This window comes from Rhododendron vialii, chromosome 4a, assembly GCF_030253575.1.
Source record: "Rhododendron vialii isolate Sample 1 chromosome 4a, ASM3025357v1".
In the NCBI taxonomy this organism is placed as follows: Eukaryota; Viridiplantae; Streptophyta; class Magnoliopsida; order Ericales; family Ericaceae; genus Rhododendron; species Rhododendron vialii.
This window is the reverse complement of record NC_080560.1, coordinates 38,197,298-38,258,245: the sequence shown is the minus strand read 5'-3', so window position 1 is coordinate 38,258,245 and position 60,948 is coordinate 38,197,298. Positions and strand designations below refer to the sequence as shown.

Below are 60,948 nucleotides of genomic sequence, written 5' to 3'. Positions count from 1 at the left end.
TTTAAAGACAAAATTTGATTATGTCTCTTTAGAATAATATGATCAGATTAATAAGATATTCACGCCCGTTCAAACGGATTAAAAATTGGAATACTTAATTTTTTAACCATATTTTTTAATATATAAATAGTCTCAAAAAATTAAATGCTCAAATTTTCACTCCGTTTGAATCGGTGCAAAGATCTTGTTATTCTGATCATATTATTTTAAAGGGCCATAATTAATTTTTGTCTATAGGGCTATCATAATCACATTTCTGCTCCACAGGATTCTAAATAAATAGCATATTCTTAATATGAGAGCTCTAAAGATAAAAATTAATTATGACGCTTTAGAATAACAAGATCTTTGCATCGATTCAAACGGAGTGAAATTGAGCACTTAATTTTTTGAAATCGTTTATATATTAAAAAATATGGTTAAAAAATTAAGTACTTCAATTTTTAATCCGTTTGAACGGACGTGAAGATCTTATTATTCTAAAGAGATATAATCAAGTTTTATCTTTAGAGCTCTCATAATCACGTTCCTACTCCATAAGATTACAAATAGAAGGAGAGGATTTTTTTTCCCAGCAAAACGGCAACGTTTTTGTTCCTGGATAGAGGCTGTTGTGCCCATGTGGGCAGCAGAGCCCCCGGGTCCAAATAAACAATACTCCAATAAGAACCAAACCCAATCAGTTGGCTTGTTTGAGCACATAGGCTCCTTCTCCAGTGTTTAGTTATTCCAACACCCACTAAGGGGTGTTCGGACATATAAGCTAAAATGGCTTATTTTTTGTCCTTATTCAAATTTTTTTCGTATCACTTGGCTTATTGTCATTTTTTAGGGGATTATTGCATCCTCACAACAAGAGGAATCTAAAAGGTAAAAAATGTTGACCGAAATCCAATTTTTTTTGAATAAAGACGAAAGTAAATCAATAAGCCAATTTTTTCGTCTTTATTCAAAAAAAATTGGATTTCGGTCAAAATTTTTTACTTTTTAAATTCCTCTTGTCGTGAGGATGCAATAATCCCCAAAAAAATGACAATAAGCCAAGTGATACGAAAAAAATTTGAATAAGGACAAAAAATAAGCCACTGTGGCTTATTTGTCCGAACGGGCCCTAATTTCTAAAATATCCCCTTTTTTTTTAAATTTTTTTGATGGTTATTTTAATTTATTTCAAAATCATTGTGCTGTATATATCATACTATTGTATCTATATTTTCTATGCCAAGTGGGTAGGGTCGGTTATAAAGTTCTGAAACTAATAATTAGAAATTGTGGGGTCTATTTCCCCAATTTTTTTCCCTTTAAAATTTTGTGAATGTAGGGTCTCTTTCTTGTACAAAACCAAATAATAAAAGCAATTGCCCAAATTTTGACAATAATAAACCTTTATGAAAGCTACCCTTCACCTACCCTCCTCTCTCTCTCTCTCTCTCTCTCTCTCTGTGGGGGCAATTTTGACAATTGCCCAAATTCCAATACAATGATATTGGAACGAAGGTTGCTTGTGGGTTGTAATCTTGATTAAAACAGAGAGATTGCCAAGCCCACAAGAAACCCACAATGGTGTGTTCAACACTATTATTAATCAAGGGGCTTGTATTCAGGGACAGATTCATGATTTTTATTTCGACGTTGCGAGTTTTGGAATGGGAGTTTTTGTTACTCCCCTTCGTCCCCATTCTTTAGTTCCTTTTGGGAGTCTGTGTCATTTTTTATTGATTATATCCTGCAATTTATAATATTTTAGGCGATTTTGAAAATATCGTTTAAAAGAGCTCAATTAGATCTATCAAATAAGATTCATATTGCATATAAATAGTATTATCAATTAAAAGTTGTAATTAGTTTTTTATCCTGTTGAAATAGGACGAGGGACAAAAGAATGGAGACGAAGGGAGTATTTCATGATTATTTACTAGGATTATACCTGTTCGGCTAAATAAGCCAAGTTTCTTATTTTTTTCTCCTTATTCAAATTTTTTTTTCTTGTATTTGTTAATTTTTCTTCAATTTTTTGGGGATTATTGCATCGTCATGACGAGAGAAATCTAAAAAGTAAATTTTTTTTTCTTTATTCAAAAAAAATTTGATTTCAATCATAATTTTTTACTTTTTAGATTCCTCTCGTCATGACGATGCAATAATCCCTAAAAAATTGACGAAAAACTAACAAATAAGAAAAAAAATTTGAATAAGAACAAAAAAATAAGCCACTTGGCTTATTTAGCCAAACGGAGTAAGTTACAATAATATTTGAGGTTTTGAGAATTCTTGAATCTTTGGAGTTCAATCGTCCCTCCATTCTCTCTCCTCTTAGATCAATTATTGAAATTATATATATATATATATATATATATATATATATATATATATATATATATATATATATATATTACAATAAACAGTTAGGAGGGACAACTAGAGCAATGAACCTCCTTAAACTTGCTCTATACAAGTTCCTAACCAAGTAACAGTCATGGAATATTGGCTGAAAGATGCTCTTGCAAAGAAGCCATTGTTCCAATGTGATAGTCTGTGCCGATAGCTCCATTAAGAGGGGTACTGATTGAAATTCGTGGGTTGAATTCACCCTTGAAAACTGGCTTAAAATGGTAGGGTGCCTAAAAAACTAAATATATACACAAGGCCAAATCCATACTTAGGTAATGTGGGATCATAAAAGGTACGTATAGTGTCCTCAGATAGTATCTTATTCACGAGTACTACTACGCCCATTAAAAGGGTACGGTGCCCTCACACATAGTATCTTATTCACGAGTACTACTATGCAAGCGAGTTCGAGCTCACGACCGTGTGATAGTCTCAGCTTGTACCTTGGTAGAGATTCTAGAGAAAATAGTGATACCCAAAACGGCCACAGTTTGCAAAATATTTTCTTGTGTTGTGTTGTGTTGTGCTTGGTATAAACTATAGAGAATATGAGAATTTCCTCAACATATTTTTTTGACAAGTAGGGTTTATATATATATATATATATATATATAGAGAGAGAGAGAGAGAGAGAGAGAGAGTCCCCTTCTCCTAAGGACCACCTTAACTTAATAAAATAAGGACCTTCCTTTCCCGATCGAATTTCGATGATCCGAGCCGCTCAATGTGTTCAGAGCGTGATTTTAAGGGTACACGCGAGAAATCAGCAAAAAAAAAGATCGGGAAGAGCTTCATCCGAGCAGTTTTTGTTTATTTTTTATTAAACGGTTCAAATTAAAACTGCTCAGATGAAGACCTTCCCGGTCTTTTTTTTTTTGCCGATTCCTCGCGGATACCCTTAAAATCACGTTCTGAACACATTGAGCGGCTTGGATCATCAAAAAATTCAAACAGAAACTGGGAGAAATGGAGAGGTCCTTATTTTAACTAAAATAAGGACCACCTTATTTGAAAATGACTTATATATATGCAAAATAAAATGAATATACAAAATTTTGAGTAAAAAATTAAGGTCCAAAGTGTTTGTTCATTAAAAGTTACATATGTGTTATAATAAAGGCCAGTTAATAATGAATAGTAAGGAAAAAATGGTCGAAATTAAAATTAGAATATATTTTGCAAGTTATACTTTCAAATAGTATTCTATTGCAAAATTTATTTTGTACTCATGGTCCAAATATTTGTACAGATTCTAACTTTAATCCAACTTCTACAATCTATTACGAGTATATACAGAATCCAATACCCATTGATTAAAAAACTAACTCCAAACACCCTCAAATATGTACACTTGCTAAATTTTCTTCTATTCTTTTTCCGGTAAGGTACGATGTCAGTAGGTTAATTAGTAAGATTATTACGAGATATGTTGACACTCCTCTGTGAACTCGAATTCAAATATTTTGTGGTGTTACACGATTGTTGGACTGATTGATCTTGGTTGGAGAGATACTCAGATCACAACCATTATGTCAATGGTGCCTCTCTCTGCAGGTGCTTCGTCGATACCTAACCTCTTAAAAAGGCTCACACCCCAAGCGTAGAGCTAGGTCGTTGATAGCATATAAACCGGAAGACCGGATCGTTCCCACAGAGAAATATTCTTTAGCGAATTTGGAATAGAAGTTGCTTAAAGATTGCGGCGCTCAAGCGGCCAACTTTGGTTTTCGATTCGATTGACGAAATTAAACTTGGAAATAAACTAGGTTAAGATGGTCGAGTCAAAGGGATCGATTATCCACGACTTAGCCGTCAAACGGTTCCTTCATCTAACTCATGAGTGGACCGAAACCGTCCGGATTCCACTAGAAGAATTAAAAGCTGAAGACTACTTGTAACTTAACTCAAAGCTCTAATTCAAACTGAACTCATTTAACGCAGGTGAGAGACGAAAAAAAATCGTTCGCACGCGTAGGATTATCAAGCTCGTAGCACGAAGCGATAGACTTCATTGATCAAAGAAGCCACCAATCCCAATGATCAAAGCTAGAAATCATGTGTTTAATTCATTCAAAACCTTGAGATTAAGCTAAAGTTAAGAGAAACCATTTAATGGACTAATCCATAGGGTGAACCTCACCCTATGACCGAACCGATTAACTACTCACTCATAATAAAAAGACTAGAAAACATGCTAAGAATTGAAAACATGATCAACCGATAGAATTGAAAACAAACTTGATTTATATAGAGGTACCACTTAAAGTTACAACATTAACACTCAAGAAATAATCATCCAACCACTACTTACTTGAGTTGTTGAGGAATTGAATGCAAAAACTTGAAAGCAATAACTAAGGAGCTCTTCAAACATAAAAGACTTAAAGTGTAAAAGAGTACATCATGGCCAAATATGGCATAAAAAGCTATTTATAAGGCTAAACAATCAGCCATACAAAGGACCAAAAGGCCCCCAAAATATCCCAAAAACATGCCTAAAGTAGAAACTTTCCATTTGTAGAAGGTTGAACAATTCAGCAAAAAAGGTGCTGGCCGAAGGGCATTGGTACCGGTACCTCAAAAACATGGTACCGGTACCAAACCAACTGTTGACAATATCAGAGAAATGGTACCGGTACCTCAAAAACAAGGTACCGATACCTTGTTGCAAAAACTGCAGAACTGGTTCAGCTGGGGCTATCATGCCTTGGCGTAACCCGACAGCCTTTCATTGCTTGATTTCTTGATCAACGGGACTTGGCGGAGGTATGCCTTATGGCCTTGTACTCTTGGATGCCCTTGAGAACCATCCTCGATGCATTAGGCTCGCTTGAACCACTTTGGCACGTTCCTTGCCAACCTTGACCTCCGACCAATCTCCGAGGCGTCTTGTGACACCGTTAGGCTTCGGTGGCAATGAAAAGAGTAACGGCGGGCATTTGGACACTTGGTTCATCCCGGAACGTCCCTTGGTGTTCAAAACCGCCTTATTAGCACATTTTTCCTGAAACTCACACACAAATACCTTACGTGCAAAATGGGATAAAAACAACTACTTAAATGTATCAAAATTACAAATTAGAGGATTTAAGCCTCAAGATTATACAATCTTGGGTGCTAATCAGCAGGCTACAAAAAATTATTGGGTGCTTATACTAAATCTTCTTCTATTTTTTTTTGGTAAGAGATATGATATTAGTTCACTTTCTTTTCTTTTTTTCCATTGGAGTAATTAGTTCCTGGAAAATGATGCTTAAAATAAAGTAAAAAATACATACATGCATACTCAGGCCCCGTTCTGCTTAAAATAAGTACTTATTTATTCACTTATTTTTTGAATTAAAAGCGATGTATCATTAGAGAATGTCATATATCGTAAAGCGAAAAATAAATATTTAAAAAATAAGAATCTTAACAAAACGGGGCCTGAATCTCTCAATTTTCCTTTTCTCAGTTGGAGCTTAAATAAATGTCGCTTGTACACTCTAAAAAAAAATTCAATCTTCCCAAATATATACGCAAAACACCTAATTTCATCTGCTCCTGCTGGTGATTTTTTAATTACTTGCTTCCTTATAAACTTGGGGCTTTTTTTTCTTTGTAAAATTGGAGTGATCGATGAAATTAATATCGCCGTGTCTGTTTGGACGTGAAATGTATAATTGTCTATTTGTCTTCCTCTTCAATATGTCGTTTCTCTATTTATTTTTTCCCCTTTCAAATCCAACCCAACAAGTGGGAGGGACCCGACATAGCCATGCATCTGTGTCTGGAATGGATCTGTCAAACTGGGGTGGGTCAAGGGAATAAGGAACACCACGTGGAAGGGTAATTACTCTTAGCTAGGCGATCAGGTTGAAATAGTCGAGGCGCGTGAGAATTGGTTCGGACGCCTGAATTATAAAAAAGAACATACTATGGTAGATGAATTCTGGGTAGCACAAATGTTTAGGAGGTTACCAATCCAAGACTGTACTCATGAGATATGAGAGAGAGCACATTGAAAAGGCAAGGCTGAAACGGATTTTGGGTTGGTGCTGGGTAGTGAAGTGCACAGCACCGTGCATTCGATGGCTCGGATCTCATCTCGGCAACCAACAATCAAGAGCCGTTCATTGCTGAGATGAGATCTGAGCTGTTAGATGCACGATCCGATGACTTGGAGGTGCGCAACACGGTATTATATACATCACTGCACAATACCGTCCCAAATTCGGCTGGAACACACCCACTTCTTGAAAACTTTATCCCACCCAAAAGATGGGAAAGATGAAAGATACTACTGTAGCTATAGGTTCATGTTCGGCTAACAATACAAAAAGCCTTTGCATGCATCCGTTACAAATATATTCTCTAGCCGTTTGGAGACATGTGGTCCTAAGTCTTTGGGCCCTTAATTTGCTTTTCACTTTCTTTTTCTTTTCTTTCTCTTTTACTTTTCCCTACTATATATGCTACTTCCAACTGAACAGGAGAGATACTGTCAAATGGTATCCCTGCAAAGCAACACCAAGCGGTCGATACGGCAGTTTATTCTGTAAAGACGGTTTAGATTGAATCTGGGTGCATACACATATGAGTTATCAATTGCTCGGCAGAAATACGAGTCATTGATTGTCGAGATGAACGGTTAGATCGGCCGCTCCGCATGATCTTTGCAAGAGTGTTGGCAACCTCCCCTTGAATGCAACTTTGAGTTGAGGAACATGGGTGTTCTTTGATTGGCTAGTGAAATATATCTTGGTGTTCTTTAATGATCATATCGATTTTGAATTGTAGGTTTCTTAATCTTGCTTTAGTCATCCGATATTTATAATCAACATCTGATCAGACAATATCATAATCTACATTTGTAGTTTTATCAAAATAAACTTTTGAAGTTTTATAAAAAAAGAGAGTTAATTCTTCATATAGAATGTTATTCAAAACCATCAAAATGAAGTTTCTAGATTATTAACTTTCAAAAACTTAAGTAGTTAATAAACTGCTTTCTCCCCATAACAGAAAATCTAAATAAACTCTCGAAAATAGTTTCAAAAAATCAATTTTAACCAAAATTTGAATTGAATTACACGCACAATTTATTAGCTACTCACTACATGTCATGAAAGAAATTAATTACGAGAAATTTTCTTAAAGTATGTAAGATCGCATTATAGAGTTGAAAACTAAGTTAATTTTATTTCAACCTTAAGAGATGAGTTCACTCATTTTGTCGTTGATCAGGCTTAAATAGTATGAGTATTTAAATTCGCCGTTAAAAAAAAAAGGAGTATATAAATTCGGAGGGTGTAGGGCTCTCGTGCCGGCCCGGATATCTTTGCCCTTGTTAATAGTGAGACTTTTTTGGGGAGTATCCAAGATGGACAATTTTGGTGACCAAAATTAAAGTTAAAAGAAAAAAAGAGATTGGTGTAAGTTTGCTCCGAAGAAATTAAAAAAAAAAAAAAAAACTTGGAAGCAAATCATATTTGAGGTTGACTAGGTGCTAAATATTTTCTTAGGCAGATAAATAAACAAACCTAGAGACTATGCAGAAAATCCGGTCGCGGATCAGGTATTCTATTCTTGAGTTTCTTAATTCAAATCGTCAATACCAGGATTACGCAAGCATGGCATGACTTTGATTTAATAAAGACCAAAACGCAAAACGCAACTGTCTGACTTTACGCAACAGTATAAGTGGACTCTCTACGAATAGCGCCGCTCGTGAGCGAAAATTTGTGTAAAATAGCTGTGATATGAGACTCCGATTTAAAACGGACTGTGTGACCAAAGTTTGCGGTCAATCTAATTGGTTCCGATTACAACAATATATACGTATCGATATCCACATTTCTTTTTCACCCAAATAAATGAACTACAAAAGGGCCAGAAACCCAATTTTCCTCTCTAGAGAGAGGCCCTCTTTCAAAATGCTTTGGGTCTTCTAAGGTTCTCCCATAAAATATAAAAAGTTGAAGAAAAAAAGGAATAAATTAAAAAAAAATCTCAATATGTCACATACACACCTCAAACCGAGATATAGAAGTGGATTGGAGATTCAAACAAAATTTTGTACTTAGGGTGTGTTTGATTATCATGACTTTTTGTCTTGTTCGCTAATCATGCACCTGGATTTAGACACCATTGAAATTACTACAACCTCCGTCCCAAATTGTTTGTTCGGTTCGCAAAACGAGGACTAAAAAATAATGTATTTCTTTCAATAAAAAATTTAATTTTTTTTTCATAAATTACAAGAACTCATCGATATCTAATGAATTGTTGAAAAAAATTTGAATTTTTCTTGCAAAAATTGTATTATTTTTACGTCATCATTTTGCGGACCGGACAAACATCATGGGACGGTGAAATAGCTAATAAGTTAGGGATTGTATAAAATATGCAAATAAAACAAGTCATGATAACTAAACGGTGCCATAGATAATTATTTTCTCGAGTTTTCTTTTAGCGTATAATAAGCATCCCGATATCTAATTATAAGTTGTTAGATTTGGCTTATCAACATTTCCCCCCCCCCCCCCCCCCCCCCCCCCCCCTTTTTTTTTCTCTATTTTTTTTTGATGAAAGTGAGAAATTATATTGATGAAAGTCTAACGGTACTTAACAATACCGAACTCATTACAAAACCAAACAAATCGTTTTTCTAATATAAAACGAGAAAAGTACGGGGTGGTTGATGTTTTCAACCCCAAATCAAGTATCGCGTGATGCACATTCTGCTAAGGGATAAAGTACTAGCTAAGTAATAAGATTACAAATATTCAAATGATCAGACGAACTCTAACCAAGTATGAATGCGCCAATAAATTCTCCAAGCTACAGATCTGACAAGTCACCATGAATAGTCGCTCCAGCAAAGATATTATACGGTGGTAATAGAGCCATCATGCATGGGTTTGTTCATGTTGACATGAAATCCAAAAAATAAAAAATATGCCTCCAAATTTAAAATAGCTTCGTGGTCTTATGAATACGTCGTGTGAATATCTTTATTCATAAGTATAATGCCAAAAGTCATATGGTGGTTTGAAAATTAATTAAGTGATACATATATGGTAATGTCGATCGGATTATTGATCCAGATGAAGGCCCCAAATTAATTTTGATAAAAATCGTAATTCACCAATTAGGTACAGAGAGATAGAGACAAATCAAGTTACATTTTTCATATTAGGTAGGATCAGACCAAGTAAATCGAGATCCAAAGCAAATACTATTTGAAATGGGAGGGGTTGTGTTTACACTATATATTCACCGCCTATCGATAATCGATCGAAAGGTGGCGATTATGGGAATGCAACCCATTTTATTATTATTAAGTATTCGTATTAATATTAGTATTTTTTTTATTATTGTTATTTGCATGTAGGACATTTGGCATGCTCCTGCACGTTTAGAAGGACACTTGGCATGCTCCTACACACTTTGAAGTTGAAGGGAAGTTATTTGGACAAGTGGAAGCAAAGGAGAATGAAGAGTGTTGAAGAAGTTAGGAAGTTATTTCCTGCACATCTTTGTTTTCCTATAAATATCCTTTTTCGGCCTCATTGTAAATCCTCTCCAACAAATCAAAGTCTATCTTTATTTGTCTTAATTTTTGTCTTACTAACCCACTTACGGGTTACAATTAGGAGTAGGATTCATATTCTAAGACTAACTTAGAATATTCGATGTATTGCTTGTGTCGATAGATCGATCGTTGAAGATTAATGGAATTCTCTTCCATTTGTCTTCAATTTCGTTCTTAATCTCACATTTGACTCGACTGCCATTTTTCTTCCGGTGAAGTCCTAAAATACAGCGTGGAATCACGAGTCTGCATTTGGAGACAAGCCGCATTTGCCCTTATTTTTTATTGTAGACATTGTTTCCCAAAATCTCTATCAATTTCGATCGAGGGAAAAATTGGTAAACAGGCTGTAGTGCACCCGCTACACTATACGGTGTAGTGCGGTCGATCCGACCAAGTAAATCGAGATCCAAACCAAATACTATATGAAATCGGAGGGGTTGTAGTGCACCCATCGCGGTTGATACGCACCTAAGATTGCTTGATCGTGGTGCTTAAGTCCGTTAGTTAGAAGTATTTTTAGCCTTTAATTGTCGTTTTTATTCAATATTGCTCGTAAGGTAGTTTGTTAAGTGTTTCAGGCAAAACGCCCTTAAAAGGTGTATTTTGAGTGCAAAGCCAACCCCCAAGTTAATGCAAGAATCATCGCCCGGTGGGACTGGTGCCAAAGTGACCAAAGAACGAAGGCGAGAAGCATCGGGCAAGCCAACGGCCGTCGGGTGTCAAGACTGGGAGGCTGGCTTGAAGAACCAGAGATAAGCTCCCCGTATCAATACGGATTTATGGCCGTATCGATACGCGTTGGTTATCTTTCCAAGCAGAGAGTCCCGTATCGATACGGACATAATCTGTATCGATACGGGATTGTTACGGGAGATTGGCCTTTTCAGCTTAACGATGTGGTATCGATACTTTGCATAATCTGTATCGATACGGCGAGCTTTCGGCCAGATATTTTGTTACTTTTTGGGCTTTCCATTTATGGAATACTTGCCTTTAATAGCATGTTTTTAGATATTTGAGGAGAGAGAAACCCATTGTGTATAAATAGGGGTCTCTCCTCTCTCTTTGTTATCAAGTTATTTATTAGCTTTAATTTTTCTTCCATTAATGTTCTTTCAAGCTTTTCTAGTGTAATCTCTTAGAACTCAAGTAAGTAATTCTCGTTTTTTAATTTCTCGTTTATTAAAGTTGTTCCTACGGACTAGATTCTTTATAATATCAAGTTTGTTTTCGTTTTTATCGATTAAAAGTCATGTCTCGTTTTTATGCTTTCTTTCATGCTTTAGCTATGTGTGAGTAGTTGATAGGCCAAGTCTCGGGGTAATCTTTCTCGAGTACTTAGGTGGTTATTTGGTTCTCAAACCTTCGGGCTTAAAATCATGGTTTTCGGAATTTCATTAACCTAGCCATTTTGGTCTAGGCGAGGGGTGTTAACTCCTTAGTATGTCGTTTAGTCAAGCGGTCTTGACAAGTGGCATATTGAGGGCTCGTGGCCTCCTACGTGTTAGATACATTAGCAAAAATAGGTTTGTTTAGTTCCATTTAATCACATCTTTTGATAAACGTAGTCATTAAAGCTAAATTCTCCGGGCGTGAGCACGCGGTCGTGACTCTCGCCTGAGTTAAATTGAGAACCGGTAACATCCTTTGTCAAGGGTTAGACGATCCCTAGACTAGCCTCATTTTAGTTTATTAAGCGTTATCCTAGTCTTTTGCCTTGGCAATTTTTCATCGTTTCAAAGCAAAATTAAGTTGGCCGTCTTAAACGCCACAATCCACCATATAAAACCTACAATCCGAGTAAGCTATATTCGAATTCTCTGTGGGTACGATCCCGGACTTCCGGATATTATGCTACCGACGACCTAGCCCTACGCTTGGGGTTTTTCTCAACCTTATTTGAAGGCGAGGTTTGAAGGCGAAGCAGCGGTCGATCCGACCGTCCATCTCGGTGTGGACGGCTTGGATTTTATCCGAGTCTCTACAAATCCTAGCTGTCCATTGTTCTGATGAAAATCCGAATTATTCATTGCTGAGATGGACGGCCGGATTGGCCACACTACACGTGTAGTGTGGGTGATTGACTATAGCATCCCAGGTCAATTGCTACACAAATTTGCTATTTAGGTGTTTCTGCTAAGTTCTTGGTGAAAAAACGAAGGCTATTTTATCATCTTGTTCAATGCTAATTAACAAGTTTTGACATTTTAGCTTGTTGTTCAAGCTAACTAACAACTTGTCAACACCAACTTCTTTCTTAATAGCTTTTTCACTTACATACTCATCTACTACAACTTATTTACTATTGGAAATAACTCGACATTTTTTTAATAATTTATTCACTATCGGAAACAACTAACAATTTGATTGCAACAGATTTTTTTCAAAACTTATTCACTACTGAAAACTCCCAATGTTGATATCAACTTGGTTTTCATGGTTTTATACCATATAAATTGCTTACATCTGAACCTCATCTAGTAGTTTGCTTCATCCAAATACAGGTTACAAAGATAAGAACGCAATACAAGGGATCCATAAGAAGATGAATTTGCAAATTTTGGGAGAAATTCAGATGAAATGACTTCAGAATTAATCAACAAACTTAGCATCTTTAAGTGTGTGAAGCAGCTGTGGGACGGGTTATAGGGATTAGTCCGAGGTGTGCGCAAACTGATTCGAGACATCTTACATAGTTGCATTACAAAAAAAAAATAGCATCATGATATGCCACAAGTACCGTTAAAGGCAGCAATCTAAACAACTTAGGCCAACTTTATTCTTTGACGTTTTCATTTTAAATTATGGAAATCATAAAAATTCAAAAAATAATATTTCCGCATTTTCTAAGGAAATTGTATTTGGAAGTAGAAGATAAACTTTTTCAATTTGCTTTTTCTATAATGGATTGTCATTTATTATCGTTTTTCTGAAAATATTTGGAAACTGTTTCCTAAACTTTTCATCATCAATTTTCCTGTTTCAAAATCATAGAAGAGTTTACCAATAACTTTTTTGCTGTGAGTTACAATAAATTTTGTTGCTGATCAAAAAAAACTTTTTGTTGTAATTTTCACAGTTTCCTTATCTAGATTAATAAAGGTTTTACCGAAAGAAAGGAAAATGCTACATATACATACTCTACATTGTGTGTGGCACCTTCTATACCTTCTATAGTAGCTAACGAGTTAAGAGCTAGCCGTCTGTCCGGATGGAACTCCTGTATGGTTTGGAGTTGTAGGAAGTTAGCATCCCTGTTGAATTGGTAAAGGTTTTGAGGAAAGTTTTTGGAGTAATAAGTGAGATATATAGATAGATCAAAGAAATAAGCCGAGAGAAAGGGCAGGGGGTGTAGTTCTGAAAACTCAAAGTGAACAAAGCCATAAGTCAATAAAATCGTGGTGGGAGAACTTATTGAAAACCGTGCTAAGAAAGGGATGGGGTGGATCTGGTGTTGAGTTGTTGCATGCGATTTTTCAATCTACAAAACTAGCAACAACCCGTGCTATGCACGACACATAGCACAGGCTAAATTCGAACAGTGTTGTAGATATTATTATTCCATTTGAGGACGTAAACAATTCCATGTGAGGTAAATAGTTATGATTGAAAGTACAAATTAATTAGTTAAATGATTAGCAAATACGGCATGATGTGTTAAAAACAACTACAGTAGAAATTTACCTTGAGGAGTTGGGCCCAGGTCAACCAACTGAGGCTAACTTTGTTGGCTAGAACTCTTACATCTCATTAGAATGAGTTCAAATCTCTCCACGTGCGTGTGAGTGTTTTTTCCTTAGATGGGCTTTTCCTGTCTTTTTTTGTTTCTATCTTATAATGGGCTTATTTTTTGTATTCGTTGAATTGTTGAGCTTGGTTGTTTCATGGACTCTCATAATTGATGTAGTGTTCCGAATTTATACACTGTACTTCATTTATAATGAAATGATCTTTTTTATCGATTGAAAAAAAAAAAAAAAAAGTTGGGGCCCAGGTCCTTACCCGAAAGTTACTGTAGGTAAACTTTTCAATTTCTATTTTGGAGATAGAGTTGTTGGTAACTTTTCTTTTTCACAATGGCATAATACTAAATTCAGATGGTTATAATGGATAATATTTTGGATTTCAGATCAGTGAAATGTTTACCATTTACTAAAAAAATAGAATTTCAAAATTCAAAGAATTTTTGTTTGACACATGGCAAGCGCAGTGGGCTTCTCACTAAAGGACCCCCGCAATAAACCTTGCTCAAATTGTCAAATACACCGAATCAACAACACAAGGCTTTTTTCTAGGAAAAAAAAAAGAGAATTTAAGGACAACTTAGAAATCAAATTCAGTCCTAATCCACGTTGATCAGGTCAGTTAATATAGTACAAGGGAGACAAGATTATATCTCAAGATTAATATATAACCTCAGTTAAGAATCTTTAGGTAAGTAGTACATTTTTTATAGGGTATAAGGTAGGTTACCCATAAAATCATTGCAAACTAAAAGAATTTTCTTCCTCTTTAAGGTTTTAGGTTCTAAATCTCTCAAGTGCTATCAAACTTTATGCAGTCAGTCCGTACGAGGTTATGCCTCTCGACTTTAATAAAGTCCCTGATAATAGATAGTCGGATTGGTTCACCAGGGATTAGTCGAGGTTTATAAGTTAACCTGGACAGCCGAAAAAATGAAAATAAAATGTTAGCACTAAAGGTGGGTTAGGTTTCATCCCATGATTTTTTTGTTTAAAATTTTTGTGACTAAGGTGGTCCATAAATATCCCTCAGTTTTTTATTTCGTTTAGTTGGATTGTTGAGATGACAAAATAAATTTACGAAAACAAGGAATTAAAAAACAGATAGAATCGAGATTTTGTAGTACTACTAAACATTACAACTTCCAACAACTTATAGGCTACCAACCAGAGAGAGAGAGAGAGAGAGAGAGAGAGAGAGAGAGAGAGTATTTGTTCAAAACAGTTTTATCGTAAGGGTTTTGTTAACGTATGCCCCATAGGCATATGATAGTGTACATATATTCTTCTTCATTTATTGTTTGTTTGTATGAAAAATCTAAGTTTGAAATACTAGTCATAAATCCTTCATTAATTGTTCTTGAAAGGATCAACTTTTTCTGTTTTGGACAGAAATACCCCAATTAAAGGTCTTGTATGAGTATACTTTTCGTGCATAAGTAGAATGGCAATACTTTTCGGTTTGGAAAAAGTATATTACACAGAAATACTTCGTTTTGGACAGATTTTCACCGTTGCTATTAGTGCATCGTTTGTTTACTTTTTCACCATTGATGGGAATTTCCGGCATATTCCAATGTGTGATTCGGTCTTGTGTAGGAGAATTTTTTCAGTGCCGAGCAGGTATATCTCACATGGTGCAATTTTTGTGTAGGAGAATTGGTTTCCTTGGAGCTATGTCTCTCTTTGTGTTTGTTAAAATGAATCAAAAGAGCCCTAGTCATGTTTGACACCGTTGTTAAGAAGAGAAGAATCGAGTTAATCCTTACGTTATGGGTGTTAATTATCCCTAAACCTAGCCTTTAGTTTAATCTCCAGTTAAAAAGCCGTAGTTAGGTTAAATAGCCACTTTCTAAATCGCTCAGTTGGCCGTCTTAACGCTAAACTTTGGTTGGCGGTCCTAACGCCAAAATTCTCTACACAAGCTAATCTTCGAACCAAGTTATGGATGCGCTCCCTGTGGACTCGACCCCGGACTTCCGGGTTTTATTATGCTTTCAACCGACCTAGCCCTACGCTTGGGGTATTTTTATTGCAACACACTCTAAGGTCACAAGCATAAGGTGAGGCCACCTAAGATTTAGTTCTGATACCATTTTTTTTTATAGGCAGCTCTGATATCATGTTAGAAACATGTATTGAAAAGAAGATTGTTTTTATTGATGTTTATAGAACATAAGCCTAACATGCTTTTATATAGGTTACAAGACTTGCTTACTAAAAAATCTAAATAAATTAAAGAAGCATAATGAGGAAAAATAATAAAACTATGTAAATGGTATGTAAACTCAGTTTTTGTGGTAAGTAAAAATGCGATTCTTGGGAAAAAAATAATAAAACTATCTCGATTTTAGCAAATTCATCTTCATAGTATTTTTCAATATATGTGTTCGTATTCAATGGGAGCATCATGCTCGCATACCTAGGAGCATGGCAGAAATTTTCCTTTTTTCCTCGTGCTCGATTGTTTAAAAATTGGCACACCCATAAAAAGATTATGGTTCTGCCACGCTGTATATGTTTTTTTACATTGTAAAGCATGATTTATCCCCCATTTTTCATGAGACAAACAGGCCACGAGAATTCGGATTCTCTCCGGCCAATTAGTAGTAGATTCATTGAATCATATTTTTCTTAAAACTTTTGACATCAAATGTGTGATTTATCTCAATCGTGTGGTTAGCGATCTTCAACCAACCTCACATTTTTTTTCCCCGAATGATTTACTGCTCTCTTTTTTTTTGGGTAAAAGAAACGATTTACCACTCTTCTTCTTCTTCTTCTTCTTCTTCCTTTCTTTCTTCTCGTTTTTCCAATTTTCTTTTGAAGGATATAAGCACTGAAGGAGATGAGAGGCTAAAAAATGGAGGTGAGCCCAAAATGGGCCGACACACCACGGACTGTTGTTCCACCATGTGGGCTGTCAGTCCCCCCAGGCCTGTGAACAATTAGATATTGTGGGCCACAAGACCATGTCCCCCCGTCCACTGTAACATAAAGGAAGTCGGTACTAGGCCACTGGGTATACTAGTACTACAAATGGTCTGTTGGGAGTCTGATCCGCCTGAGGTCTTCCGTGTGCGCGCAGGCTCAATCCGTTGGGAAGTATTCACAAAGTCCACACCACATCGCCTGAACTCAATATACATTGAATGACCCATATCCACTTAAAAGGCTAAGCCTTGTAAGTGGTGAGCCATTCAATTGTATATTAAGGTCCAACTCTTTTTCTATTATCCGATGTGGGACTCAATCTTTCACACATATTCCCAACAATCTCCCCCTCATGTGTGAACCATCCATTGGGCCTAGCTCCCCCTCGATTTGATCCTCTTGACTCCCCCTTGATCCATCCAACATCGATTTAACCCCGGACTTCACCGCACCTACTCCATCGATCGAGAGCCAACCCCTTAACTCCATCGAGAGCCTCCATGCAGTGCTCCGCCTGCATCCTTGCTCCATTGAGAGCCACCTTGGATTTTTCTGATCCGCCTGAGGTCTTCCGTATGCGCGCAGGCCCAATCCGTTGGGGAGTATCCACAAAGTCCACACCACATCGCCTGAACCCAATAAACATTGAATGTCCCATATCCACTTAAAAGGCTAAGCCTTGTAAGTGGTGAGCCATTCAATTGTATATTAAGGTCCAACTCTTTTTCTATTTATCCGATGTGGGATTCAATCTTTCACACATGTTCCCAACATGGTCCGAAGGATTTAGGCTGTTTACCATAGCTTTGTGGGTGGTGATTTTAGATAGTTTTTCGGCTTATTTTTTGCTTTTACAGAAGAGTATGAGTTTTTGAACATAATTGTTTACTTTTTCGATTACTTCCGTCAAGACGATTCCATAATAAACTAAAATGATATTGAATGAAAAAAAGAAAAAGAAGAAGCCCAATTGGCACTTTTAGGGAAAACTCACCTTAAATATCATGGACGTTTGAAGGTTGTTTAAGAGAAGTAATAAATAACAGGAAGATAATAATTTCACAAATTTAGCTTAGCTCCTAGCCGAAGTCATGTAATTCGCATGTACGTGCATGAGTATAAAATAAGTGTCTTTTCAAAACATCCCGACCTATTACGCAAGAGTTGAAGCTGAAGGAAGTAACTAAGCTCCTAGACAGTGCATCTTTGTCTTACTTTTTTTTTTTTTTCAAAAAATGTTATTCCTTTGCTAATTTCTTCATATCACTGTAAAATCACTGGAAAAAAGAGAGTATGGAGTTGGGCCATGACGTCACCATACAAATCATTGGGTTTCACACAACTACAAACTTTGGGGTTTGGCTTAGTGATTGTGTAGCTAGCACTCTATTGGAGCGTGAGGTTTAGGATTTGACTTTTATGGACAGGAGATTGTCCCTCATAGTAATCTAACTCATACTAACTAGCTAGAAGTGAAATTAGTACAGTTTGGTCCGGTTTTCGACAAATCTTGCAACCAAATGGAATTTTGAAAACCAAAATTGGACCAAACAACTAAACAAGTTCGGTTTGGTTTATTCGGTTTGATCTGTTTTACTTGGTTTATTCTATTTTTGGTCTACCACGAAGTCCAATGAGTCGACAAATATGAATAGGTAAAATAGCTCATTGAAAAAACAAATTTAACCCACTTAAAAAAAAAAAGAAAAAAAAAGGTCTAGTTTGATTAGGAAGCATGTAGTAATATGAAAAAACTCTAAACTAATACCCAGGAAATTGTTTTCTTAGATGCAAAATTTATCAAACCTAATTTGAAAAAGACGAAACTGACATCATAATTCATAGGTGATGAGTGTTATAAGTTCACTTGGTAATGAGCTACTCGGTATTAGGTAAGTCTTATATGTTTCGGTTTGGGGGTACTCCCTCCAACCGGAACCTAAAATTTTCTTTTCAAAATCATTAACCAAACCGAACCAGTAGCTCGGAAAAACAAAACAAAACCAAAATATCTTTGATTGGTTTTTTTTAGGTGGTTCGGTTTTGTCGGTTTTTATTTGGGAAAATGACGGCCCACACAACTACGGGCTTCAGCCCAAATCTGTTTGAACTTTGATTCTTACGGGCCGTGCTTTTGGAACTGCCCACTACCGGTACTTTACCAAATCTATAGGAAGCAAAAGAGCAAGCAGGTGGAAAGCGGAAAAAAAATGCAGAAGAGGGATCAGAGCAAGCAGAGCGGAGCATCGGGCGGCGGCTACGCCGCGCCGCCGGCGAAGAGAGGCCGCCCGTTCGGCAGCAGCAACAGCAACAACGCAAACGCCGCTGCCATAGCCGCCGTCGCCGCCGACACGCCCGCTCCTTCAACCCTCCTCGGCCCCTCTCTTCAACTCAGCTCCTCCTTCGCCGGTCAGTCCTGTCAAAACCCTGGCTTTTATATTCTCCTTACACTATCACCTGAAATGGGTCAGAAATCACGCATCGAGGCCGGTTTCTGTTAAGTCACATTATGCGTGTGCGCGGGAGCGAGAGCGTGAGGGAGATCGTGAAAGATGTTTTTTTATTCAGAAAACAGCCCAAAAGTAGTGAAATTATCTAGAGCGAGAATTCAAAGTGGGAGCGTAGAGGAAGGATTGTGAGTGGGAGCGGAGGGTTGGGGTTACTTGACCCAGATTTCGCGGTGACTGCGTAGCTTATGTGCTCGTGGAGATAATAAATACGGTAAAGGTGTGACCTTTCCCCGTCTAAGGGTGTAAGTTTGTGGATCAACTGAAAATTAGGAGATTTTGTGTTCACCTTCTGCGGACAATGCCTTGGCTTACCTGAAAACGCATTGCTAATTATGCTTTCATGGGTAATTGAATGCAAAAAAGTGTTGGGGTATTGGAGCATCTCTGACTACCGCCAAATTTATAGATGCTAATTTCTTGTGAAAGCTAATCTGGCAATATGACATCTCCATTCGGGTAAGTCAAGGCATTGTTAGCAAGAGATGACACAAAAACTCCGGATTTATGGTCAATCCACCAACTTCATGGGTAATTGAATGCAAAGAAGTGTGGTTGTATTAGGGCATCTCTAGCCCTTCTTTTGAATTTAGAAATGCTAATTTCTTCCTATGTTTTCAAAGGCGTTTTCTGGGATCGCCTCGGGGCGTAGGGGCAGTGAGGCAATGCCAAAACGCTTCAGGGCGTGAAAATTTAGGCGGTGAACCACAAAGGCAGTTGCCTAATTTCTTTAGGCTTTTACGCCCCAATTAGTTGAGGCATAAGCCTCAAGAGAGAAATGTTCCTAGCCTAATTTTGGTAATTTCGAAATTCAAAACCCCCACCCCCCCCCCCCCGCCCCCCCGCCCCTCGCTGCCTTGTTGAAGTCGGTCATCATGTACAATCGTGCTCAGTTTCTCTCTCTCTCTCTCTCTCTCTCTCTCTCTCTCTCTCTCTATGCTGGCTTGTTGAAGTCAATCATCATGTACAATCGTGCTCAGTTTTTCTTTAAGTAGTTGTGCTTTGTTTACCTTTACTAAGTGACGAACTGATGTGCTTTGTTGGTAACTAATAAAGTGATAAGTTAGTAAGATAAAAAGTTAATAACTTATAAAGTGATGTTATAGGGTTTCTCAATTAGTTATTAACTGATAAGGTAAGTCATTAATTGATAATCTACTTTATGCTATCTTTTTGTATTAATCTATCTTTTATGAAATGCGCATTTTTTGTATTTTTAAGTTACGTTATTAATTTAATTATTAAAAAATCAAAAGGCTTACGCCTCAATGCCTCGGGGCATACGCCTGGCCCTATGGAGGGCCAAGCGCCTTGCCTTGCGCTTTCGCCTTTGAAAACTTTGATATTTTCTTCTGAAAGCTTATCTGGCAATTTGACATCTCCATGTTGGACATTCAAAGTCTCAATCTCCAACCAAGGTGTAAAATTTGTGTTATATCGTTTTATTGAACTTCAACCCCCATTCAATTTTTCCCCCCTTTTAATATATACTAGAGGCCGGGGCACACGCGATGCGCGTGCAAGTCGGATTTTCACAACATTTGTGAAAATTTGATCAAACAATAAGTGGGAAGCATTTTTACAAAAATGTTGTGAAAATCCGACTAGCACACACATTGTGTGTGCCCCAGCCTCTATTCTATTCTAATAAGCACGAAGCTACATGCAAACTGGCTCTAACTTTTCTATGCATTCAAATGCCCATAAAGCATTATAAGCAATGCACTCCCGGGCAAAGTTCCAAAATTATCACCAAACCACCATTCCAACCGAACCCAACTCGCTCAAAATGAAACCCATCGCAACATTTATTTTTTGTTTTATTTATTTATTTTTGTAAAAATGCTTCCCACTTATTTTTTGCTACCCATCACCAAACCACCATTCCAATAGCTGCTCCGTACCAGTTTAATGGAAGGGAGAAAAAGAAGCATGTGTAAGAGGTAAAACAAATTTTTTATATAAAAAAGAAGCATCTATAAGAGACAAAATTAAAAAAATTGCATAATTTCTTTCCATTTAATGTTTGATTGATTTTTTTTGCAAATTTTGTACATATCCGACTTGCACACGCATCACGTGTGTCTTGGCCTCTAGTTATAAGCAATGGAGGCTTGTGCACATCAGATTTTGACCAAATTTGCAAAAATTCAATCATACAATAAACGGGAAGCTATTGTAAAGTATGACTTGTGCACACATAATGTGTGTCCGGCCTCTAGTTAAGACTAAAACCTTAAGTACAATTACAAAATTTTCTTTAATTTGTCGATAATGAAGGCATGTGCAGATATCAAACTTTGAAACAAAAGTGTCATTCCCACGCTTTTATAATCCACTTTTTTTTTTTTTTGTTATACCCTTCCCCATACATAGAGAGAAACTAATCCTCCCCATACATACAGAGAAACTAATTTTTTAATACAAAATCGAAGATGCTCTTTAGTCCTTTACACATTCATGGAATGAGAGATTAGCTTTTGGATTCTTATGTTACAAAATACTCCCTCTGTCCCTAAATAAATGACTGATGCGCAAACCTAGGCCATTAAATAAATGCATTCTTTTCATTCAAAAAATTAGGGAAAAAATTAGAAAAAATACCTTGGTATCCTAATTTTAAAATTCCAAATTCCTATGGTTACACCTAATAACATAACAAAAGAAAACCCACTTCAGTGTTTTGGAAAAGTAGGAAACTAAAAGAAATGCATTTTTTTTTTGTTCTGAAAAGAGGAGTTCAATGTAAACAGGAATATTAAAAGGAATCAGATCACAATAGAAATGTAGGAATCTAAAGTACCTGTGGTTTGCACAAATTAGACAGAGGTGAAATAGTAGTGGAATCACCTACACTCAATAAAATTAGATTAGACCATATCCATTCTCTAATTTTAAAATATAGAAACTATTGGAATTCTAAAACTGCACCTGGGGTCTTTGAAGGTTTTTTTGGATCTTTGTCCAAAGGTTTTTGGAAGGAAAAAGTGGGAGAAGAAAAAGTGTGGAGTGAAAAAGTAGTAAACAAAGCGACAAAGGATAATTAGAGGAAATGTACCTTCTGAGTTTTTTGTTGGATCAGCCGTCAGCTTTCTTCTGCGAAGTGCAGTACTCGTGAGGTAAATTTCAGGGGAAAAAGGGTGAAGAACAGAGAAAGGTATGCAGTTTGTGGAATTGGATGACATGCAGTGGGGTGGTAACTGCTTCTGGGTGGTTTTTTTTGTGTCAAAAGTTTAATATATTCCTCCAGCTATAACTGTTTTGCATTGTGTGTGTGTGTTTTTTAAAGGGCAGTAATGAGAAAGGAAAATACATGACAGGAAAAAAGGGAGACACCAAAGGGGTGCTCTTCCTTTATATATAAGAATAGATTTTGACTTCGCATCACTCTCATTTGTCTTCAAATTTGATATGTGAAGCTTCATGTCAATTGCCAAGAAGATTTGACCTCCAATGGTGTAGCATTTTGCAAAGGTCATTTATGATGAGTGGTGTGTTACATTGAACTTGGCATCATGGTTGGAGTTCCTCTTAGTTCATGGGGATTGGATACTAGAGAAAAACAACTCAAATAGAAAATAACGGTGGTGGCCATAAGTACAATAGTCAGCTGTCTTAAGTAAAGGAAGTTGGACACTCTGGGTTTCTGCAGTATATTAAAATTTTTTTTTTGGGTGGTGTACAGTCCACTAGTCGACAAGATTGTCACAAAGCTTTGATGGAAAGTATTCTTGGTTGCCATAGGCTAGCATCTTAAAAGTTGGCATCTCTATATTGAGTAAATTAAATAAGACCTATTGATTTTGTTTTTTTTTTGGTTGTAAAAGGAAAAACCATTTTCTTGCATATATACGTGGCATTGAGGGGTTTTGTTGTTTTCACTATTGCCTATTGGAGAGCTTTTTTTGACCTTTTTCTCTTCTATAAGTTCCACTTTTGGACGCCTACGATGAAGGCGGGTTTTATTTTGTTGGGCTTTTAGATAAGGAGGTTTGGGTTTTTCTCGTGCTTTAGAAAATAAGTTTAAGAAGCCCTATGGAGTATGGAGATGGAAGATTTTTATTTGGTGGGCTTTTACAAAAGTTCATTATTTGGTGGGCTTTTACAGACTTTCTGATAAGAAGTAATTGTTCTTTTCACTTAATATTGTTGGGCTAATTGGAGCTAGCTCCTCTTTTGGCCAAATCTTTTGAGGTATGTCCCCTTCCTAAAGATGGTAACCCAGCAAGTCCTCTTTTTCAAATGCAAGCAATGTCTGGTCACAATTTCCTAGCTGTAGTTGCATCCGCTGTGGATGTTACAATTCCGTAACTTGTGCCATATGTTCATCGAGAAAAAAGTACTACAGAACTGATATCTTTTTGACATTGAGGTCTCTAGGGATTTTTTTGTGTCGCTCGCTCATTGTTTGGCATCCTACATATGCTCTTGGCTGATACAAATGATAGGTGATCTTGCTTGCAAGATGTTTAAGTAACAAAGTGAGGCATTTATATTTACGCTAATCCATAGATGATTGATGCAAATTTCATTCTGGAAGCCTTTTTTTTTTGCTGTCATTATTTATCCAGATCAAAATAACAAAAGGATCGTCCTGGCTCTTCAAAGTGGATTAAAAAGTGAGCTGACATGGGCATTGAATACTCTCACTTTGCTTTCATTCAAGGAAAAGGATGAAGTGCGTAGAGATGCTACCACTCTTGCAAAAGTACCTGGGCTGCTTGATGCTATTCTCCAAGTTGTACGTGTGATTTTCAACTTCCTAACCTTATTTAAAAGTTTTATTGCCACAGCATTCTCTACAGATCATTTGTGCTCTCCGTCCCTTTCTGTTGGTCCATTATGGGGAATCTAACTGTTTAAGGAGCCTAAATTATTGTACATTAAAATTTCAAACTTCCTGACGGTCCCATTTAGTTTGAAATTTTGAATCAATAGTGGTGCTGTACTTCTTGATCCAAGGAGCAGTAACAACAATTCAAAAGAGTGGGGAAAAAGCATAAATGTCATCAAATTTGCTCTTTGCCTTGTTGAAGTGGACAGTCTTTGTTGGACAGCCAAAAGTTGAAAAATAGACTTAACACGGTGGGATGGTGGGATTACATAATAATAATTGCAATTGGAACAGATCGATGATTGGCGTGACATAGCCCTACCAAGGGAGTTTGTAAGAACAACGCGCGTGAGATTGTTGGGTGCAAACTCTGTTGTGACGGGTTTTGGGAATGAATACAAGGGTTTAAGCTCAAATGATGTTCCCAATCCTAGGTGAGTCAGACATGATTATTATCTTTAAGTAATCTTTGCAGTTTGCTGTGCTTATAGTTTGCCATATGGAGTTGGGACCTGAATTTTGGATGGTCTTCTGATGACAGTGTTGGATTTGGTCCTACTACAGAGGCATCTCCACAGACCAGGACAACCAAAACTCATCCTACAGAGTGGTGGTTGAATGAAGATGGTGTGTTTAATCTGGATGAAGAAGGACGCATGGAGAAGCAACAATGTGCTGTTGCGGCTTCTAATATTATCCGCAACTTTTCATTCATGGTAGAATACGAAACAGTAATGGCCCAGCATCGTCATTGCTTGGAAACAGTCTTTCAGTGCATTGAAGGCCACATTACAGGTGACAAGTTTAGCCACAATACGGAAAATCTGCTAAATTCCTTATTTGCAGTGCCTTAATAGGTCTTCCATCATATTACTTTCATTTCTAATCGTGTTTTTTTTCCTACAAAGGATAAACAACGTAAATGTTTCTTTTAGGTTTTTTTTTTTTTTTGTAGGTGATATCTTTGTGTATTGATATGTTTCAACTCATTTGAAAATCTGGGTAATTTCTTAAAGAGGTGTTCTGACCTGATACACACTATAGGTGCCAAGAACAAAGCTGCTTAATCTGTCATTGCTGAACAGTGTGGAATATTGGTATTGTATTTTCCAATATTTTTGGAGAGTATTTTTTGTTGTCCACTGGCATTTTGTTGGAAAATTCATGGGTTGTGTGTTGTAAGTTTTATTTGCCAAAAAAAGTGGGAACCTAATTCGTTTGTTTGATAATTATTTGTCATTGTATTGGGGTGGTCCTAGTTTATAGAAGATTGGTTTTTTTAGGGTTGGGAGATGTCGCAAGTTCTTTAGTGTATGCAAGACCTAAGAAAGAGAACCTTGGATCTCGAAGTGCATAAACAAATTGGGAATGCAGGACAACATTTTAAGTGACATGGCAATAATGCAAGCTACTGCCTACTAAAGCAGCTTTAGATTGGATTTTGTATGACATAAGATACCAAAGTTTTGCAGAACAATATTGTACACGAGCCTTATTCGATTGATGAAACGTCTCTGGGATATACATTGGAAGCCAAAGGCAATAACTCTGGGTCATCCTTCAATGTGGTGGGATGATCTGTGCGTGTGTGAAACTGAACTCATCCCGCCAAATGTTCTAACCATAAGGAGTTGGGCTTCATTTGGTTCTTGTAGAACAATTTCCAAACTCAAAATATTATTTGTGGCTGGGGTAAACCTCGTTGTCTCAGGTTGGGAGATGTTCTGTGAAGAGTCTTAAACTTGAAACATCATCCTCTCCCCCAGTTGCCCCACAATCAGGGAGAACTAGGTTTAGGGATGCACTTTGAAATAATTCAAGGGGACAAGGAAACAGCATAAGAAGAATCCATGAGTTGGGAACCTTGAAAATGCGAAACTAATGCCAAAAAAGAATGACTTTTATTATTAATGATGTAATTTGATATCTGTCACCAGCAATCTTGTCTTTAAAAACTTGGTTATTATGTTCCTGGACAGTACTCCAGGAACCCAGAAATGTTTCACTGCCATTGCTTGTCATTTTCAATCATTTCAAAAATTCCTGCTCCGTAAACAAGTTCTATATGAGCCAAAACCAAGCTTCCAGATGAAGAAACGTATTTGGATTCTGAACAAAAGATTTTCACTGACGTCATAAGCATCTAAGGAAATGTCTGCAGATAAGGAAATTTCTGCCTCGTTTAGTTTGAAGTTGACATTCTCTGCAAAGTGTGTGGGTTAAAAATCTGGAGGTCCTGAAGTGAATGTTACTTTCTAGTTTCTTAGAATGCAAATGTTTCTAACAGTTCTCAATATTTGCAGAGGATGAGGAACTTGTCACAAATGCCCTTGAGACAGTTGCAAATTTGGTACCACTTGTTGATCTTCGAATCTTTAGTTCATCAAAGCCTTCATTCATCAAAATGACGTAAGAACTTGGACTTATTCTTGTGATGACGTCCACAATTTCAGAATTTCATATCAGAATATAGAACAAAGACGTCTGCTTAATTGAGAATTTCCTCAACTGTTTTCTCCCAACTAGGGGTAAACGTGCAGTCCAAGCCATCATGGGGATGTTGGGATCTTCTGTCAGAACCTGGCACTGTGCAGCTGCAGACCTACTTGGGCGGTTAATATTAAATCCCGATAATGAACCTTTCATTCTTCCTTTTGGCCCGCAGGTTTGAGATTTTCGCTCACATGTACCCCTGTCAGATAATTGAATAGTTAAATTTAGCTTATTATTGTTTGCATGGAGTAGTGCCCTGAGGTTTTGTGGATTCTGCAGATTTATAAACGTTTAGTTGATCTGTTGAGCTTACCAGCTGTTGATGCACAAGCAGCCGCTGTTGTTGCACTTCATCATCTTGCAGAAGTTAACATGGACTGTCGTTTGAAGCTTGCTAGTGAACGATGGTGAATGAGGCTGAGTTTGGCCGGCTTATGGATTTTTTTGTTTTTGTTGTTTCTAAACTTTTATTATTTTTCTGTCGACATTGTCGTAATCAACAAAGTAAACAAATGTGAGGCTCATTTGAAAAGGCCCACTAACAACAAAAAAATCTTGAAAAGCTATAACTGTGAATCGAAAAAGTGAGTTATTTGTCCTTTCTTAACTGCTTTCGATTTTGGCCATAACTTTCACTTTTTTGATTCCTCTCGTTGCGGCAAATCCGATGATGAAATTTTTCGTAAAAGCTAAAATAAGTTCATTAAGAAAGAAAATAAGCCATTATGTAAAAGCTAGTCTTTATTGTTCTTTTCAACATTGTCAACGTAAACTAGGGTTTCAGAAATATTCTGTTGCCGAATTAGTCACACAATGTAGTGAATTTCAGGGCAGTTGATCGTTTGCTGAAAGTGATAAAGACCCCACATCCAGTCCCAGAAATTTGCCGGAAAGCAGCAATGATACTGGAGAGCCTCGTCTCAGAACCACAGAACAAGAATCTACTTCTGGCTTATGAGAATGCCTTCGCGGAGATACTTCTCTCAGATGGGAAGTATTCGGAAGCATTTGCCAGGATTTTGTATGAACTAACCTCTCGACCGAGCAACAAGGTAGCAGCAGCTCGTGGTATATGGGGTGGTATGTAACTCAAAACCTTCCTCGGTCTGCAGTTTTTGGTGATTTCGCTCTTCACACAGCATTTGGAAATCTTGTAAGGTATTCAGTGGACATTTTTAATGTGAATATTATCAAGCATCTAATCCTTGTAGTTCTTTGTACAATGTTCACAAATTGGTCCATTTTAGCTGCATCCAAGTTCAATATCTGCGAATTATATTGCTGTGCCAAGTCTTTTTGTAATCTTTCGTGTTTTTTTCTTTCTTTCCAAAACAAAAAACAAACGTTGGAACCATCTGTCTCATCGCACTGGATTTTGGACTTATTTCCATATACAGGGTACTTGTCTCCCCGTAAAAGTTTAATCGTCGTAAAGAGTGCACAGCAATAAGCTGTACTTGTTCTCTGGTGCTTGGGTTACGAGTCAAACAAGCTGTACTTTAAAACCTGGCTTTGGTTTCGAATTCCTCTTCATTTTGATCTGTTCGCTTTTTTCAGTTTGTGAGCCACTTACTGGTTTGATTCAGTTAGGGAAAACAGCACAAGTCTGATAACCAATCACAAAAACTTATACTCTCTCTCTCTCTCTCTCCCCCCTATTTTCTCCCTCCTGACAAGTATTGTTATCGCCAAGAAGTTTTTCTTTCCGACAGAGAACAAGGAGAAGCAGAGCTGAATGTATTATTGAGATCCATCTAGTATGGAAAATGCAGCTACCCAAAAAAGTAAGGGGTACCAAAGCCAGAACACACTTATGCATGCCTTTGTTCATTGTTTCGGTTCCATCAACTACCCTCATTGTAGTGCTTACATGCTGAGTCTCAGCCATTTTCTGTAGACTTCGACCTGAACCAATTTTTTTGCACTTCAACCAGAAAACGTGTAGAGAGAGAGAGAGAGAGAGAGAGAGAGAGAGAGGGTTTGTGGTCACTTTGAGTTGCCGTTGTTGACAGGAGATTACATGGATGCATACAGTTAACTATGTTGGATGTTGATATTTATCCGAAAATAGGGTCCCGAACGAAATAATATAACATGCAACAAATAAAGCTAACATTTTGTGACGGTGTCACCGATCGATACAAAAAATCTCTGAGTCGGTTTGACCGGTCTCTCTCTCTCTCTGAGTGTGTTTGACCGGTTTCCCTCACCAAAATTGGCCAAATTTTACTTCTTGTAACGGGAGCTGATATTTAGCAGCATAGGTTGTAGTATGTGCTTTTGGTGGAATATTCACTTGCTTGGCAGTACAAGACGAGTCCGGCTCCTCTTCAATCATCCTAATATTGGAGGATCGTCTAATCTTATTGATAATGTGACACGTGGAGACCATTGCATCCAACGGTCAAGAATAAAATATCTTCTTCATACCAAAAACACTTGATAACTTTCTCTTCTTCCATCTACCACCAACATCACCGGACCACTGTCAATCTCTCCCCTTCTTCCCTCAGTTGACAGCCATCGCCATTAATGGCTACTGCGCCATCTAACCCCTCTCTTACCCATTCTTGTAGCTCATCTAATTCGGTCTCCCTCCACAGACTCAGACTAATATGAAAAACCCAAACCCACCATTAGACCCGTCAAAAAAAAAAAAAAATCCGATAAGTCAGACCCATCAAATTTGCTATGAACATCTCTTGAATTTTTGAAATACAGGAGGAGAGGTTTGTTGCCTTCTCCATCTCCTTCCACTTCTATTTCTTGTTTCCTCTCCAAAAATTAACCAATCCCTAATCCAACTTTAATTGCTGGGATTTTAAGTTGTTTTATCAAACGTGATTAATGACCCAGCTAAGTAATGGAGTTCGGCGGCGACGAAACAATCCGGCAACTAAATACTAGCTATCCTGTTTTGACAAGCCGATTTTGAGGGACAGAGAGAGGATTGTTATTTCGTGTGCTCACTCCTATGGCTTTTTAGGTGTAGTGTTAAATTCAGCCGTTGAATCAAAATTGGAGGATCCTCCAATTTTAGGAGGATTGGAGAGGAGCTAGACAAAAGATCCAAACCGTTAATTAAATGTAAAATATTTTTTCAAAGGTTCACATCAAAATCAGCTATACCTATAGGTGCTCAATTCAATCATCTAACTTTTCATTCAAATTTTAAAGAATACCTATAAATGCATCAAACAGATCCGGATACAGTTAGTATTCGAAGTTGCATTTGTAGACCATTTTTGTTGTTGTTAAAGAACACCTCACGTTCCAATAATTAAGATGAAGTTATGGTATACATGTCTGCGTTTATTTTTTTACCCCAAATACCGGTTCCGGGGACCATTCTCTAGTTCAATGATCACGTTTTTTTAATTGAAGTAAACTTTTTGTTTTTTTGCTCTCTCTCTCTCTCTCTCTCTCTCTCTCTCTCTCTCTCTCTCTCTCATATCATAAGTTCAATGATTATGTTTTTCAGTTTTTGGAACCAAAAACCGTGCAACGATTATACTCCTATTTGGTAACCAAAAACCGGTTTTGGGAACCTTTAGCCAAACAAAGCATCGTGTACCGTAGTAGTAATGCCTACGTATTTGATTTGGTAGAATTCTTGAATAAAAGTGCATAGTAGAAAAATAAAATAAATGCATATTTAGGTCGTTCAGTTACGAATATTATGGTCTGCTACATTTTACGGTGCATATGCCGCCCACTTTTTTGCGGTTCCAATATTGGTTACGAATTCTCTTGGTCGTTTTTTTTTTTTTTACGTCCTTTTACGAGGTTTAATGTCGCGTATTATTTCGGCCAAATACAAACGGGCGTACGGTAACTAAGCACATATATACGTGTTACAGATTATTTCATCTAGCTACGTAATTAGTACTTACGAATTAATCATTTTTGGTTAAGCTAAGCAAAAGTATGAGCCAAACTTGTACTATAGGTTAATAATTATATTAAAGGTGAAGCAATCAAGGATTGAGTCACAATCAGTGTGGTTAATATATGCATGTGATCGAGTGCACGATATCATTAAACACCACTGTTAGATTATCAACCCTTATACATATATAGAGAGATATGCATGGATTCTTGCACTCCATCTCCTACTAAGGAGTATTTCACAAGGCTTCATCTGTTTCACACCATCCACCGCCAAGAAGTTTGACTCTTACCTTCATTTTAATTAGTCCAATCCCGCAAACCCAAAGGTCGGCTCGGGCAAGACGTCCTGGTCAGGGACTTAGGGGATTGTTTTCTTCTAAGGTCTTAGATTCGATTTTCTTTGTCAGCAACTCTTGGAGCCACCTCACCCCATCCCACCCCACGTGTTAGCGTGTGAAAGGACGGTGGGAGGGGCCGTAAAAAATAATCCGAGATGTGCACAAGCTGGCCTGAGACATCTCGCGTCAGCAAATAAAAAAAGGCTCGTTTGTTTGCGATTAAAATTTTAGAGGGGATACAAGGGGACACTGTGATATGGGCTTGTTCGTTTGGGAGTCTTAAAATTCTTGTGTATGATTCTCAGTAAATTTTGTTAATCTCTCTCTACTAATTATTTTTAAAAATCTCCTTTAAAATTCAAACTTAACAGGGTCCAAAAGTTCCGCACTGGGAGTATGGGAGTAGAGGAGAATATAAAAGAGAAAAAAAAAGAAAGGGAAAGAAAAAGACCACACGCATGAATTTATTGTTGAACAAGTTTGCAGTATTGAATCAGAGAATTCATTGACCAACCAATCAACCGTTTTGACTGACAAGAGGGAACCGGCCACCAAACTCTTGAGAGAGAGAGAGAGAGAGAGAGAGAGAGAGAGAGAGAGAGAGAGAAGCAAAACCCAAGTTTGTTCAGATTAAGGAATGCTCACGAGAATGACCAGTTAAACAAATCTTAAGTTTCACGAGTGGAAGAACGGTTCACCTACAGGATCGAAAGGCACCTTCTTTTCTCTCCTTTTAAAAAAAAAATAGTAAGCAACATATTTTCTTTTGACAAGAGTTATTTGTAGTATATCCAAATGAAAGGACAACTGACCTTTTTATTTTTGTTTTTTCTTGGAAGTCAACGTACGGCACGAGTCGAACCTGACCCACGAGTCAATATTTGGGTCCAAACCACCCAGCTGTCTTCTTGGGTCCGAATCTAAAAATCACCTATTTATGCGTGCATACGTAAGCGGAAGCGAGAGCGCAAAGTGCTTTAAAAAAACATTCTGTAGCTTTGAAATTCGTAAGAATGATAATTGAGATCGGAAGCGTAGAACGAATATTGGAAGCGGGAAAGAAAGATCTTTCCGGATGATTTCGTCAATCTGACCGAGGTTCAAATAACGTACGATGAAATTTATGGGGAAAAAAATGGTTGGATAGGAAATCTCAGATTGGGTCCCTCTACCATGTGTTTTGCCGGTGGTTTCAGGAGGTATCACTTTCACTTATGTGATCGACCATAAACTATGTTATATTGACTCGAGTATGAGTGAGAGGCCTAAATAATTAGGGATTAGTCTTATCAAATATATAACTAGTTTACCAAAATTGGTCAAAAAGGACAATCTTTTTTTTAATGATTGTAAGCTATTTCGTAGAATAGAACGATATTACGTGAGATGTATAAGACTGATAGAGTGTTAAAAATGTTCTCTTAGTTTAAACCAATAATTACGCCAATATATACACACACGAAGCGTTCAATAATAAGTAAGGAAAACATATCCCTTCATCTTTGATCAGTAATTTTTCTTTTTTTGTCAAACGAAAATTCATCTTTGAGTATTTGATTTTTTTTTTGTAACAACGATGCTTTTATCAGAGTCCAAAAACATTGAAATTTAATACTAATCATAATTTTAAGTAATTCCTAACATAGAAACAATGGCAAACACATCAATACATACAATTACAATCAAGAGGTTGGAGTAGTAGAATCTAGATTTTTAATTTTAGAAGATATCCCAAATAATCGGAACCAGGGGCCCGCCATGCCCCAAGGTAAACTACGACGACGCTATGCCCGTGAAACGGGCACTGTCCCGACTCCTATAACGTGATATAAAATCGTTAATTTTATAGAGCTCAACGGTGTAGAAGTAGAACAACCCTGTAAAAACTTAGACCAATAAGACATGTATATAATAACCCTAATAAAGCTTTGCTAAGAGCTTTAATTAGGCGGTTGATCAACATTTTCCAGCCTCTTCATTAACTTGTCACGCAATGCCAAGGCCCCAGATACAGAGCAACAATTGAATATGCGAAGCTGTCAAACCTGCTTGAAGCCTTTTCTGATCAACTTGTTTTCAGGTTTCTTCTCATCACTGGGAAAAACAGCTGGTTCCATCTTGTGGATACTGCATCCATGTTTATTTCCCACAGAATAGTGCCTCACCTCACATTGAAAGCACTTTCCTAATTAATGTTGATGGATGACCGTTGGGCCCCACCCCCTTTTTTTTTTTTGGTAATGTAGGGTGTTCCGGATCAGCTTGAGCGCAGCTCAGACTAATCCCTACAGTCTTTTCCACAACCATTTCATTTGGTAATGCAGTCTATGCAGAGTGTCCCGAGCCAGCGTACGCGAACCTCGGATTAATTCCTACAGCCGTTTCACATGCTCACGCTTGAGGGATGAGGTGACCCTAAGAGCGGTTAACAAAGAGAATCAAACCGAAGTCCTTAGGATAGAACAAACACCTAAGTTCAGACTAAGACCACTAGACTAACTCTTTCGGGGTTTGGACCCCACCCTTCAATCTTAATCATTGAAATCCAATGTGGTTTGTCCTTGTACTTTAATGAAAAAAGAGTATCAAAATTTGATGTATGGGATTGGAACGAAGTAAGAGAAGATTTTCATATGGATATCCCATGTGAAGGGGCAATTTGTCTCAATAATAGAGGATTCAATGCGAAGCTTTCTTCACCTTTATGGGGGAAAACTCCAAACTTATAGGAATCAACAGGTATTTTGCTTCCAATATTTTTTGGCCAAATATTGGTGCTCCCGGTAACCAACAGATTGCCACCATCTAATTTGGGTCATTTTTTTATCTCCCAACCACCTAATAAAAGTGCTCCCGGTAAATTATTGGGAGAGTATCACGTGGACAATGACTCGTGGTACTCGAGGAGCGCTGAATATGTTATTTGATGAACGAAGTTATTCGAATTCCACTAGTGGTTTTCGATTCGTTAAAAACTCAGTGCGAGATCAATTTACTTCCTAACAAACCGATGCCACGTTGCTGAGCTTGTTTAAACTCGAACTTTCTACTGTTAGACTCATCATGTAATTTTTCCTTCAACAAATCAAACCATTAATCAGAGCTATTTGGTTAATAAATATACGAAATGCCTTCTCTGCAGTTTGGGTTTGAATCGCAGAGAGCAGTTGTACATTGACCGTCCAAATTTGTTACAACTTACTGGAAATTAAGTTGAAGCACTAATTGATACATAATTGATGCCTTTGGCATGAGTGCTTGCATCCATATATACTTATTAAGCTAACAAAATAATTTGCGGCACTAATTTATTGACAAAAGTTGATGTTTGTTAAATTAGTGCTTTCATCTAAAATGTAGTAGCAATCAATTAAGCAACCATTCTGGAGTATATTGAACACAACAACTGTTCAACACTGAGAACCCAAAAAGAAAATGAAAAAGAAGAAAACAAAAGAAATGGCAAAGAAATGACTAATTTCTCCCCAGAAACATGCCACAATCCAATGTTGTGACCAAAAACAAATATGAACCCCCGGCCCCCTAATATAAAAATACCATAATAATAAAATTTAAAAAAATTTATCAAGAAACAATTTGTGCCACTTTAGGCACATGAACAGGGAACTCATGAATCTCATCCATCCAAGGGTTCTTCTCCTTGGCCGGATCGACGGTCCTCAACGCTTTCCAGACGGCGCTGTTACACTTGAAGCCCGATCCGAACGCGATCTGCCACGTCCGATCCCCTCTCCTGATCCTCCCTTTCGCCTCGGTGTACGCTAGTTCGTACCACAACGAGCTACTAGAAGTATTCCCGAATCGATATAGAGTCATTCTGGAAGGTTCCATATGCCACTCGCTCAAGTCCAAATTCTTCTCCAGTTCGTCCAGAACCGCCCTGCCCCCGGCGTGAATACAAAAATGCTCGAACGCCAATTTGAAATCGGGAATGTACGGTTTGATTTTCATTTTGAGCACTTTTCGGGCAACAAGTGTCGCGAAAAACAAGAGTTGTTCAGACATCGGGAGGACGAGAGGGCCTAGAGTGGTAATGTTGGTTTTTAGGGCTTCTCCGGCTACGGCCATTAGGTCTTTCGACAAGGCGACGCCGATTTTCTTGTTGTCGTCTTCTTCCTGGAAGACGCAGCCATAGCACTTGTCGTCTGCGCCCTTGTGGGTGCGGACGGTGTGAATGAGTTGGTACTTGGAGCGGCGGCGGTCGGAGGAGCGGTTGGAGAGGAGGATGGCGGCCCCGCCCATTCGGAAGAGGCAGTTTGACACCAGCATTGACCGGTTGTTGCCGAAGTACCAATTTAGGGTTATGTTCTCCATGCTTACTACCAAGGCGTACGAGTTAGGGTGCACCTGTAGTTGTACATGAGAATGGTTGTTAGTAAAAGAACAAATTTCTGATCTTAAGTCACATGGTGTGTGATTCTGTGTATGAAATGATTGAGATTTGATTGTTCCATATTTGGAAGGCATTTGAAAAGACTAATGTTTTCAACTTTTTTTTTGTCGAGAGTGGTTTTCGCAGGCTCGTACTTTATCGAGTAAAAGACAAAAAAATTAGTACAACAGAGGGGCATAAAAATCAATTATGTATCTTTTTTGATTTTTCGAAAACGGCTTAAAGAAGGAAGTGAAAACGACATGAAAAAACGAGTAAATTTTCTGAAACGTAACTCTTTCGTGAAAAAACTATTCACAAAAAAGTCACAAGTTTTCTCTTAAAAAAAAAACTACCAAATATGTAGAATTGCATAGCAAACATTCTTCCTAATAAACAAGGCTAGGTAAACCAAACTAATAATAGAATAAAGAAAAGTGTTGTATCAATTACAAAATGAGCGGTTCAGATTTAAATATTCTTTCGAAAACTCAGAGTATTCAGGTCACCTTACGCGCACATATGTATTGATTTCACGATGCAAGTTTCCGAGAAATTTTCTAAGTAACCTTTTCCAAATTGAAAACAGAGAAAATACCCAAATCGAAACACAATGGACAAACCTGTAACATTTGTTTGGCAAGATCAATGGAGATCAACCCAGCACTACACCCCATCCCACCAAGATTGTAGCTCAATACATTCCCCCTCAACTTATAATGATTCACCACCATAGCCGAGAGCGACGGCGTCGGATTGAACAAGCTGCAATTCACAATCAGTATCCCAATGTCCTTGGGCTTCACCCCTGTCTTCTCCAACAACGCATCAATGGCCCCAAACATCACCATCTCCGCCTCCTTCCTCGCCTCTGCCATACACGGGTTTGGCGGTAACTCCAGAATCGCCTCCGGGAAGTACGTCTTCTGGCCCAGTCCGGACCTTTCTAGAATCTTCTTCTGGAAGGCCAGATTCTCCTCTGTGAAAGATGCTGCTTGGGCTGACCGCTCCATGAAAAGCTCCCGGGTGCACATACGTTCCGGGTCTGGTTTATAACACGCGAAGTTTACGAGATATACCTGTTAGGAAATACTCGTTAGAACACGCCATGAAATTAGAAGGGATGGGATCTTCGATGAAGTGTATGGACAAGCATTTGTATACGTAATAAAGTTTGTATTTCTTCTGCTGACTCAACATCCTCCCCCGTTATTTTCCCGGATAATTCACAATTTTCTCACAAGATAGTATACTCTTACCGGTAAGAGTATCTTTATAGAATCTTCACTTGCAAAATACCTCACCGGGGAGGATCCATTTCCAACAATAGTATCTTGAGACCATACTTGAATTATTATACAGTATAAAACATACAAAAGAGTACCAAAAAACTTATAGTAGATCGAGACACACATCGAAAACTAAAAAGTACTAAGAAAACAACAAAATACCTTCCTGGGGCGGCTCATGAAGTACAACGTGGCTAGGAAAACCATGAGGGCGGAGCAGAGGACGACGGTGACGAGGTTGAACTTGAGGTGGGACCAGAGGTGGAGCACATCGTCGGGGGTGAGGGAGGAGAGGTGGAGGAGAGAGAGGATCAGGAGGGGAGTGATAAGGAGGTACATGGCGTGGGTGATCAGGTAGTGGTAGCCCAGTTTCACGTACTTGAGCTTGACCGATAAGAGGAAATTCGGGAGGGGGTTCGTTCTGGTTCTTGTTCCCTGCAGTCTGGTTTCTGGGTTCGGGTCGTTCTGATCCGCCATCGATTGAGGAACTGAATCGCACCAAAACCCAGTAATTTGGAGGTGATTGGGATTATTTTCCCAACGCAGAGATTCAATTTGATGTTTCACCCAATGGGGTTTTTTATATATATATATATATGGAGGTTAGGATAAATGCCAAGAGAAAATGGAAGAGAAGAGATTGGTTGAAGTTTGGAGAGAGAGAGAGGGGGGATGGTTATTGGAGGGATACAGAGGTGGGGAGTGAGAGGATTTTTAAAGGGGGAGGAGAGAGAGGAGGAGGAGGGGAGAGAGAGAGAGAGAGAGAGAGAGAGAGAGGAGGAGGAGGAGGGTGGGGGGTGCAACTACCCCCAACGAACTTTTAATTGTGAGAGATGAAGTGTGAACAGGAATGGGGCATTTAATTTTGAGACAGCCGGGAAGAAAGCGGGGGGTTTCCGCGCTAACATTCGTACCAGTACTAGTTTTTACATGCGTTTGCCTATGGGTTGTTATTCTAAATAAATTATTTGACTTATTTTTTTATTTTTATTTAATTTTTTTTGTATTTGTTAGTTTTTCATCAATTTTTTTGAGAATTATTATTTATTCATGACAAGAAGAATCTAAAAAGTAAAAAATTACGATCGAAATTCAATTTTTTTTGAATAAAGACGAAAAAATTGGCTTATTGGCTTATTTTTGTCTTTATTCAAAAAAATTAGGTTTTAATCGTAATTTTTTACTTTTTGAATTACTCTCATCATGACGAAACAATAATCCCCAAAAAGATGATGAAAAACTAACAATGCGAATAAAATTTGAATAAAAAACAAAAAAAAAACTAAATGGCTTATTTAAAAGAACAACCTGTTTTAGTCACCCACTGCACTTGTGAGTTGTGAGAGTAATGTGCGGTGGACTGGGGGTCTACTGTGGTCCTTTGCACAACATTCACGTGCATCAATTTCAATTGTTTGTCTGTGCACCGTATTGCACAACAAACGGATGCACATCGTTTTGGTACGTGTATTAGTTGTATGTTTTTATTTTTATTTTTTATAAGTCAGTCAATTTCATTTCATTTCATTTCATTTCATTAGTTGTATGTTTGTTTGTACTGTACGCAGAACCACGATACTTGTGATTACAATAAGTCTGTTTGCACAGGCTTTTCAACACCGATCTTCCACAGATTCTTTTGTGAGGCTCATCTGGAGTACCACAAAAATGATTCAAACCACTTATTTTTTCTTAAATTGTTTTTTATACGGGTCCATGTAAAAAATCAACCAAAATGGATATCGGTAACTACTTTTTTAGAATTCATTGGGTGAACCACACAGTTTTGCCCTACAAATTCTAAAAAAATACTTACCGATATCTAATTGAGCTAATTTTTTCAGGGAACTTCAAAAGAATACTTTAAGAAAAAAGAGCGATTTAGATCATTTTTGTGGGACCCCAAATGGGCCCCACAAAAAATATGCGTAAGATCTGTGTTGAAAAGTCTGTGTGCATGGCAGGATATATTGCTTGTGATTATATGTATTTGTTTGTGCGATGATATGAGTACTCACCATGGTGCATAGATTGCTGCGCAGAGTCTATTTAGGGTCCTGCACAAATGAACCAAATCCTTTCAAATATTTTGGATTGTTAGTTGTGTAGTTACCTAAAATAATGGTGGAGGACCTCCATCTTTAGATTTTAGTCTCAAAATTCTTTGCCCATATAGTATCCAAAAAGAATATGGAAAATATAGCAATGAGGGCAAAGTTGGGTTAAGTCTCTGGTTTTTTTTTTTTTTCAGGAAACGAAGCGGCAAATGTCGCACCATCCATGTACAGAGCATACAGAAAAATGAGAAAACCACAACTGCCACATGCCAAGATGCTCTGCTGCCTGCAATTAGGTGAAAACACCAAAAATCCAAACGCCACAACACAAATAGGGGTACTTAAATATAGATCCTCCAATTAATCTAGTATAGGTTATGCATTCATCCCGTCCACTCTCTAATGGCCTTTTTTTTATTTTACTCCGCAACATAAATTTAGTGGTAGTGTTGATAGAGTAACCCTCCAAATTATAAACGATGGGGGTGGAGATTGCAGTCGATTTGGTTTGGGGCTGGTGTTTTTTTGTTTCTCTGTTTTTTTTTTTTTTTTCCAGGTCTTGGAGGTTTGCTGTTGTTTGGTGTGATTGGGCTCGGGGTTTTTGCAGGTGTTTTGGGGTTTTGGCTGGTGGTTGCTGATGGTGGAGGCGTGGATCTTTGGGGTTGTGGCAGCAGCTTGTGGCTTGCAGCGGCAGTGGCGGATCCGTTGCGGCGGTGATGAGGTGGTGGGGTGGTTTAAGGTTTTGGTTCTCTGTGGTGTGGGTTTCGGACTAATTAAGAGTTAGGGTTTCATTTTAGGTTTTGATTTGGGTTGGATTGGTTTCTTACCGACCGTTGGGTTCCTTAGGGTTTTTTCTCCTGGTTTGGTCTCAGTTTGTTGGGTTTAAATCAGTTTTCCCTGTGTGATTAAAAGATAAGGATTTTGGATGATCAGGCCGGTGTACCCAAACCTCTATGACTTCTGTATTTTGTGTTATGAGTTAATGAAATTTATTTTGCTAATAAAAAAAAAAACCGATTAAGTAACTCGCGCGTGCAAAACTTGAGTTGTTCTTAAATAGGGAAGCATTAATTAGCACTTATCAAGAAGCAAGCTTTTAAGTACTTTTGCTCAATAATTAGCAAGCGGAGAGATTGCGAACAATGTAACACACAGAATACAAGCTCGATGGATCAAGGGTCAGAGTACTTCGGAAGTACTGGTGTGCAATTAATTATAAGATACTGGCAAAATTCTGTCTTACTTTTTTTTTTTTTTTGGTACGTCGGAAATTCAATTAACAAAAAAAACAAGGACCACAACAGAGTCATAACAAAACTAAAGGATAGAATAACCCGAGATAAAGTCCAAAGAGCACTAATCTAAAGCCTACTTAAGAAGAAGACTATCTTTAATCAAGAACTCCTGTAGGGAGATGGGGGTAGTCATTGCAATAATTAGCTCGTCGTTCTGTTCGGCTCCCAATTGAGCAAGATGATCGGCACATTGATTGGCATTGCGGTAAGTGTGGGATAACTTGGTGCCTATGCGGTTTAGCAGCCCATGAGTTTCAGTTATGATAATACTTTGAGCGTGATTACCTGGATTGCCTTCATTGATGAGCTCAACAGCCACAAGAGAATCTAATTCGATAGTAATATTTGTCAAACTTTTCTCTGAGATAATAGTAAGCTCTCTATAAATTCTATCTTATTGCTAAAAGGTCAATCATGCCAAAAAGTTTTCTTTCTTTGCCGTTAAAAAAAAAAAAAAAAAGGTTCAATCTTGTTCTATGGCACGATGTGTTAGGTTACTAAGAACTAACATACGAGTAAAATGCTAAAATAAGAATGGTGATATAGATTGATTGCTGAAATAGTATGTCGCATACTTTTTCTCTCTTTTCATTGTTGTCTATTTTTGTACTACCATTTTTTCCGTTCTGTTGTCGGGAATGTTGTGTCAGAAATTGGTTCCCAGGAGAAGTAAAATGAGGTAAAGTAATGAAAAAGAAATTTATTTTCTTGCATATGTTCTCTTGACATAAAATCTCGCAGGAAAACAAGAATTTCATCTTTTTGGCAGGAACTGTTTTGCGGGAAAATGTTTTTTAATGGGAAAATTGAAGTTGTGTATCTTACAACCTTTTTAATAATTGAACACGCAGAAAGTTGTAGAAAAGTTGATTTTTCATAATTTCTGTACAACTGAACTAGGCTAAATTGCTCTCTCTCTCATGGTGGTTATTACTCGTTTTGTCAATGAAGATGTATGATCAGAACACATATCCAAGGGCCGTTCCAAAAAAAAAAAACTAGATAACAAGGAAATGGACTAGCCGACTAGAATCACATTCATCTTTTAATTTATTGCATTTCCAATGTTGAGCTCATAGACAATTTGATTTCTACACGTTTTCCATTAACGGCCAAGCAAAACGAGTGGCATGCAGCCCTTGATCAATCAGTACTATCCCAAACAATGCCCCATTGTGAACCCATGTTGTACCATGGTGAAAGCTCCTTGTTCATCAATGGCGGCTTAATTGTCAAAAGGTCATGCAGCAGGTACAGCCCATGATAATTAATCCTATACGTACGTACACTAGAGATGAAATGGTTGGTTCAACAATAATTATTAAAACTGTACGAAGCCGACCATCAAAATAGAAACGGGTGTAGCTAGTACTACAGCTCTCGATCGAAAGATTAATTGTTCTGGTCCACTGGACCGGAGAGAAGCCTTTCCCTACCGACGACCCAAATCCAGACTCTTTCTTCTTCTTCTTCCTTCACGCATTTGGCTGATTTTTGGTATGGAGCATTCAGTTTTTTTTTTTTGAAACAGCAAAAGAAATTTATTAATCTTTATAAAAGATTACAAAGATTAAACAGATCAAGGGTACACCAGTATGGAGCATTCAGTTCTACTTGATTGATTTTATTTTGAAAACGGAAACGGTTACACATATAAGACATTGAAACTAGATATTGCAACTCGTAACATTGCAAACGAAACGATTGCGTATATCAAACTGTTAGGTATATAAAACTAACTACATGCAATGGGAACAAAACTACAGATCCGATCCGAACACCCTATAGTGCAGGGCTGCACTACCATAGAAAACCATTACTTACTTGAGGCCAGAAAGAGAGAGAGGAAACATTCAAGGAGAGAGAGAGAGAGAGAGAGAGAGAGAGAGGACTACATAAATTCATCAGAAAGAAAAAGACATCCTCGTAATTCACAAGGTAAAACTCCTCTCACACAATACCTTGGAGGCTAGCATGGAGCGATGGTTTCGAGAAATATATATGAGCAATTTTATTTATTAGCGTCCCAAAAGTTTGATGGCTAAGGTTATTAACCATATACACTAGCTAGCTAGGTAAATCAAAATCAACCACACAAACGTTTGACCAATTTTACTTGTAAGTGTATTTAGTTTTAATTAGTAATAAGTACTCAATTCTAATAGTACTATAACCTGGCTAGGACTACAAATGCATTCAGGCTCCGTTTGATAACAGTAATAGATGGATGAGATTCGTAAATAGATGAGATTATGATTGAGATTCGTAATGAGAAGGGATTGGTAATGAGTATGTTTGTTTAGGATGAGATTAGATAATGAGATTATTAATATCATGTTTGTTTGAAAAGGGATTAGATGATGGGATTGGATTAATAAAAGAAATTGGTAATGAGAAGGGGTTGGGTTCGGACTATGAATACCAAGTCCCACAGGGTATTGCTAATACCCCTTAAAGTCCGGCTTCCTCATCCCAACGGACTACGAATTCGAACCAATTTTGGAAACCAAACGCAGTATTATTAATACCTTCGGCTTAGTAATCCAATCCCATCTCCTAAGGCCCCGTTTAATAACAGTAATAGATGGATGAGATTCGTAAGGAGATGGAATTAAGATTGAGATTCGTAATGAGAAAGGATTGGTAATGAGTATGTTTGTTTGGGGTGGGATTAGATGATGGGATTATTAATATCATGTTTGTTTGAGATGGAATTAGATGATGAGATTGGATTGATAGAAGAAATTGGTAATAAGAAGAAATTGGTAATGAGAAGGGGTTGGGTTCGGACTATGAATACCAAGTCCCACAGGGTATTGCGTGCTAATATACTCCCTAAAGTCTGGCTTCCTCATCTCAACGGACTACGAATCCGAATCAATTTTGGAAACCAAACGCAGTATTGTTAATACATTCGGCTTAGTAATCCAATCCCATCTCCTGAGAGCTTTATCAAATGGGGCCTAAGAGCTTTATCAAACGGGACCTCAAGGAAGTTAAATATTAGTAAGCTGTAAGAATTTGACCTAATCACTAAAAAGTAAGTAAACTTACTAAAACGTAAATATTGAGATCACAGTATTTGATTTGTGGTAATTGTAACCGGAATTAGGTTTTTAAATATTTACGGTCCAGAGGACCAGAATAAACGTCCATCAGGACCAGAATAAACGTCCATCATGCAAATATAATTTCACAGAGTGTGAGTTATATAATAGTACTCCTACTATGAGATGTGCAATATTATTTATCCTAGGACATTAGTGAATTTTAATTCTCACATCTGATAAACGAAAAAAAAATTGTTGAGTCATCATACAATATTTTGATGACTCGTAATTACATGCTTATATTTTTAAGTGAGTTTGAGTTATTTATATTTGCCCCAAGTGCAGTTACACCATAATGAATTGGGCTTTGTGCAAGCATGGACGAATCAATACAGAATATCAATTCTCAAATAATCTCATCATTATTAGTGATCAAATGAGATGACATATACATGAGATTATATTCCATTTCACTAATCAGTCACATCAAAAATGGATCATACATGATATACTTTGGTACGAAAAGTTTGGCACGTATTTTAGCAGTCGTCAAATAGACTAATAAGAATTAATAAACACATTGGCGAACATCGCCTAGGGTTACAAACGAGCCAAACCGAGCCAAGTTTTAAGTGTTCAAATTTGTTTGTTAAATTTTTAATGAACTCAAGCTTGAGCTAAAAAAAGAATTAATGAGCCGAGCTATCCTAGATTTGAGCAGAAATCGAGCTTGTTCGCTAGTCATAAAGAACAAAAAATATCAATATAAGCTCATTTGCGTAGTAATGAGAAATGATTTTTTGCACACTCCTATTTAATCACTCGCTCCTTTTTGTTTTTAGAACTTATGTAATTTTGTTCACTTAAAAAATTAAAATAGCATGTGATTTCATCAAAACAACTAAATAATAGTATGAAAATCATTTCTGATATATAAGTAATACATATAGCCCTTAAAAAAAATTATCGGTCTGCAAAATAATAAATTTAGAAGAATGCCTTTTACAAATATCGAAATTATTATTCAGAATTTAAAAAAAAAAAACTAATTGGCCCTCTTCATCTTCATACTTGTAAATTTTGAATGGTTGTCCGATTGACAGAGGCCTTATACTTAGGCCCCGTTCTCTTAAACTAAATTTAAATATGTGATTTTTGTCCTTATGTAATTTTTTTAGCATTTGTTAATTTTACGCCAAATTTTTGTGGGTTATTGATTAGTTTTGATGAGAGGAATCGAAAAAGTAAAATTTTAGCACTTTTATCCAAATATTTAGAGAAATAACTACTTTTTAGCAAAAAAAATGACATTTTTGAGCTAAAAAGTGATTATTTCTCAAAATATTTGGGTAAAAGTAAAAAAAAATTTACTTTCCCGATTCCTCTCGTTGAGACGATTCAATAGGCCACAAAAGTTTGACGCAAAACTAACAAATGCGAAAAAAATTCAAATAAAAACAAAATTTTCAGATTTAATTTAAATTTAAGTTAAGTTGAAGAGAACGGGACCTAATTTATTTCAGTCTTAATAAATGCTTGTAACCTCCAACAAAGAACCACCATACCAACTGGCAGAAAGAATACGCCTGGACCTTATGATGGGGCCCAAACACAGGAACTAGAGAAGTGGTAGACAAGAAAATCAAAATCCACACAAAACCCACCTCTCACCCTTTCTCTTTCTTTTCCAAAACAAATCATACACCTGTCGTTAATCAATTATTCAGCAAATGCAATTTGGAGAAGCAATGCTAATTTTTTTTTTTCTTTTTCCCCATTCTTTGAGTGCTCCATAGTCCTAAGTTTAAGGAGCCCTAAATTATGGGTCCATGTTCTAGAGTTTGATAATTTAAATCTATCCTGTATTGTAGTAGTATATAATAAAAGGTCAGTGGCCTGAAATTTGATACATAAAGGACCAGGCTAGTAGTGCTCTTGGCTGGCATTTGTTGGACTAAATAGGTGGAGCATTTAGTTCAACCTTTGCGGGGATACAGGGTAAGGTGGACGACTTTGGTTGTTTATTGATAAGATTTTTGGGGACGTTGTCGCTAGTAGAACTACCGTATGTAACTTATCGCCTTGAAGTTGATCAGGTTTTTTTTTTGGGTCAGGTCTGAAGTTGATCAGGTTGCGTCCGTTATTGCCTTGCCATCCTTCAACATGTCATCGCCTTGCCATCCTTCACCATTGTTATCCATCGCTCACGATATAAGTTGAAGCGATTGTTTGTGTGCTTAGTCCGTGGTTTTTTTGTATGCAACATGATAGTTTTGTATATATTCTTGTCAATATAACAGCTACGCAAACCGTTTTTTTATATCGCGATTTTCGTTATTGTTAGTGAATTATTTTTTATTTGTTTGTTTTTGATCCGCGTTAGTGAATTAGATGTGATGTATACAAATTTAACCCGAATATAATACTCCCTCCATCCCATAAAGTTTGGCACTTTCACTATTCCAGCCCTCTGAAAAAATTAACTATATCTTTTAATTTGTAATATTTTTTAAAAGTAATATGGATCTTGTTTGATAGATTTTAATTTGTTCTATTAAACAAAGTTTAAAAAATCGCCTTAAATATTATGGATTGAAAGATATATGCAATTTAAAAATGACACGTATTACTGAAAATGCCAAACTTTATGGGGAATACAAACTAAAAAGACAGGGTCAAAAAGACACTAAGAGCATCCGCAATGGGAATAATCAAAATCGATAACCAAAATGTGTCACGTCAGCATTTGATTATCCATTTAGTTCATAATCAAACCTAACAAACTTGATCTCCACATTGGTTATTTTTGTATCCCTATAAAAAAAACCCCACAATACGCAATGCATCTATGTCCAATTGCAAACGAGTTCTAATTACGCACCCGACCACACCAAATTATTCGTCTCGATGAGACGATTCTAATGTGAGGTGTTTTTTAATTTTTTAGTTTTGAATTTGGTTATTGAGTTTTGGTTATTGGTAAAAGTTGTTAAGTTTGGTTATTCAAAGGTCAAAATTTGATGAGTTGCTAAGAGGTTGTTAAGTTTGGTTATTACAATCTGAGCACTTTTTTGAGCAAACATTGCTAACTTTAGCAACCTTTTAGTTTTGATTATTACATTGTGAATGCTCTAAGAAATTAGTCAGAGAGGTTTATTCGTTTTGGGTCTTAAAACTCGGCCTCTAATAAATTTTCTCTATCTCTCAAAAACCTTTTTCAAAACCAAAAACCGAACAGCTTGGTAGCTAGGGTCGCCAATTTAGCATTTAGCCCATTAATTTACTTGCCACAAATGCACCTCCTCACCCAATTGTCGTTCAGTTATGGGCCAAGCTGCTTACGCGGGAACACGTAGTTGACTTGGTCGTGGTGCGACTACACGTACCACATAAGACAGATAGAGTCAAAAGATTCCAAACCATTTCAAACAAGGGAAAATGGCGGTCAAAAATGTATTTTGATAATTAATATCCGTCAAGAACATGCGGAGAACATTTGTTAATGCTGAAAATGTCTTTAACAGGTAGTATTAATTATCAAAACACATCCTGAGCCGTCATTTTCCATTCAAACAATATCTCAACATCGAACCTAACTAAATTGTAGAAGCGTTACAGACACAAATATCGAGACGCTGTGTCACGGTGCATTGATAAAGGCACACATGCATCGAATGATTTCAAAATATATATGTCTCTATTTGTGTCTAGTTGTCTTTGTCCGAAGCACATATTATCGTTATGTTTGATGTCCTAAAGTCCTGAAAATCCGCCTCCAGTGGATAACATGGATTTGTGGACCATTGTTTTTAATATTGGAAGCTCTAATTTCTAGTTTTCCAGCTAGCCACCGAGATTACAAGTTTAGGTTGGTCGAGTGATCGAACCAGGTCATTCCATTTCTAAGTCAGTAGAAAGGGCATAGACAGAATGAGACTCATCAGGATTTTTCTAGCTTTTTGTATTTATCGTTCCTTTTTATACAATAGTGCTGAAAACAATGTTTCTAAGGTTGGGGTGGAATTTCGGACACGACTAGTTAACACAACTCGAACCCAATTCAAATTTAGAGGATTTTTCAGTTGATTGATTACTTTTTGACATGAACAGAAAATATGGAACGAATCAATTACATAAAACATAAACGGGATGAATATGGTTTAAACTTGCACAACTCGAAAAAAAAAAAATGCAGATTGAGTTTTCATGTCAATCCGTTACCCAAAATGATACAGTAACAATTGAAAGTTTCAAAAGGCTATTTTACTCCTTTTTACCCAAAAATTTTGGTAGGGCCACCATTAATGTAGCATGTCTCGCAACAAATGTCCTCCTGATACATTGACGTTCAGAGTTATGGGACAAGTTGCTCATAGTTGACTTGGTCTTGGTGCCAGTACATGCCAGGTAGAGGGGAAAGAAGAAGCAGCTAAAATATCATAAAGTCTACCCTCAACGCTCCCCCACCGCTATAAATCTCACCGTCCAAATTCAGATTTTAAAAAACTCCTTCTGAAAGAATTCTTTTAAAATCCAGACTATTGATTGTCGAGACGAACGGTGAGATTGAGCGTTGCGGTGGCAGGAGCGGTGAAATATAGCGGTGGGGTAGCACGTTCTTCACGCCAAATAAAAAAACCGTGCTAAGGGAGAGGGTTGGGGTTCTCGGAACCCCAAATAAATAAAGCCACAACTAACTTGGTTGGAAGGTGGCGACAAGGCCTTGTTCGTTTGGAGGTTTTGAGGGAGTTTTTTGAGAGTAATGAATAAAGGAGATAGAGAAAATTTATTGAAAACCGTGTCTAGGAGATTTGAATCCTCCGAACGAACATGTGTCCGGGTTCATGTTAAAGTGGGCGGAGTCTTTGAACCAGCTGCACATACATGGCCAGACTTGGGTTTAAATAAGCAGCCAGCCAAGCCAAAACTGTGGAGAATGGATTCTTGGGTGATGGGCCTGATGGCCCAAGCCACTCAATTTCAAACCTATCTAATCCCAGACCCAAAAATAATGCCCAATTTTCCACTAGCCAAGCCCTTGACTGACTTGCAAAAGGAACAACTTAACAATGTCACCCTACTTGTACGCCCTTTTTTTTTTGGTGGGGAGATAAAAACGACAGTGTCAATCTGTCGATACCATGTTTAAACCAAGCATATGAGTGAAAGATAGCAATGCTCCTAGGCGAGTCGATCCTACACGAACGCTAGCAAATGCTTTCAAGCACTGCTGCACCAACATCAGTGCATCACCCTATCTGTTATAGTATTTGTCCTACAAAACGGTGAGACTTTAGGGTTTGGCTTTCCTTCTTCCATGTGAAAAAATTGGACATCCGGTCTTGTCAATAAGAAAGCCACGTTTAGTTTTTGAGGTCATGTGCAAGCAGCGGAGGAACTAGGTTTTAAAGTCGGAGGTGTAGCATATTTAGGGGGTTGGCTTCACGTGCAGATTATTTAGGGAAAAAATTAACTCGATCTAATGAATGTAATCACAGAATCTCATTCTCCATTTGTCTTCAAAAGTACTCTATCCGTTCCAATTTAATTGTCACTTTTGGGAGTTCGTGTCACTTTTCAATTGATTATATCTTGTAATTTATAATATTTTAGGTGATTTTGAAAACATTGTATTATAGAACAAATCGAGATCATCAAACAAGATCTTTATTGGATATAAATTTCATTACCAATTTAAAGATATAACTAGTTTTTTTATCTAGTTAAAATAGAACTGAAACAAGTAAATTGGAACGGAAAGAGTAATATGTATTGAGTTGAGATTATAGTGGTACGGTAAATGGACCAACAGAAGCTTATCATGGTTACTCTGCTCACAAGCATACGAGACATGTCTTGTTTATTCTCAACTGGGACAAGCAATTCATTTAGCAGAAAGAATAAACCCAGAGTCTTGAACAATGTGCTATAAGAACAATATTGAAGCAAAAGTAAGAGTTTTTCTTCACTTTTTTTCTCTTCCCTTGGGCAAATCCATGCACAAATCGGCTATGTTGCATGGGCTCGCGTGGGTGCCAGTGCAAGTCCAAGCCCAAATGTTAGATTTATGAGGGATAAGTTTGAGTGTTAGATTTATGTATATGTGATTTAAATATTGAGCAGTTTTATTATATAGATCACAAAATTTCAGGTAAGGGCGCCTTTAACTTGTTAAGTTAAGGATGTCCCCTTTCCTGACAAATTTGCGATGATCTGAGCTGCTCGATATATTCAGAACGTGATTTTAAGGGTACCCGTGGAAAAAAAAAAAAAAAAAGAGACCAGGAAGGGCTTGATCTGAGCAGTTTTTTGTTTGTTTTTTATCGAACGGGTCAAATAAAACTGCTCAAATCAAGCCCATCCCGATCTCTTTTTTTTTTTTGCTGATTTCTCGTAAGTGCTCTTAAAATCACGTTCTAAACACATTGAGCGGCTCGGATCATTGAAATTTGATGGGAAAGATGAGAAAAGGGGACGTCCGCATTTTATTTAAAATGAGGACGCTCTTATCTGAAGGGGACTCTTATATAGATATATACAAAATCGGGATTTTTTTAAAAAGGGCGTGGGGGCTCACGTGCCCCAAGGTGGGTCCGCCTCTACGTACGAGTGCAACTCCAAGCGTTGGACCTTTCTAAACTTATATTTTAGGATACTCGGATATGTATCCCCAAATTGGATATGAGTGTGGGGACACGTCTTGAACACTTGTTTGTCGTATATATTGCTTGATTTTTGCAAATTATTTATCGTAAATTATATCTAGTTATGTATTTAAATAAGAAGGGGTTAAGAAAAATATGTTTTGCTATTTAGTATTTTCTATCCAAGAAAGACTATAAGTATCGATTTTCTAGCTAATTTGATAGTATTAATTTTTCTGTAAATATCTAACCAAGTAGAGGATTCACGTGTCAAAATAGAAACGGGTGTCGGACACATTGACATTTGGTACTTGGAAATCGGGGCCCAAAAACAACCAAAATCTTGCATCCAAGAGAGGCAAATTTCAGATACCCTGACACTAAGCCTCACATGACAATTAGGCATGGACATAATTATCATGTTCAACAAATCACCAACATAGGAAATTCTTAACACATCGTATATTTCACAGGAGACTTGAGGGATGGAAATAAATTTCATGTTTGACAAAATACCAAATACTGAAATACCAATATAGAAAGTTCGTAACGTATCATGTATTTGAGTGCCTACGAGCTCCCAACTACGAATCGATTAGGTTAAATTGACTATCTCCGCGCTTCCATTTTAACGTCGCCCCAGAAAGCAAAATTTCTGTATACTCTTCCTCCTCCCATTCGTACCTGGGAGGTGAGACCAGACTTTCTTCAAGCACAACAGCACCAATACCCAGAGTTCGATAAGGGAACATAAACTCCGAGGGCACTTTTCGTCCAGATTTGTACTCCAAAACGACGTCGTAATTGCCCTGTTGCAGTAGCAAAACCCCATTCTTTGTACCACACAATGGCACCAAATCGCGGACATAGTCAAGTCTTTCAACGGTGGGTATCCTGAACCACCTCGTCCAAGATGCCTCGTCCCCATATTTCGTCATCGCTAATATCTCAACACCGCTCCCCTCACGCGTAACCATAGAAAGGCATCCATGCAAAACTCCCAAACCAAGAACTTTTAAATTGTACTTTCCTCTTCCCGTTCCCTCCTGACGAGGCATTGACACCTTCACAAGTTCGTTCATCGGAGGGTCAAAGTAAAAAATCAAGTAAGATCGCCCATAGTCGTTGTATTCAGTAACCAACCAATGCAGACGTTCATTGACTGTAGTTCCCGACTGTACTATTCCCATGTTTTTTGGGAAGGGAATTTCCGTCCAAACTCTATTTTTGAAGCTTCCAGCCATGACGACTTTGTCAAGGCTCGTTCTATCCCAAAGATCTGCGACTGCAAGTACTGCCTTGTAATCGTCAGTGGATGAGTCGTAACAAAGGCCTGAAACAGTTTTATAAGGGTAGCGACGACTCAAGCGCTGATGTGAAATTACTTTCCTGTTGCATCCTGTTAAAGGATTCCACAAGAACAAGTCCTCCCAGACATTTAACAGCAGCAGCCCGTTACACGAACCCCTGATTGTCACGACACAACGCAGCCTTCCGTCCATCACTGGGATGGAGTCCATCAATGGTTTCAAGTCCGTCAATGGTTCAGGTTCAGGGAGCTCCGTTACTGAAGCTTCATCGTCTATCAAGCAGGCGGGAAAACTCCCATCATGTTTACGCATGGCCACAATTTTCCGTTGTTGAATTGAAAGATTGAATTTGGGATCGGATATCAAAGCACACCAAGATTTGGACACGCACCTGAATCGGAGAAGAGACTTAACTGGTGTCCGAGAGAGAATATACAGAATGATATCATACGGAATGTGGGGCAACAGGGTTACTGTTTTTTCTTGGAATTTCTCGTTCCTCTGGTTTGGGCTTCCGAGCTCCATCATCTTCCTTGGGTAACTGTTTAAAGGAAGGCCATTAGAGATAAATAAATAAAAAATACTACTAGGGTTTTAATTCGTGTACCGAAAGCAAAACTAATACATACAAGTTATGCTTCTTGAGAGTTACCAAAAAAAAAAAACAAGTTTTGCTTCTTGCACGACATACTGTTTGTCGTAATGCTAGTGTATACTATATGAAAATTGAACTCTGATTATGAGGTTTTACGATTTTTTGGACACCATTAACACGCAGGAAGTGGCGCTGGTTCTTCATCATCGAACACAAGGAGAGAGGTTTTGCAGGGAGACAGAGTGACGTATACACAATATCACCAATGAGAGACGAAAGAAGACAAAATAACACTAGGAAATAGGACACAAATGGAAAAGGATGAAAGTCAGAAAACGCATGAAAGTAAAATTAAATGAACAGCTACCAAATCAAGGGGCTCAATTGGAAAAATCAGGCCATAAAATCAGCGACCAAGAAATTGAGTTTCATGCTCCTTTATTGCGGTTTGTGGATGTGCAAGTATGATTTGTTCCATCTTCAACTAAGCTTCTTCCTGTATAGAGTGCTGATGAATAGCACTAAAAACTAGACTAGCTAATTCAACAAGTTGTAGCTAACATGTCTAGATGATAAATCTGAGAATTATTGCCCTTGAGCATTGCTCAACATAACTCATCCATTTTCATTCCGAATTAATCTTTTGGATAAAATTCAACTAAAAAGAGAGAAGTCCCAAAACTTGAGCTAGATGGGTGGATTTTGTTTGGCCCGCCTGTCAGGTAAGTGAGTAAAACTGGACATTGATTCAGTGTCGGCTCCAGAATTTCATGGCAAGAAGTTCATAAAAATATTTCAATTCTACTACTATTAAACGATATCGTACCAAAAGATTTCAAATTACACAAAGATACTTGTACTGTATGCCCTCGATCAGTTTTCATCTTTTGCACCGGTGCATGATAACTTCATTATTAGCAGTAAGGAAAACATCTTTTTCAACGCATGCAACTAAGGAAACATTCGTTCACAAATATCTGACTAAATAACTAATCCCTCCATACTCTAACCCTTAAATCATATTGCGTATCAAGTTACTATCCATAGAAAATATAAATGGCTTTTTATTTAGTTAGAATAGAACGAGAGACAAGAATTGGGATATTGAACATCATAAGAAGCAAGGGAAACCAGTTCTCATCAAGGCCAAAGCAAATTATAAAGAACCAATATTTTACATAGGTGAAACCTAACTGTACCTGCATGTACTTACAGCTATTGTCCAAATCCGGTACCCTACACCTCTAATTTGTTCCGGCTTAAATACAGGCTGGTACGGGCAAATACCGTCGGTACCGGTAAATATCAATCGATACCGGACAAATACAAGACGGTACTAGACAAATACCAGACTACCTTTTTTTCTTTTTAATAAAAGTGTATATTATAGTAATAAATTCTTTTATGTGAGAAAATAACACTAATAGAGATAAATCTAAAACGGTGCGCGAGATCGGTACAGTAGTTAGAACCTTGATTAAATACAATCATGCAGAGAGAGAGCGAGTATCTGACTTGCCGTAGGCAAAAATCTCTCCGAGGCCCTGCGGGCTGCAGTGAGTTGTGGACTGACTGATGACTGGTGCAAATCGCAAGGGAAAACTCCCAAAGCATAATTCTTTCTCCTAACTCCATTCGAACTCTAATGGATTGAGGTTGAGTTTATGTTTTCAAGGTCGTCATAACTAGATCAAACGACTTACAATGCAATGCGATTGGGATTTAGCTTTTTAATAAATTACTTATTCAAGATAAATACCAAATTGGGATACACATATGTGTCGTAGGATATGTTATCACCAAATATCTATATAGAACGAATACGATGTGAGATATGTATAGTTTTTTTAAAATAAACACTCCAGTTGTAGGATCATCTCGCCTTCTTTTGGCCTCGGTTCCAGTCCCACGAGCGGCAGACTTTGGGGGGTTTAGGTCTATAGATTGCCTCTGGACCCTCCCGTGCTAACTCTGACACCCCGCTAATATATACAATATTGAGCCAAAAAAAGAACATTCAAAAATCAAATCCTATAGATACAATGAGAGAGAGAGAGAGAGAGAGAGAGAGAGAGAGAGAGAGAGAGCGTGGGTGCCATACTTTCTGGAGCAAAGAGCACTATGAGGCCCTGCAGAGGATCGTGGAGAGGAAGAGAGAGAAGCGTCGTGGGCTGACCGGGGACTGGAATATCGCAGCGGAGAACTTCCAATTCATTACGCTTCGTTTTGTGCTTATTTTCGTAGTTATGAACGTGGGCTGTTGTTGGGCTGATCTGTGGGCTGTTTTGGGCTACTGGATGCATAACATTTGTTGGGCTGGGCATTTAAATAAGGGCTTAAAACAAAGCTCCCAAAAAGGAATGGGCAAATGTTAACCAAAGCTTACCGTACACAAGTTAAAGTTAAAGGTGCAATAAATATGAAATATTTTTTAATATTATTATCTAAAAGAAGAAGATAAGGCATTTCATCTTCCCTTTTCCTAAACCATTTTGTTTTTATCTAAAATTCATTCACTTTTCTATTATCCAATGTTGTAATGATCCGCGCCATTAAAAAAAATTCCTAACTTGAATGAGTCCATGTTTGTTGTGGATCCTAACTTGTTTGCATGTATTTTGTTAAAAAAGTACGAATAATAGGGTAGGTCACGCAATATATTTTTTTTTTGTCTTTAGGCTAATGCCAAAATATGATCACTTGTTTCTATTAAAAATACCATTTAGTTAGAGGAAATGGATTGTCTTGAATAGTGGAAATTTTCAGACTAAATCCCAGAAATGTAGTGTAGTAAATAGCGCGAGCTCACCCCAATTCTCTTCTTTGCCATAAAGTAAAGATCAACTTGAGCCATTAAGCTTTCTTGTTTGCATTTGAATTAGTAACTGTTTTGCTCATCTAACCATATGATAAAGATTACAGAAAGAGAGAAACTATTGCACAATATGGTTAACCTTAGGGTTTTGTTTCTTTCACAAAGAACAAAGAAATGAAAGTGACATGCAAATCTAGCTTTAGTGTCTTGTAATTGGCCCAAGGATTAGATCCACCAAATATGTTCCAAAGTTGAGCGAAAAATATTAAATAACAATTTATTGCTTATTATACTCGTTATCTTTGAGACCACAAGTTTGCTTACTAAACGAAGAGCCCTCCTATAATTTACGCAAAAAATGATCGAAATATGGTTATTTCTTCCAACTCTATTTGAACTCTGATGGATTGAGGTTGAGTTTCCTTCCAATGTTTTCAAGGTCGCCATAACTAGCTCAAACGATTTACAATGCATTTGGGGTTTCGCTTCTTAATAAATTATGATTACTTATTTAAGATAAGTACCGAATTGAAATACACACATGTAATGTAGGATATGTTATCGGCTTATCGCCAGATAGCTATATCAAAGGATACGAGAAGGGATATGTATAATTTTTTTAAGTAGATTTTATATAGGTGAACATTCAAAAATCAAATCCGAGAGAGAGAGAGAGAGAGAGAGAGGGAGAGAGTGAGAGAGAGAGAGAGAGAGAGAGAGAGAGAGAGAGAGAGAGAGAGAGAGAGAGAGAGAGAGAGAGAGAGAGAGAGAGAGAGTTTTTGGGGGCAAAGATCACTATGAGGCCCTGTGGTGGATCGTGGAGAGGAAGAGAGAAAAGCGTCGTGGGCGTCGTTTTGTGCTTATTTTCGTAATCATGCAGGTGGGCTGATCTGTGAGCTATTTTGGGCTACTGGATGCATAACATTTATTGGGCTGGGCATTTAAATTGGGGCTTAAACAGAACTCTCAAACAATAAGAAACAGAATGTTAACCAATGCCCGCGGACACAAATTAAGGTCCAATAAATATTAAATATTTTCCGACATCTTAATGTCATTTTCTAAAATAAAAAGATAGGACATTTCATCTTCCCTTTTCCATTCGTCGCCATTTCGTGCGGGTACAAGTTAATGTGCAATAAATATTACTCTATTTTCCAACAATTTTATTGTCATTATCTAAAAGAAGAAGATACGGCATTTCATCTTCCCCTTTTCCATTCGTCTCCATTTCTATCTTCCCTTTTCCGGGACCATTTTATTTTTATCTAAAATTCATACGCTTTTCTTTCATCCAATGTGCACTGGATGCTTAATTTCCACGTTATGCTTCCATATATTTCTCTTCTTTATTTATTATCGTTATTATTATTTTTGCATTTTTAGTTCTTTAAAAAAGACAAATTTTCTTTTTGTTTTGTCCTTATTGAAAACAAATTCCTAACTTGAATGAGTGTTTGATGTGGATCATAACTTTTTTGCATGTATTTTGTTAAAAAAGTAGTACTAATAATAGGGCAATTTACGATATATATATTTTTGTTTTTAGGCTAATGCCAAAATATCACTTGTTTCTATTAAAAATACGAAACATACCATTTTGTTAGAGGAAGTGGGTTGTCTTGAATGAGTGCTGCTATAGGTACCAACCCTCCCCTACCGAAATCGTACTGACAGTCGTGCCAGGCCGTCTACGGCCTATCCGAGCCATCCAAAAATTCTATAAAAAAAAATGAGGGGACCTACGTGGGAATCAACGGCATCCGATATGTGTAGGATGCTTGATCTAAATACCCTATTTTTCGTATATATACACACACATATATATAAACGAAAAATAGGGTGTTTGGATCAAGCACCCTACACACATCGGATGCCGTTGATTCTCAAGCGGGCCCCCTCTTCTTTTTTTTTATAGAATTTTTGGAAGGCTCGGATCGGCCGTTTGATGGCCGGAGACGGCCTGGCACGGCCATCAGTACGATTTCGGTAGGGGGAGGGTCGGTACCTATAGAATGAGGGGACCTATGTGGGAATCAACGGCATCCGATATGTGTAGGGTGCTTGATCCAAACATCCTATTTTTCGTATATATACTCTCAAGCGGGGCCCCTCGTTTTTTTTTATAGAAGTTTTGGAAGGCTCGGGTCGGCCGTTTGGTGGCCGGAGACGGCCCGGCACGGCCATCGGTATGATTTCAATAGAGGAGGGTCGGTACCTATAGAATTACGCTGTCTTGAATAGTGGAAATTTTTGGACAAAATCCCGGAAATGTAGTGGAAACAGCGCGAGCTCGCCCCCGATTCTCTTCTTTGCCATAAAGTAATCAACTTGAGCCATCAAGCTTTCTCGTTTGCATTTGAATTAGTATGATAAAGATTACAAGAAGAGAAAACTATTAATGGTTAACCTTAGGGTTCTGTTTGCTTCACAAAGAACAAAGAAAATGAAAGTGACATGCAAATCTAGCTATTAGTCTCTTGGAATTGGCCCAAGGATTAGATCCCACCAAAAATGTTCCAAAGTTGAGCGAAAAATATTAAATAATTAACAACTTGTTGCTTATTATACTCGTTAGTTTTGATACCACAAGTTTGCTTACCTCTACATCATGAGAAATTTTTGGGTTCCGGGTAGATACCATGCGGTGCCTGATCCCTTTTTTTTCTCTCCAAATTCAAGTCGTCTAAAATCGAAATGAACGTCTTGGATGTGGTAAGCGAGCACCACATGGTAGTATGGTACCCACCCGCCACTCAAAAATTTCTCCTGCATCATATGATTTTAGAGGCGAGGTGAATTCAATTTCTTTTCTTTTTTTTTTGAAAAAAGAGGTGAATTCAATTAACCACAGCCAAAAGTAACTTTTTTTGCTTTCTCTAATTAATTGGATGATTGGGACATGAAAGAGGCAGTGGTTTCTCAATTCCCTAATTCTTTTATGGGCTGGGGCCAGACCCAGACATTTTTTGAAAACATTTAATATGGAGAGAAATATAAAAATTTAGTTTTTGGAATTTTTTCAGCAGATCGTAAAGCTATTTTTTATTTTTATTTTTGCATTTGAAGTTATGATCAATCTTAGCAAATGTGCGTACGCTTTCTTGAGTAAGAAGTATAAAGATATCGGGGTTTGTATAACTTAAATTTAATTGCAAGAAATAGAAAGAAAAAAAAGTTGTTGAAATGTTCTGACCACATGGCTCATTCTCAATGAAATTTGTTTTTCCTTTCTTTTCTCCACTTCATAGAATTCCAAAATTTAACTGTCAAAAGTCGGGAAAAACCTTTCAAACTTTCACTCCTACTAAAATTTCTACATCTAACAAAATCGACGAGGGATAATACCATTGATTGGAACACGATTTGTTTTTTGCTCTTGCTTCCGTGAATAGCACGAGTAAACGAGTATTAGCTTGCTACATATAGTAAGCAAGTGTATATTACTGGAAATAGAAAGAAGCTGTCTAGGTCCAAAAAAAAAAAAAAAAATCGAACTTCCTCTTATGTTCAAACTTGATTGCTATCTTACTAAAATCTCTGCATTCAGTTTTAAATAAAAAACCGATGATGGGTAAATACCATCAACGATAACATGAATTTTCCCATGCTGATGATATATATAGCATGCATGTGCATAGCACGGATACCAAGTTTGTTATATAAGAAGAACATGTAATAAAATTGATGACGGGACCATCTAATTCCCCTATCTTATTCGTTACGTGAATGGTTCAACCACGTCGTTTCAGTTATTGAATTAATTACCTTCTTTAGTCTGATGACGACAAATAAATCTATCATTCTAATCAATTGATTGCATGCAATTATCAAGTAGATAAAATTTATCCTGCGAACAATCTATTCACAGGATAAATTTACGGCAATTGAGGTGGAAGGTGATGCACTAGGACTGATCAAGATGATACGAGGAGAAGACAAAGTGCATAAAGATGCGGAGGTTATATTGCTCATGACATACGGCTATACCAAAGGGATTTTGATGTGTATGCGTGTTTAGTTTTGTTCGACGATTTGGAAATATGGTGGCACATTGTTTAGCGCGTAAGGGTGTTGTTGGGGGGGGGGGGGGGGGGGGGGGGGGGGGGATGTCTCTACTTGGGAGGCTTCTCCTCCCACGTGGTTAGCCAATCCTCTCATTAGGGATGGCTGCTTTTTTTTTTTTTGTTGTGATGTTGCTTTTATTGGTTAACATTTTGACCAAAAAAAAAAAAAAACAGAACAACCAATTCATGGGCGGAATATGATCAGTTTTGATCATCTAGTGAGCCCTGTACCCCACCATGCAAGTATAAAGCACTTTCTCCCCAATTTCTCTTCAATCACATCTCCTAAGATAATGAACATGGGCCCACTTTCTCACCTCGTCAAATGTCTTGTCCTCCTGCTTAATTAGTTCTTGTGCTCATCTTCTTAGGAACAAAATAATACTGTCTGCCTCGATTTTCGGAGCTGTTAATTAAATTTTTTTTACAAAAATATTTTAATTATTTGAAGACGATTAAACTTTATAAGCTGGGGAATTAATACTTAGGAACTTTGTGTAAATGCACTTCAGACTGATTAGATCTCAAGGGAAATAAGTTGGTTTAGAAATTATATTGATTTAAGTGAAAAGACAAAAATAAAACAAAGCTTCTATAATAAGGGATTGGATTTCAGTGTTCGACTAGCATGGTCCGCAACAACGTCTTCACGTCTTCAATCTGGAAGTATTGTCCTTTTATACCAGTTGTCGAAGAGGGAATGGAAGGGCGATACTTTCAGATTGATGTAACAAATAGCTTCTTTTCAATTTTATGATCGTAGGCAGTTTGTCTTTTACCCTAAAAAAAGGACCATGTCGTCATTAAACTAAAAAATTTACTATTAATTTCTAGTAATCAAATGGGGTTGAGGGCTGTTTGGCCACTAATAGAAAATATTAAGATTTAATTTCATGTCAACTCAACCTAAGAAAGCTAAAATAATGGAGGCAAATCCATAATTATAAATGCCTAAATCAGTCTTAATCAATCATTCAATGGGTCATTAAGGTCAGTAGAGTAGAAAATTATCAGAAGTGGAAAGAAATTTTTTTTCCACGCGGGCCCCGCACCACTTTGCCTTAGGCCTCGGTCTTCCAAATTTTTTGTTTCGGTATTTTTATTCGTTTTAAAATTAATAATTTAAATTCACGTTATATTTTTGGATTAATTAATCGTCCCGGTGAGAAGAGCCCCAAAATTAAAAACAATAACGGCCAAATTAAAAGAAAAAAACAAATTCAATGACGACGAAAAAGGTATCATCTTATATAAACTCCGAAATTCAGGATGATTCCAAAGAGGGGACATGCATTGGTGTCTCGTTTTGGGAAGCGTATGCGGAAGGGGGGGAGACGGGTAGGATTGGGAAAAAAAAAATCTTTCTAAATGGACAAAATACTATCGTATAATTTTCATTGATACACATGTACCCCGCAATAAAGTGGAGTGCAGTTGGTGTCTTCCTTATACTCCCATGTATATAAGCAGGGTTCGATTCCCGTAAGCATTCATCCCCTTCCGAAGACCCCTAAAATAGAGTACATTAGGATTAACCAATGGAAGAAGAAAAAGAAAAAAAAAAGACACACACACACACCACTTTGCTTTAAAGTGCAAATTAAACTGATGAAATATATTTACATATACGTATTTTGACCCTCCAAATTTATTCCACGAGCCGCATGCGTTGGGATGAGTACGTGTACGTTGAGATACTTTTGGTTTAACAACTTATACGTATTATATTAGAATAAATCAGTATAGTAGAATTTGGAAAGCTCTAGACCGTATCTCTATGACTGAAAAAAATAATATGTGATCAACGCTTCTATGACACTTGTAACATACAATTATTAAAAAAAATTAGACCAAAAAACAATTTCGTTAAAACTGAACGTATCCTCAGCATGTCAACTTCCTCTTTTTTATTTTTGGTTCGTCAGAAATTCTAACATGTCAGCATCCTACATTTTAGAAACCAGCGGCGTCGGCTGCAGAATTTTAGTTAAGCGGTGACAGGATTACAAATAAATTTTTTCTATACGTACGTATAAAGCTCTATGTAAAATGCATATATTAACATTTGGAAGAAATTTTGTTGGGCCTAGTTTATTTTGTTTACTTGAGCTATAATACCTATTTACTCACAAACTTAAGTGATTTTTCACTTACTTTGATTATGTAAGAATGATCCAGTGCAGATAATATTAAGGAAAAATACAATAGTATAAAAGAAATATAAAATTTTTAATGCATTTTTTAAATCCAAAGGATTCGCTTGAATCCCTGAAAATTCAGTCGAGTTGCCCTTCTTAGAAACATAACACGTTTGTGTATTCGTATAGTGTCGTATTCATAATGCAGTATCCATGCTAGCTAGCACATCACATATAAATTACTCTAAGCTGCTTGACTTTTACCTTTAAGTTAAAATGATCATTAATTTCGTCATTAACTCAAATTGGTAATCAACAGATGTTGAGGATCTGTTTGGCCACTAAAAAACAAGAAATGGTTTACCTCTTCAAAAAAAAAAAAAACACTTTAAGAAAAGGATCCGACAAAAAAAAATTCAGAAAAATATGATGGAGACAAACCTACTAGTAGTACTATAAAGTTTTAGGCTATGAAACCTCCATAGTCCTTTCATGGCATCCGATGAAAAAAAATGGAGAGTAGCATGTCATTTAATGAGTGAAAATTATTAAGTACCTAATTCGGGAGCACTGTCTCGTGGTGCT

The 60,948-nt window shown here is 37.3% G+C and overlaps 3 protein-coding genes across 4 annotated transcripts; 1 reads left to right on the top strand and 2 right to left on the bottom strand.

The window, feature by feature from the left end:
• The first annotated feature begins 18,785 nt into the window (after positions 1-18,785).
• Positions 18,786-27,757, top strand: LOC131324221 (armadillo repeat-containing protein LFR-like). Of its 2 annotated transcripts, none has more exons than XM_058356097.1 (8): positions 18,786-19,056; positions 23,726-23,895; positions 24,283-24,422; positions 24,530-24,783; positions 26,292-26,397; positions 26,515-26,653; positions 26,761-26,888; positions 27,316-27,757. In XM_058356097.1, exons 1-8 carry the CDS (start codon positions 18,858-18,860, stop codon positions 27,317-27,319), a joined length of 1,140 nt encoding a protein of 379 aa, XP_058212080.1. In that variant the 5' UTR covers positions 18,786-18,857; the 3' UTR covers positions 27,320-27,757. The 2 variants fall into 2 exon arrangements, with proteins under 2 accessions (XP_058212080.1, XP_058212079.1); XM_058356096.1 differs by having other exon boundaries at positions 27,311-27,757.
• Positions 27,758-34,080: 6,323 nt separating this feature from the next.
• LOC131324220 (3-ketoacyl-CoA synthase 11-like) lies at positions 34,081-37,173 on the bottom strand. The gene is made up of 3 exons (XM_058356095.1): positions 36,555-37,173; positions 35,727-36,182; positions 34,081-35,078 (listed from the first exon to the last, which is right to left on the bottom strand). Exons 1-3 carry the CDS (start codon positions 36,867-36,869, stop codon positions 34,296-34,298), a joined length of 1,554 nt encoding a protein of 517 aa, XP_058212078.1. The 5' UTR covers positions 36,870-37,173; the 3' UTR covers positions 34,081-34,295.
• Positions 37,174-50,022: 12,849 nt separating this feature from the next.
• LOC131323998 (F-box protein At4g22390-like) lies at positions 50,023-51,273 on the bottom strand. Its single transcript, XM_058355830.1, has one exon. It carries the CDS (start codon positions 51,271-51,273, stop codon positions 50,023-50,025), a length of 1,251 nt encoding a protein of 416 aa, XP_058211813.1.
• Positions 51,274-60,948: the final 9,675 nt, after the last annotated feature.

Bases quoted from the DNA above. Each gene is read 5' to 3' on its own strand.
- LOC131324220 (XM_058356095.1), bottom strand. From the start codon at position 36,869: ATGGCGGATCAGAACGACCCGAACCCAGAAACCAGACTGCAGGGAACA. The intron at 36,183-36,554 runs GTATTTTGTTGT...ATTTCCTAACAG, and splicing joins TCATGAGCCGCCCCAGGAAG to GTATATCTCGTAAACTTCGC. The intron at 35,079-35,726 runs GTTTGTCCATTG...GTACAACTACAG, and splicing joins TTGCCAAACAAATGTTACAG to GTGCACCCTAACTCGTACGC.
- LOC131324221 (XM_058356096.1), top strand. From the start codon at position 18,858: ATGCAGAAGAGGGATCAGAGCAAGCAGAGCGGAGCATCGGGCGGCGGC. The intron at 19,057-23,725 runs GTCAGTCCTGTC...TTATTTATCCAG, and splicing joins ACTCAGCTCCTCCTTCGCCG to ATCAAAATAACAAAAGGATC. The intron at 24,784-26,291 runs GTGACAAGTTTA...CAATATTTGCAG, and splicing joins CATTGAAGGCCACATTACAG to AGGATGAGGAACTTGTCACA.
- LOC131323998 (XM_058355830.1), bottom strand. From the start codon at position 51,273: ATGGAGCTCGGAAGCCCAAACCAGAGGAACGAGAAATTCCAAGAAAAA.